At 40.8% G+C, this 71,415-nt stretch overlaps 3 protein-coding genes and 1 pseudogene across 3 annotated transcripts; 1 reads left to right on the forward strand and 3 right to left on the reverse strand.

Moving 5' to 3' along the window:
- Positions 1-9,720: 9,720 nt before the first annotated feature.
- Ccl1 (C-C motif chemokine ligand 1) lies at positions 9,721-12,627 on the forward strand. Its single transcript, XM_063249710.1, has 3 exons — positions 9,721-10,002; positions 11,079-11,190; positions 12,355-12,627. The coding sequence occupies exons 1-3, from the start codon at positions 9,927-9,929 to the stop codon at positions 12,455-12,457; spliced, it is 291 nt and encodes a 96-aa protein (XP_063105780.1). The 5' UTR covers positions 9,721-9,926; the 3' UTR covers positions 12,458-12,627.
- Positions 12,628-14,776: 2,149 nt separating this feature from the next.
- Positions 14,777-17,830, reverse strand: LOC106027640 (C-C motif chemokine 2-like). The gene is made up of 4 exons (XM_013152069.2): positions 17,742-17,830; positions 16,102-16,249; positions 15,408-15,531; positions 14,777-15,009 (listed from the first exon to the last, which is right to left on the reverse strand). Exons 2-4 carry the CDS (start codon positions 16,175-16,177, stop codon positions 14,916-14,918), a joined length of 294 nt encoding a protein of 97 aa, XP_013007523.1. The 5' UTR covers positions 16,178-16,249; positions 17,742-17,830; the 3' UTR covers positions 14,777-14,915.
- A 13,463-nt stretch (positions 17,831-31,293) lies between these two features.
- Positions 31,294-31,926, reverse strand: LOC100716639 (small ribosomal subunit protein eS27-like; annotated as a pseudogene).
- Positions 31,927-33,059: 1,133 nt separating this feature from the next.
- On the reverse strand, positions 33,060-34,625 carry LOC106027628 (C-C motif chemokine 8-like). The gene is made up of 3 exons (XM_063249743.1): positions 34,454-34,625; positions 33,607-33,724; positions 33,060-33,195 (listed from the first exon to the last, which is right to left on the reverse strand). The coding sequence occupies exons 1-3, from the start codon at positions 34,623-34,625 to the stop codon at positions 33,060-33,062; spliced, it is 426 nt and encodes a 141-aa protein (XP_063105813.1).
- Positions 34,626-71,415: the final 36,790 nt, after the last annotated feature.

Raw genomic sequence — 71,415 nt, forward strand, 5'->3', positions numbered from 1 at the left:
GCAAGTTTCTCCCGATCTTATTTCTCATGGATCCTCTGCTAGAAGAATGCTATGTCCTTAAGGCACAAGTTGATCTTTTAGACTGGGCCCAGGAATTGGAAAGACAGGTAGCAAAGACCTGACCTGCCCCAGAGTTAGGAGCACAGATGCAAGTGGTTTGCCAGTTTGAGAATCAAAACAAAAGGAAACACCCCCAAACAGTAACAAGAACAACAAAAGCCAAAATAACTCTTCTTTTAAACCACTGATCATTTGGGGTCGCTTATTACTGCAACAAAGTGGACTAATACAAAAATTAGTACATACATGTGAATATTATTCTAACCAAAGAAAACACATGGTTTGGGTTTTGGGACTGGGAAGCAGGCAGCAATTTTTATAGAACAAAAATGTCAACTGCAGTGAAAAATTTGGTAAAAACATTACATTTACTTGGAAAGCAGAAAATAAATCAACTGAACCTGCGGCTTTTTGGAGAAGGTTTGAGACAGGGTGCTGTTAGTGTTTGTTAGTTGTTGCAAAATATTCTCTTCACAAGAAAGAGGAGATATAAGCAAAGAACTGATTGAAAGGGATTATAGGAAATCTTGAAATGCCAGGACTAACGGGTTAAAAGATGCAGTCATCTCATCTCTCCTTTCAAATTTTTGTAGCTCATAAAATATTATCAAAATAGGGCATAGCTTTAGGGCACAGGTTTAATCAAAGTCATGACCACTTATGCTTAGCCTGGTGGCCAGGACCAAATTCAGGGTACAATCTGTTACTTTCTGTTACTGTCTCTGATAAGAAAAAGGGAATTTCCAGGGCATTCTCTTGGTTGGATGAAGTGACTCGTGGAATATATATGACTCATAATCTTCATGGAATATTGTATCTCATAATGCCCAGTGATATCCAAGTTGTGAGGTCACATCTAGGAAGAGGACGGGGAATTGTGGGTATGACTATTTGTACCTAAAAGAAAAAAAGTTTCTGTGAGAATTATCTTATTGAAAGTGTTGCCTGTCTAAATTGAGTAACACTAATTTTCTAGTCTGTAAAATGACCTTTGACCTTCCATAGGCAGAAAGCAGGCTGATGTCAATAAAGAAAATAGAAATACTCAAAAGAAAAGGGACAAGAAACAAAAGCAGACATCCACAGCAGAGGAAACCCTAGTGGTGGGCAGATCCGGCTACCACTTAACAGCAAACATCCTTACCCAACAAGGCGCCCCCCCCCTTTTTTTCTTTTTCTTTTTTGTTACTAGAGATTGAGCCCAGAGCCTTTACTCTGAGCTACATCCTCAGCTCATTTTATTTTCTTTCTTTTTTAAATTATTTTGAGATACGGTCTTGCTAAATTGCCCAAGCAGAACTCAAACTTGTGCTCCTTGTGCCTCAGCCTCCCAAAGTTCTGGGGTTACAGGTGTACCCCTGTGCCCCCTTTTCATAGAAATCTAATTGAAGTTTTATGTATATAAGCATATCACATATAAGAATTTTTAGTACTGTTTCCAATGGCGAAAATCTGGAAAAGGCTAACTATCCAAGAAGAAAGAACCATAATAAACAACCATACAATTAGTAAAATATTAAATAGTATTTAAAACAAAAGAACTCAATAATTTCAAAATATGAATGTATATCAACAAAAACTCCTCAACAAAAGAAGTTCCCTGTGATCATAAACAGTTGGATACCCTCTTATAGAGTAAAATATGTATTTAGCCTTTCATATCTACAGATTCTGCATCAGTGGATTCAAACAACCCTGGCTTGAAAATATACGCGAAAAACTGCGTCCGTGCTGAACAGGTACAAACATTTTTTCTGGTTGTGATCTCCTGAACAATACAGTGTAACAACGGCTTGCATCACTCATGTGGTGTTATGCATTATAAATCATCTAGAGATGATTTGAAGTATGTAAGAGGATATGTGTGGTCATAAGCAACTGCTATGTCCGGGTATCAAAGGGCCTTGAGAGCCTCACATTTTGGTAACCACAGGGTGTCCTGGAGCCACTCTGGTGGGACAATTGCACATTTTAGAGGTGTGTGGTAGTGAAATTCAAAGGGAAAGCAAGGGAATTTTGGATGTTTATTACCTCAAGTTGGAGAAGTTAGGGAAAATAGAGGGTTGGTTATCGGTCCTGGTGAAGGTCTTAGCTTTCTTTTTGAAAGTGCTGGTTCACGTAGATTTTTGGTTTTTTTTTTTTTTTTGGTATTGTGAAAGTAACTAAAACTTTCAAAAGAGATCTTGTGTTTTGATGTCATGGAGTGTTAGATTTAAAAAGACCATTAGAAGCTAGTGTGTTCCACTCCCTAACTTTCCCCTGGAGAAAACAGAGGCCAGACTGAGTGTGTGACCGAGTCACCAAGGAACGTATGGCCCGCACAGTGCGTTCAGCTGACTCCTGGTGCGGCCTTCCCAGCCCAGCACTGCCCCATGCACGTCCAGCTTCCATCCCCACATGCAGCCCGCCAGCTGCAACACACTTACACCCACCCTCTGTCCTGCCCTGTGCTGGCCGAAGTCAGGCGTCTCTTATCTGGACTCCTACTGTTGTCTCCTAGCTGCTTCTCTTATGTTTTTTCTTGCTATTAAAAACAGAAAATGTCTTTCCCACACCACTGACAGAGTAATCATAATAAAAATCGTTTTATAAGAATCGTTTTATATTTCTGATTAGATTTCACAACACAGAATAAAATTGAGGTTCCTCACCACGGCCTACGACTGGTATTCACCTGAGCCAATCCCTGTTCTTCCTTCCATCAGATTTCACTCCCTGCATTTTCTCCTCACCAGTTTTTACACACTGGCCTTTCTTCTGGAAACTTCCACGCTGTTCTCTGGGAAGGAGATGCCGCCAGTCTCCAGCTCACATTCTAGCCATGCCTTTCATTTCAGTACACATTTAGACTGGTCATAGTCATGAATAGCTGCTTTGCCCAGGAGCAGGGCTGGCCAAAGAATCAGGGAGGCCCCACTGATGGGCAGCAGAAACTGGGGTATAAGTAACCTAGACCCGTCTCTGCTGGTGGACTGTCAGGTGCATGGCCTGCAGTGTCCTGCTTACAGCCCGCAGCAGGCCTGGCTTGGCAACAGGTCCTTTACTGAGTGCTTCCCTTGTCTGTCTCGTTCCCTTACTCCTGTTTCTTACACTCTCAAACTACTTTCACTGAAATCTTTGTCTCCATGTTTTATTCAGGTGGAAGTGTGACCTAAGGTGCCCCTGGCTTTTTGTTTGCTGTTCTTTCTGCCTGGAATGAAATAAATGGCATCTTCCATTCCCTAAGCATCTTGTCTTGCAGGTCTCAGCTCAAATGCAAACTCTTTAATTCCCCCTCTGGTCATATGCATTTGTTATGTTTCCCTCCCTGAATGATCTAATTTAAAGTCATCTCGTTTTTCTATTAGCTTGTTGAAAATTATATCTGTCCCACAAGCTATTGGCTCTACTCTGATAAGCACCAGGTGTGTCTGGACTCCCAGCACGTAGTAGGTGTCCTTAGGTAGCCGACGACTTCATTAATGCAAGTTTCTTGCTGAGAGGGTGCGGAATACGCAGGAGGAATGAGATTCACAGTGGCCGTGTGAGTCTATGCATCTCTAATCACACAGCAATTGCTGGGATGTAAATAGGGGCTGCTGTTGTGTTTTTGAGTGGCTGATTCTCTTTAGTGGGTTTAATCTGCTTCTAAGTACTTTAAAGTGCTTACAATTGCTCTGCTAATTACAAATCCCGATAAACTCTCCATTAAAGCGTATCTTCTAAGTACCTTCAACCGATAATACTGTTAAAACGAATTATTTATGGTTTAAAGTAAGGGAAATGCATTTATTTGATAACAGTCTTAAATTCAACTTGCCTTTTTGTTAACTTGCTTGAACTAGGATATTCAGCTTGCACTTACCTGCTTATGTATTTACACAGGTGAGATGTTGGCAGGGGCCACCTAGTAAAGTAGCAAAGTGGAGGTTAAAACTCAACTTAAGATGTGGTCATGTCTCACCCCATGTTCATGAATCTGCTCCAGCATGGAAGGGGCAGAGCAGTCTCCATGGTAGCCACGTAGTATCTGATCTGATGGGCTTTCTGCCAGGACATTTTTGACCTGCTGGGGGAAGAAGACAAGAAGACACAGAGTCATCGCCAACCAACTGCTTGTTACATGCTCAGCTGGGCCCCAACACTGCTCAGGGTATTTGGGGGGATGCTTGTCTGTTTGTGCATGTGTACACGTGTGTTCCTTATTAATGTCAAGGAGTCTTAATTTCCTCATTTGTGAAGGCTTAAAACTATCAATGACCATTGGGGCAGAGGAAGCCACAAACCACTGTGAGCATATAAACAACTATTTCCAAAACTGGAGGTCACTGCTTCTTGCTTGGAGCCAGCTTTGGACATGGGACATAAAGTTGTGATTCAGGCCACACAAATGACCTGAATATTATGAGTATGAGGCAAAGCTCAGTCCTCTCTGAGGTGGAGTGGAGTGCATGGGAAAGGCCAGGAAGATACCAGAGACAGGGAGATTGTGCAGATGTGGGGAATGAGCTGAGTGAGGAGTGGTGAGGGCTCCCAGCGAGCATGTATGCATGGCTGTGTGCATGAGTGAGAAGGCTCTGGAGATTTAGTTCAGTTTATTAACACACAAGGTGGGCAAGTTGAGGGTTCAGGCTCTTTTCACACATGGAAGCATGGCTGTTCATTTACAAACTGACCCAACCCCAGCTAGGATGGATTATGTCCAGACTGAGTTGAGTTAAGAAGGTGGGCAACAGAAAGGTCAACTGGCCTGAAAGGTACACATGCCTTTATATAGAAGTGCCTGTTTTCTGAAGAGGAGAGAGGGTTGACAGGAAGTGGGGAAGGCTTCAGGGAGGAGGTGATTTTAATAAGGAGCTGCCAGCTCACCAAGGTAAAGATTGTATCTCTTTGTGAGAAAACCAGATGGTAAATCCAAGATGTGCCTGTAGAAATATGTGATGTTTGATCTGCGGACATAAGGTATATTCACGGGGTCCCAGGAAGAGTAGCATGTGACCTGGTTGGGAGGATCATTGCCAGATAACCCTGGATACCTGAGCAGCACTCAGAAGTCGCTGCTAGAGACCATAGACAGAATTGATTCAGGCTTTGGAGTCTGAAGGCAGCTTGTGTTTGAATTCACCTCCCAGGTAGCTGGTAGCCTTGGCCAGACTTTCTGTGTCTCAGTTTTCTCATCTGCAAAACAGGGCCTAAGAATGACACCACCTTCAGGGCTTTTGGGAAGATCAGGCAGATTGACATGTGGTAAATGCTCAAGGAAGTTATAGACACAGAAGCATTCAGCAGCGGGCAGCTGTTGGCTGCTGAGACTCCATTAGGGATGAGAGACTTCAAAGGTGGAGCCCTGATCACCAGAATGAACAGTGCTATGTTGAGCCTACCTGCCGTTTGTTCTCCACATCCCTTCTCTGTCTTCTTGGGTCTGGCTGGGAGGCAGCAGCTTGGACCTTTGCCTCTGCCAGGGGAAGGGAGTTGGGGAAGGGTGTAGTGAAGGTGGATGTCTCACTTGGAGCTAAATCTGTATGACCATTGTTATTTCTAGTTAGAGATGAGGCTCAGAGACTCACAGAAGTCACACAAACAGTGTGGAGAGGACCTGGGGCTGGACCTCTTCTCTCTTCTCCCTGCATACCCACACTGTCCCAGGTACTACAGTACACACTGCTGACCACCACAGAGGGACTCCTGCTCTCTGGGGCTGCCTGACAGACAGACAGGAGATGCAGGAGCAACAGTGTGAGGCGCCTGCAGCGAACAGTGATGGGCGCCCTCTGGGAGCTCCAGGTGTTCGCCTTGCTTGGAGAGGGTAACATGGAGGCTGAAACTGGCTCTGGGCAGAAGAGCCAGGAGAGCCTTGGGGCCTTCACAGCACAGTGGTAAACTGGGGCCATGCTGTGTAGCACACTGTGAGCAGAACCAACACCAATGCTTTACCCTGAGCACAGCAGGCTCTGCTATCAGGCTCAGGAGCTCACAAAGAAGCTGGCATGGCCCCTGAGGCACCGTCCTTAGGCACCCCCAGGAGGCCTTTTGCTATCAGAGATTCACAATGCTGCTTTCATGTTGTGGCTGAGTAGTAGACACAAAGGCCTCTGGAAAAGACAACAGTGTTGAACAAAGCAGGAGAAAAGGTACCACAGGAAACAGGGTTTTGTATTCTGGGTACATGGGCTCTGGGTGTCCTCACAAGGGCCTGGATTGTGTTTGCAGAGGGCAGAGGCCTGAGGCAGATACCAGACCTTGAGCGGTCACCATGCTCATGTTAGCAGTGATCCAGTTGGCTGGGTGTCAGAAGCACCAGAGGAGAGGAAAAGAGACTGGGGAGATGTCCTGCAGTGAGGGAGGTGGTGGCATGGCCTGAATTCAGCATGGTTCAGGACCGAAGGGTTGAAGGGACCTAGCTTAGGGGTGAGTTCTCTGTGCAGCTTCCAGGACACTCTGTCTGTTCCGTTTCACCCTCAGCATCCCCAGGACTCCCCTCCTGAGCAAGTTGGGAGCTCCCCAAGTGCAGGGTCTGCACCTGCCCCTCTCTCATCTACTCTCTGTGCCCCATTCACGTAAGGTGCCTCACTACCATTTCCAGCGATCCTACTTTAGTTTTTCCCTCCCCTCCTTCCCTTTTGCATCTCACTTAACCCTTCAAATCACCCCACATTAGGTGAAGATCTGGGAATTTATCTGGAGGACAGTAAGTCCAGGTAGCCACAGAGCTTATAAGACCAGCCTCTACTCCCAAGGCTTAAGTCACTTCCTCAAGGATGTTGCATTGAGATCTGACTCCAGGGGCCTGGCTCTTGCCCTTAGCATGTGTCCTTCCTAAGTGGAGGAACGCAGAAGATTGCCCCAGAGATGGACCAAGCCAGGAAATCTTTCTACAGCTGTGGGACTCTGGCCGCATGTCTTTCCCCCTTGTGTTTCTGTGTCCTGGTCCTTAAGGACCAGATGAACAGGAGCTAAAAAGCAAGCGGGGAAGCCAGGCTCCAACTCACTCAGCCAGCAGGGGACAGGCAAGGGGCGGGGACACCCAGGACATGGTATGTATGAATCCACACAGGCTGACGTCTGTTCTTGCTCTATCTTTAGTAAGCTGTACCTGTAACTTCTCTACAGGCACTTCCGGGTTTGCAAAAATTGAATCAAGAAAAGGTTTGTTCCTGTGAATAACATTGTTTCTCCTAAAAGCATTCAGTGTACAACAATCCATCCTAAGCCATTCCCTCCACCCATTGATTCAACTCCACAGCTGTCTTCCTGAGTTAATATTTGTCCTGGCTTTTGTGCTAGGGCGGGAAGAAATTGTACCCTGACAGCCACGTGGGAGTGGGGGAGATGCCCCCTTGGAACATTGGCCGCTGTGTGATAAGAGCCCACGACCAGTTCCTTCAAGGTGCTGAGGAGCCTGGAAAAGGACGGCATGACTAAGTCTTGCTGCTCCCTCTTTTCCTGTGTGGGGCTGGCCGTGGCCACAGTGAGAGGGAGGAGGGGAAGTGAACTATTGGAGGGACAGCCCCAGGAGGAGGGGACAGATGAAGAATTTCCTAAGTGGCCATGTTGTCTGCCCTCCATTTCTCTAAAGAACCTGCAGTTATATTTGGTCTGGTGACCATATAGCCCCGCACATCCTCTTCTCTCTCACAAGTCCCTGGGGAAGGGAATAAATACCCCTCGGTCTCCAAGGACCAAGGGAAGAGGAGACAACAGCGGGGTGCTGATTTCAACTGCTTGGACTACCTTTCTGGTGGGGAAGCAGTGGGGGCCTGACTGGCCTCTGGTCCACTGGAGCAGGGGTGAGCGAGGTGTGTTCTCGGACGCAGAAGCACTCAAAGCTCAGAGGACCAGGTCTCAAGTTTTTCACCTCGTCCCTGCAATCGATGCTAAGTTTGGCTTTGAGCAAGTGACTTCGTTTTCTGAGAGTGCTTTCCCTGCCTAATGTGAGATGCTTATTGCAAGCACTGTACAGAAGGTGTTGGCCACCAGGCCCCTCTGAAGCTACACAGCTACAGTGGCCTCTGGGCCACTTCCTGATCTTGTCAATCTTTTTACACTGCACGTTCCAGCCTCACCTGACAACTCGGAACAAAGTTGTCTCCTGTTATGGATTAAAAATTGGTGGTCAACTTAACACCAACTGAATTAAATTGGCATGGTGCTGAGTGTAGATGGCCCACTTGAGAAAAGTTGCCAGCATAAAAGGAGACATAGAGAGCAAGAATTGGGCATTGTGGGTTCTCCTAAGTGTTGTTGTTTGGAGCCACTGGTTCTCTGGAGGAGCTTGTCCTGCTGGCTTCCCGATATGAATTATCATTGGAGGAGTTCAATTCCCTGTCGCTGAGAGTGGCTGTGGTTTACTTAGAGGGAGCTCTGGTCCTTGCATTGAGCATTGCTTCCTGGTTCTGGAGGGGAAGATGTGTGCTGTTCAATCTCCACAAGTGTCATGCTGGTTTCCTGGCAGGCACTTGACTGTTCTCATCATGGAAGAGCTTGGGACCTCATTTGCTGAGGATGGCCGTGCCACTTTTCAGGGCACCCCTGGTCCTTATTTTGAGCATTACCTTGTGGCGTCAGTATAGAACCTTCAACTACTGGCTCAGATCCTTCACCCCACTGGCATAGACTTTCTAGCTCCCACCGCAGACCCTTGGACCTTCCCAGAACAGATTCATAAAACAGACTGGAATGAGTCCTTGTTGTGGGCTTTTGACCTCCAGTTGGACTCATAGGAGGCACTGTCATGGGCTCTAGGTCTTCAGCTGGACTCATGCAGGATATTGTCATGGGATCCAGGCTCTTGGCTGAATATTTTGGGTCTTTAGTGTTGTGGACAGATTTCCTGTACTTTCTTGTATTTAACTCCAGGTGACCATCATAAAATAATATTATATATTCTGTGTCCTGTATGTGATTATTCTCTTTGGAACTCCTGAATACACCTCTTTTATGCCTTGGGTCCTTACCGGAGCCCTTTCCTCTGCTTAGCACTTCCCTCTTCACATGATCCTGCAGGAGGTTCTCCACAAGAGCATCCCCTGAGAGGGCTCGTCTGCCAGTGCCAGTGAGAGGTTCCTATCCCTCCTCTGTATTCTGGTCATGACATCTACTGCCATCCTTACACTTCTGTTTTTCTGGGAGCTGAAATGAAATGGATCAGGCTAGGCTCTGAATCTGCAAGCACTGTACAGAAGGTGTTGGCCACCAGGCCCCCCATCAGTAACTGTCTTTCCTGAGGCTAACACAAGACCTGGAACAGAGTAAGCTGTTGAAGTGTTGAGGACTGAAAAGAAAAGCAAATATCTGGGACAGGCATTTGACATGGAAGATTTTATTGAATTATTTTCACCTACCTTTGAAATATGGATTCCTATTTCCATTTTGCATCGATGTGCAACTTGGGCAATTCATGCAATTGAGTTTGCAGAACTAGCATTCAAATGAAAGTGTGTCTCAGTGAAAGTCCAGAATTCTCCTCTGTGATGCTCTAGGGACACTAGCTGCCTGCTTGCATGGAACAGTGTGGGTTTACATGAACCACACACAGGCCACTTCCTCTCGTTCACCTATCTTGACTTCCCACCCAGCCAGGACAACTCCTACGTATTTCTGCATGATCTTAATCTGCTCCTGAACTTGGGGGAAGTTCTGGAGGTCACTTACACCCAAATATAACTTGAATATCATGAGAGAGGTGAGCAGAGGAGTTTTCCATGTGGTCACCGTGTGGGACTAAGTGTCCCTTTTTCCTGGGACTCCCACCCCTTCCCCTGGGAAATCCCTCCTATTAGGCCTTCTGATAAAAGCGCTGAGTGCTACAGGATGGCACAAGGAAGAGCCCTGGTTTCACAGACACACCAAGACTGCTCCAGAGAGGCCTGAATCAGACACCTAGAATGAAGGTTGCTGCTGTGGCCCTGGTGTGCCTGCTGCTGGCTACGGTGTGGGCAAAAGATGTGGACAGCATGAGCTGTGAGTACCCTTGAGCCCTGTTGCTTCTCCCTGAGGAGCATAGACATGCAGCTGCTGTGGAACCCAGGAGGACTCATCTTGAACTCACTGAGTCTACCTCCCTTCTTCCCACCTGCAAGGGGGAGTGGAGTGCTTGGCAGGACTGGAGGCTCAGGACCAGTAGGAAAACCATGAACTGAGCAAACGTAGAGTTGAGCCGAGAGTCTGTCTAATCAGACCCTGCAAGCTTATGGAGGGGACTGTGAGCTTGTTTAGATCAAACTGGAAATCCTGAGGCTAGGTGGATGGTCTGGATCTTTCCTGTACAGTGTGACAGATAATAGTAGCATATGAAGGTAGGATTGGGAAGCTCTGATAGCTAGAGGACCTTGGGTAAGTCAATGGAGCTGTTGATGTCTATCTCCCTGTTGAGAGAATACTGGCATAGCAACAGACATGAAAGTAAACCAGAGGGAAGGTGGTCGGGTTAGAAAGCAAGACTTTTGGGGTAGAAGTGGCAGGAGCATGTACAAAGTAGCAGAGTGAGGGCTGGAGGCTGGAGCCTAGCGCTAGGGAGAAGGGAACTCAAGAGACTGACTGGGGCACAGACTACTACCTTGGACCACTTCCTCTGGTATTCTGAGCTCCTTGCATAGTTCCTCATTGGCTCTGGGTCTGTGGCCCACAATGTCTGATGTGCTTCAGGCTGGTTCCCTAGGGAGTGGGATCCAGAGCCCTTGAACAAGCTGGGACAAAACAAGACTCTCATGGTGTGAGAGGAGCACTGAATGAGCCTTCAGGAATCAGGGTATAAACAGTCTTGTTCTAAGGATGGGGCATTCTGGCTACAGGACAGATTTATCATCACAACTGCCAGCTGGTCTGTGGGGAACAGAAATCCGAACCCTGGTCTTCTGACTCTTTCCCTAGCTAAGCCCAGACCTGCATGGCTGCAAAGACATTGCTGTGCAGAAAGCCCTTGGACGTAGTCCAGAAGCACAGGACTGGCCTGGGTGTGAATTCGCTGAGTTTAAAAACTCATCCTTCTTATAAGAACCTGAACAGTGGGCGAACATTCTTTTGTGCTTGTCTTCTAGTGCACGTGGCCTCTTCCCGGTGCTGCTACTCATTTGTGGAGAGAAAGATCTCCCATCACAGAATTCAGAGTTACAAAGGCACCAGCTCCTCCTGTCCTTACGAAGCTGTGATGTGAGTAGTCACCTGCCACACCCCTGGGGAGGGGACACGCTGGCAGAAATAAGACCAGCAGACACTAGGTGGCGCTGTCCCACTAGGATCCAGCCTTCTGAACCCAGCCTGCAAAGCCACCAAAACCAGGCTGCAGAGCCGCGATTGTGGGGTAGGGGGAGCCCCGAGCTTCCTAGCGGAGGCCTGGAAGGACCATCTGTTCTGCAGTGACTTGTGTTTTGGGAAACCCACTGTGCCAATTACTGTATCCCAGAATTACACCCTGGAGAAAGGAACCACTTAACAAAAGCAACAGACATTATCATGTAGCAGAAAGAGGGAGGTTGTCAGGATTAGTCCTTGCCTCTGCGTTGCCAACCTGTGGTCCAGGTGACCTTGGGCAGGGAAATTCCTCAGCACCTCATGAGGCACCCACCCCTCAGTATTGCTTATCTGGGAACCAGAGTAAGCGGGATGCCTGCATCACAGGCTCAGGGCAAACTTCACAGAGGGCATTCGCGTACAGGCCTCAGCGTGCCAAGGCACTTGCATATACACCACCTCACCTGGCCCTGTTTATAATCAGGAAAATTAAAGTTTGGGGAAGCAGAAGTAAGTGTCTAAGCTCACCCAGTCTGTGAGAGGCAGGATTAGATAAGTAGACAGTGGATTAGACAATATTAATTAAACAATGGACTGGACAATTAGGAAGCAGTCAGAGTAGAAAAGCAACACACACACACACACACACACACACACACACACGCACACACACACACATACACCCAGTGACTCCAGAGCAATTATGTATCAGATGTACCAAATAAACACAGGAATGTTAAAAGCTGTAGCAGAGAGATATTTGAAGGCAGGAATTTCTTCATCGTAGTTAATCATCAAGCTGACTACAAAGTATTCTACCCCATCCTCATACCTGGAGATGGAATCTCCAAAGGACCGGTCAGGGGCTTTAGTTAATAAATTTCTGATGCTTACATTAATGGATGTCCCCCTTGCACCCAGTGTGGAAGTTACAGATCTTATGTAGTGAGATCATTCACTGAGAGGGAAAATGAGACCCAGAGAGGAAACACAGGGACACCAAGCAACATGGAAGTGGAGACAGGACTTCGTGTGGTACCCAGTGACTGGTACTTATCCCTGTCCTGTGTTTTCTGTTCACAGATTCAAGCTTAAGGGTGGCAGAGAAATCTGCGCCTTGAAGACAATTGAATGGGTTCAAGATTACTTGACAAAGAAGAAGATCCTCAGGCTGAAGGGAAAATAAGGAATTCCTTCCCATCCTGGCCTCCAGAGACCACAGAGTTCCACTTGTCCCCCATCTTCCAACTGACACCTTTTCTTCTGCCCACCCTCTTGGAGCCTTAGAGGACTGCATGGTCTTGATAAGCTATGTTGCAACACTTTATATATTTAAATATAGAATCTCCAACTCCTGCTCCCTTGTGTTTCTTGGATTCTGCAGGGATTTCAGGGTGTGCACTTGCTTGGCACTGGGGCTGAAGAACAGGATTAGAGGGCTGGAAGGTGAGAGAGGAAGGCTGACCTGGTACCAGGGGTACTGAATGCTGTCTTAGAGCTGCTGCATGTGCTCTGCCTCCCACCTCCTCCTCCTCCTTGGGCGAGCTTTGACTCAGGCCAAAGCTGGCTTCTCTGCCTCTGGGTCTAGCAGCTGAGGGAGACACGGTGGAGCAGCGAGCTGGGACCTGAGCTGGGTTTAAGTTGGAAACCTGGGCCCTCTCCCTTCCTGTCTTGCCTACAGTGCTCAGGGAATGATGTTATCCAGTGTCCTAGCTGGAGGGGACCTTGTCAGGTCATCTGCCTCTAAGATGCTGCTACGCTTGTTTCACAGATGAAGTGTCTTGGGGCTAGAGAGGAACACACAGAGCCCAGGGCTCCAGCCTCCCAGGCTTGAATTTTACTCATGTCCCAAGTTACCATGTGTGTGCCTGACACAGCAAGGCACAGAGCTTCTCTCTTTGAGATCCCAGACACAGGCCCTGCAGGGCTGTTCTTAGAGCCCTTCTCTCCTTGGGGCAGTCCAGGTGCCTGTCCACGGAGAGGTAGCCTATGTCTGACCAGATGCAACCCATCTGCCCGGAGGAGTGAGGCTGCCTCTGAAAGAGCAGAGGAGCCTATGTGGACATACAGGAAGAAGAGACCCTATCACTTAGAAGGGACGGTCACAAAGTCCCATTTGTGTAGTGTATGACTTGAGAAGGTGAGGAAGGAGAATGAATTCTGGATTTCAGAACTGGCGCCCCATTGCAGGTCATCTTGGTGGTTTCAGGGAGGTGGTCTTTTGTCCCGTGTTCTTTCCCCCTATCATTCAATGTATCCCACATTTGCCTCAGTCTTACTCTGCTTCTTCCCCTCCACCTCTGCAGCTGCCCTCCCTCGTTCACTTTTCCCTCTTACCTGGCTTATTGCTGCAGGCTGTCCTCAGTCACCGCTCCTAACTCACCCACAGCCACCCTAACCCTTCCTGGTGGGCCCAAAGTCTTCATTTCTTCCCCCTGCCTTCAGAATTGAGTCTAACTCCCTAACCCTTTTTTTATAGAATTCTCCAACTCTTACATTCTGGAACCTAAAGTCTGACCTTATGGAATTAGTTCTTCCAGGCCTCCTTTTTTCTCTCTTACATCTTGCACCACGTTTAGAAGGATCTTTGCTATGACCATGATACCCCATCCTCCCAGGGCCATTCTACTCAAGTCCTGTTTCTGTGTTAAGCCTGATGCTAAGTAGGACGTGACTATGTGGTCTCCATCTGGGGGCAGGTATACATGCAGGGTGCATGACTCACCCCAGGCTGGGGGAAGGCTTGGAAGAGCAGACACAGAGATAGGAAGACCAGTTGAAACACATTTGCAGTAGAGACTTTGGGGAGCAAAGGGAGGTCTCAAAGGAAAGAATAGTCGAGTATGAACCAGATATGAGATTGATCATAGAAGCATATGCTGGAGATCAGAGCCATTGTTTTGGAATAAATTCAGTGGCCAACACTCAGGAACCCAGGTTGGCCACATAACCAGTGTCCTGTACCTTGCATTCCCCTGGCATGCTCCACCAGGGTGCTCAGAGTGCCCCCTTCTGTATGGGAGTTTCTTCCAAAGAAAACATCACTGTTACAGTTCCTAAATAACATGAATTTCCTGCAAACACTCAGAGGTCTTTCCATTGCATTCAGTTTTCTATACTATATATCTAACAAATGTCACATTCACAAGCCAAATCTGCTCCCTACATTACAGCGTTCTTTCATACAGTTTCTACAGGCACATGCTTCATCCTTGAAAGCCAGAGAGAAATGTGCCCAGGTTAGCAGGCCAGGGGCTGGGGGACTTTCAAGAACCAGCTCCTTGAAGCCTTGCTTTAACAGAGGATCATTGGGCTGGGGTGTGGCTCAGTGGTAAACTCTTGCCTAGTGTTCATGAGATACACCCCCATCACTGCAAATGCGCGCGTGCGCGCGCATACACACACACACACACACACACACACACACACAGAATCAGATCAGTACTCAAAATGAAATCTAAAACAGTAACAACTCAAAGAGTAATGAACAGTCATGGAGATATAGTACATTTTGCATGAAAAATCAGAAAATTTCTATTTGAAAATTGTGGTAAAGTTATTCCAGAGTACAGACGGGCAGGTGGGCAGAACTGAGTCATCCCTTCTCACCCTCAGGTTGGGTCTGGGTGAGTGGAGAGGAGAGCTCATGTCTTCAGATCGTTCAGGTAAACCATGGCATGCTGAACCCACTTCTTCGTGGGGTCAGCACAGATTTGTATGTTTCTCCTGGTTTTGAAGCTGCAGAGAAAGGAGAAAAGAATTATATACTGGAACCTACTGGGGGCAATTCTCTGCTCTCTAACCCCACTGTCTCTTTTCTGGTGGTGAAGGTCCTTCCTGGGACAGATGGAAGAGAGTATGTGGAAGCAAGGACCCTCCAGCAACAGCTGCTGCTCTTGCTGGCCCCGGGAAACCATCCTCATGTCTGCTAAAGCAGTCACATGGGTGAGGACGGGTACCCAGAAGGGGACAGAGCCCAGTGAAAGGTAGCAGCCCTCTCTGGGTATGCTATTGTCATAACAGGCAGATTCAATCTTATCCTCTGAGCATCAGCTGACATCTCTGTTCTAGGAAAAAAACTTAGGATTGGGGCACACAGAAGGAAACAAGGCACTGGGCAGGGCTTTGCTACTCACATGACAGCCGTCAGGGGACACTTGTCACTGGTGAGCTCATAGCCTTTCAGATAATTCAAGGGGATCTTGCGGTGGGTTAACGTCAAACAGCAAGCAAGAGGGGTCTCATTGGTGTCTTTCATATCTAGACACAAAATCACCAAGAAAAAACCTTCAGGAGCGTGCCTAGCATTTCAGGGCTTGACCAAAGCAGGAAGTAGGGTAGAGAGGTAAAAGCAAATTAGACTTATCTCCAAGCCCAAATCACCTGCCCTGACCTGCTGCTAGGGTGGGACCTATAACTTTTGGCTGAGATCTCAAACTCTGTTATTTCGGACTGCTGGTTTGGGGTGTGTCCCTGCTATCTGGGGGAGACCAGGGACACAGCTAGTGGACAGGTGTTGGGGATAGCCCCAGATGTGCAGGGATGGTAATGGTCAGTGGCTGTTAATAAAAGGCCTGGACTTAGTGTCAGCCACTTGGGTTTTGCTCTTGCTCTGGGGTGGCCCAGCGTGGGCAGGTCCCTCCTGTCTCTAACTTGGGCTTCAGCTTCTAACTTTAACGTTCTAACGTGAATGCTGAAGTGAAACTCTGGGGACCTTGCTGTTCGAATGAGTTTAGAAGTTAGGCACTTTGGCTTTAGGCTTCTCAGAAGGCAAGGCAGAAAGACAGAGAGATAGAGAGAAAGTGAGGGAGAGAAGGAGGATGGTTTTACCTGCTTGCGCCAGCACCTGGACGCTGACAGCAGCAGCTGTTAGCATCAGGCACAGAAGCGATGCTGAGACCTGCATGGTGGAGAGCAAGGGGGAGGCTGCGGCTTCAGGGTTGGTCTCAGCTTGTGTCCTTCTGGATCTTCTGCCTGCCTTTTATAAGAAGCAGAGCAGGTTGGAGTTCCCAGAAGACCTTCTCATAGGCTTTATCATGCCAACTTGTGAGGCAACGGGGCACTGAACCAGTTTTTCTGGATCTGGTTGGCACAGAACATTCTAGAAAATGATGGGAAATTCTGGGTTGGGAAGCCTGGGCTGCTTGTCTCTTCTTGGCTGCTTGGGCACAAGGAATCAGGGTAGAAGAAGGGTGCAGGTACACTAGAGTCACTTAAAGTAGAGAGTGATTCTGTGCTCACCTTTCCGGACATGAAGAAGAAAACAGGAAAAACCCTTGTACAGAAAGAGTGCTTTGAACATGGTATGCAGGAAGCACATACCATTGCTATCCTACCATTTCGTAGATGAGGAAACCGAGGTGTGAGAGATGAAATTACCATCTGTAACCTCAAGGAAAATAAGTAGCAAAGCTAGAAGAGAAAGCTGGTGTGTGTTTACCTAATCACCAGGGAAACTTCAAACTTTCACTTAGCTTCAGGAGTCTTTTTCCAAATCAGGTTTAATGGGAATGTTCAACACCTGGACAGGTGGAGTCAGAGGCTCCTGACATCACACACTGATCCACCACTCAGGCCCAGAGGGACAGGTGGAAACCACTTGTTTGCTAGGGGTGGGAGAGGGGGCAAAGGCCCCTGATGAGGGAAGGGGTATAGTTGTGCTTTGCTCCTGATCCTGGGTTCCCCCTGTGAGAATGATGGAGCTGAGCCTGGAGCTGGGGAAGGAGGTGCTTCAGGAGGCCTGGCGGATGCAGGGGATGTCTGGATCAGGCTGTCTGGCTGGGCACAGCTGCAAGTGTTGCCTATAATTGTCCTTTCCTGTGACTTCTCCTCTGTGCTTTCATCCTTACAAAAGGGGCCTTTCCATGGTAGCAGAGCACACACAATGAAAACAAAGAGAAGGAAATAAAAAACTAAGTTTAGAGAAGAAAAAGTGACAAATACCAGAAAGGACAGATGGCCTTGGGTGAGCTTCTCATGAAGCAGAAATTCCCCTGAGGCTGACCAGGGGAAAAGAGAAAACAAGACAAACAGACAACTGCAGGAGTTAAAAAATAAAAAGAAAAATTAGAAAAAGAAATCATCATAGAGTCTGCAGACACCAAAAAGAACCTATGCCAATAAATATAATTTAGATAAAATGAATGAGTTTCCAAAAAACATAACTTAACCAGATTGCAGGAGGAAATGAAAACAAAAGAATTTCTAAACTCTCAAAGAAATTGAAGCAGTAATTGAAAATCTTTTCACAAAATACGCTCCGGGCTCAAACAGCTTTAGCAGTTAATTCCCACCAGTACTGATTATTCCAATCTTACGCAAACACTTCCCAAGAATTTTAAGAGTGTGAGCTGTCCAACTCATTATTTTATGAAGCTTATGTAACTCTGACAATAAACACTTGTCAAGGGCCATGAGAGAAAAGCAGATCATGAGTTTCCCACTTCAGACAATATTCTGTTCTTTCCTACCTGGATCTCTACCTGGGCAGCCGATCTGTGTGCGTTGTGTGTAGAGGATTTGCAGTGCCTGCCTCTCAGAGGGCAACAGACACTGGGAATTCCCCCGGCCTTTGGAGGAGGAAAACTAGTTGAGGGTTTTTTTTTTCCCTTGCTGTCTCCCTCTGTGTTTCCACCACTGGTTTAAACTTTTTGCAGGGTGGCCTCTCCCAGCTCCCTGCAGGCAGGTGTGAGGAGTCGCCTCCTCTTCTGTGCTCCTCAGAGAGTGGGCTTTAACCATGTTGTTCTAGCCTCAGAAAATAACTTCTCTATGAAATCATTCTCCAGTTCTTCCCAATGAAGGGCCATCTATTTCTTGCTGAGGTTTGACTAACCAAGGGTCAGAGACTCAGAAGTGGTCCCAAGAAACAGACCTTTCAGATGGGGATCTGGTATTGGGTTGTTTGTGTGTTTTGGGAACACAGTAGAAAAGGTCACAGTGACAGCTTCTGTTGGCATCACAGTGGTCTAAATGATCACTCACAGTGACTTGACATGCTGAATTTCACAAAGTCCTCCAGGGGCTCCTGAGGTGCATGACAGTTTGGGAACCATGAAGTTATAGTAACCCACTGCCAACACGTATCCATGAACAGCCCTGATAAAGTTCTTAAGAATGGTGTTCCTCTCCCAAGACCTCATCAAAGCATCTCATAATGCCTGGATGAAGTGCTCCCCTGGGCATCCCCAGGAGTACAGTTAGGAGATGTCTGATCAGCTTGTGCCAGGTGGATCCATTCCAACAGAATCACTTTCCTCAGTCCCTGCACCCCTTCCCAGCATCCCAGGGAAGCTCTGATTTTCCACTTCATTCACTTCAGGCTGCTTTGTAAAATTTACACTTCACTCAACCATTCTAGCTAACCGTTAACACTACTCCCAAGCAGGTGCTTGGGACACATTAAATCCTAAACTTGGCCAGATGAGTCTCGTGTATTATTCTCTTTAGTCTAACACCCTTAAAATGCACACCCACACCCAATGGCAACTTTCATGGAAACTGAGTGGGCTAGGGTTCCTTTAACTCCCAGCTGGTGTGAAAATTAATGCCTGTCCTTTCCTCTGGTTCAGAATTTAGTAGGGTAGTTAGAGGGGGAATCTGAACTTACTAGGTGGTTAGAGATGGGGATCTGAAGTTACTCAGTCACTGGTTTATGTCTAGTCCTCACCATTTATTGGCTATGTGACATACAGCGGATTGTTTATGAGTCTCCAAGAGGAGAACCTTGGCTAACCCCTATCTTACTGTGATGGTAGAAGAGTCCATAAGATAAACCAGGAAGAAGTGCTTAGAAAAGTATCCACAATTTGCATTTTTAACATGCTCTCAAATGACCCAGCTATTACTGGGCTGAGGACAACTCTTGGAGAACCACAGCCATGGTGGAACAGAATTTACTGCTCTCAAGGGAGGAATGGGGTCACAGGGTGGCAAAAGGCAGGTGATAGTATTTAACAATCATGGAGAGACAAGATAAGCACTATTATCCAAGAGACCATAGATCCTGAATAGAAATTGGAGTGTTTTGATGGACCAGGACCAGTTCTATCACTCTATCCAGTAGGTCATCTAGCTATTCTTGGCCCAGTAAACATCATGTAATGCAAGTCTCTTAGAGCCATGAGACCCTGGGATTGCTTCATGGCTCTAGACCCTTAGCATCCACACATCCTGCCCTCTACCCATACCTCTTCTGGGCAGTCTTATGCCCCTCCATCTTACATAGCTATATTGTAGAACTGGCTAGACAATTTATGTAGTTTGGTAGCTTTCTAAGGTCCTTTACCCGCGAAGTCTATTTTCTCTCTGTTTTTAAAATTTTTCATTGTAACATTTTAACTTTAATTTTTTGCCATACTTAATAAACACCTTCCTCCTGGGCAATGGGTACATGCATATATTGCATCTCAATCCTTTTTTCTTCCCTTTCTTTCATCTCTCTCTCCTCTCTCATCATCCTCAGACCCACAACCTATCTCCACAAAATCTAGCTCCTGCTTTCCTATCATCTATATTTTATTTTGATATTGAAATTATTTATCCTTTGAATTTCTCATATAAAATAAATCATATGCATTTAACCTTTGGCATCTGATTTATTTCACTCAGCACTGTGGTCTCAAGGTGTATCTATTTTTCTACAAGTGATTCAAATTTATTTTTCCTTGTGGCTGAGCAGTATTACACTGTGTATATAACACAGTTTCCCAAATAGAGTAGGTGTTGGACTGGATTTCTTTTCCACCTGTATGTGGAAGGAGCCACTTTCAGAGTAAAAACTGCACCATATTTGCAGGTTGCCAGGGCTTTTCTTGGGATTAGCACTGTGGGTCTGTTCTTTATGATTGGGGCTGCAGACTCTCACCCGGATTTCCTTGTGTTTATAAAGATGGGTCCCCCTCCCTGGGAGCTGGGACTAATGCTGTAGACTACTTTATTGTTTTCTCTGTGGCATCTTTTTTTTTTTTTTTTTTTTTTTTAGATTTCTGGAGCTCTTTTCTTTGTCTTCCCTAAGTTGTTGTTTCTCAAGTTTCTGGATTCCAGGTGCCTGAAAGGCAATAATTTGCTGCTGGCTTTTGCTCTACCATCTTCCTGCATAGCTGCTAATTCTATTATCAAGGAATAACTTATTGGGAATCCTGATCCATCGTGGGTTAGCACTGAGTCCACTAAAGGAAGCTACTCTGGGGCACCTGTCTTTCTGCTTCTCCTTCTTCATCTCATCTCCCCTTTCAGGCCCTAAAGAGGAAGGAGAGAGTGCCACGTTTCCACTTCGTACAACACAGGGCTGACTGCTGGAGTGGAGGGAGCCAGTCCTAATCAGCATTCTCAGGGCCCAAGGCTGCTGAGTCTTTCCAGAGAAAGGAACACCTGTGGAGGAAAGGAATTAGACTTTTAGAGGGGAAAGTTCATCCATGAAAACACGGCAAGACTACTCGGCTTGCTTCTTCCTTCTCACCACCTTCTCTCACAAGGCTGCCGTTCCCCTCAGTGTCCCAACCACCTAAATCATTCTTCTTTCTACCTGACCTAAACAAGAATCATTTGAGACCTTGTTTAACCCATCTCTCATGAAGACCTCCCAGGCAGTACAGATTTCATAAGGGACAAAGGTGACTTGGTGACTTGGTGAGGGACAAGCATTGCTACTTCTGCTCTAAGAAAGTGAATCATCTTTCTGGGTATTTTCTGGACTACAGCAGAGTTGAAGAAACTTTGGCGACCTTTCTCTACGGGAGGATCATCATATGGGAATAAACCAGGGTTGTTCCAGGCAAACTTCAGTGTGCCTTCTTGCTAACTAATGGAGACTTAGCATCGAGTGTTGGCCATTTAGGTTTTTATGGTGTCCAGTTTCTGCCTCTCCTTCTTTATTACCCTGTACTTTGTGCACAGGATGCAAAGGCCAACCCCCTAAGGAAGCACTCCTAAGTGGGGCAGAACTTTTAGAAATGTTTTTAAAAATAATGTATGCTGGCTTAGAGTATTTGCAAAATACAACCTGTCCTTTCAGGATTGAAATGGAAAATTCTGGTGTTTTTTTTTTTTTTAATTTTCACATAAAAGGTTTTGGAATTTACTATCACTTTGTTAGCTAATGCATGTCACAAAATATTAGCAAAAGCCATATTTTATCTTTAATAACCTAATTTCTTAATGGATGAATAGCTGTCTACTGAGTAGAAGAACTACTATTTGTCTAGACATACAGTGCTGTGGCATTTAGCTGATTTGACTGGGATTCTGGATGATGGTATGGTTCATGAAAGAAATCTGCATCATTGTTTACTTCGCTGTCATGTAGATGGCTTGGTAAGTTAATAGTAGTAAAACAGTTATCAGATTTGTTTAAATATATGTGTGTAGCATACGTATATTAAAATTCACAAATCTCACAGAGAATAACTTTCTACACCGAGTTGTAAAGATAGTCTCCTGTGTTTCTTCGGGATGTTTTGTCGTTTGTTTAGTTTTAATCTCTGGGTACAGCAGGTAATCACTACTCACATTAGATTAACATTTCCATCAGTGATGGAAGATCTCTGAGTCGCTCCCCAGGCAATCTGTCATCTTCTGGAGGTCATCATTATTGTGGCTTCTGCCACTACTAATTGCCTATTTTTGAAATTCATGTATCTGAAATCATATGATGTGATTTGGGTCCAAACCCTTGTATACAGTGTAACGTTTTTCTTTAAATCTTTGCTAAGTAACATTATATTTTGTAAATATTCCAACAGTGTGCTTATCCCTTCCCCTAGACACTTAGGGCAGTTTTAGTTTGATCTATTCTGATTAGAGTGACCATGAACATTTTTCTTTAAGTGTGTTTGTGTATTTGTGGACTAATAGATGTTAAATATTTACTTAGAAGTGAAATTTATGGGCTATTCAATAAATACATGCTTCATTTGATTAGAAACTGCTAGATAGTTTTCCAAACATTCATCAGTTACGGAAAAGAGCTTCATTTGACTTTTATTCCATCAGAGCTCGGTATTATCTATCTTTTGTTTTCTGAATTTGCAGGAATATTTCACATTGCCTTCAATTACATTTGCGTGATTACTTGAGACACTGAGTTTCTTTTTTATGTATTCACTAGTTATTTAGACATTTTGTTTTGTGAAATACATGTTCACATTTTGGCCCATTTTAAATTGTTTTGTTCTTATTAATATTTGATAGTTCTTTACATAGTCTGGTTTATTATATACATATATATATGTATATTACAGTGGCTGTAATATTTGGCTTGTGTCTTACTTTATTAATATTATCTTCTAATGAGTAGTTACTTCCAATTTTGTGAAAGTCTAATTTGCACATGTTTATATTTGGTAGTTATTTGTTTATGTTTTCTTTAACATATCATCTTCTATTCCAAGTCATAAATGTAATTTCTTCTCTTTTCTTCTAGATATATTCTAGCTTCAGATTTTATACTCAGGTCCCTGGTTAATTTGAGATTAATTTTTAGTGTGATATAAGGGAGATGTTTATTTTCTTTCATGTAATATGGTAGCTCTAATAACTAATAATATTTATTTGAAAGGCTTTCTTTTTCTTCATTGCACTGGAAGATTTATCAAAAATCAAATCAATGTGTGTGTGCATTTGTATGTGTGTGACCTTGATTGGACTATGAAGTATCTAGTTATTTGGCCAAGCATTCTGGGTGTTCCTATCATTTTTTAAAATGAGATTGACATTCAAATAGGTGGACAGAGTAAAGCAAATGGCTCTTCTTAGTGCTGGTGAACCTTGTTGAGTAATTTGAAGGCTTGGATTAAACACCAGGACTTTTTTTTTTAAACAAAACAACAAAGAGTAAATTCAAATTCATAATTTCAAAACAAAATAATAGGAAATTAATGCTAGTTAATGTATTGCATATTGTTATCTTCAAAATACCAGGGCTAACTTTCCCTTGAATATGCGAAAATTTTCCTACCTGGCTACCTTTGAACTGGGGCATTGACTATTTTCCTGCTTGTAAACCGGAACTGAAATACTGGCTCTTTTTTAGAACTCCAGCTTGCTGGTTTTTGACCTAAAAGTACAACATCAACTCTCATGGTCCTTAAACCTTACAACTTGAGCAGGAACTATGCCATTGGTTCTTCTGGGTTGCAACATTGTTGACCCACCCTGGAGATTTTGGGACATGCTAGGGTCCACAGTCCTCTAAGCCAATTTCTCTTATCTCTCTATATCTCTTTTTCTTTCTCCTTCTCCTTCTCCTTCTCTGCCTCCGCCTCTCTCTCTCTCTCTCTCTCTCTCTCTCTCTCTCTCTCTCTCATATCTCTTTCCTACTGGGTCTATTTCTCTGCAGACTCTGTCTAATGCAGACATATAAAGTTATAACTATATAAGTAGTTAGATAAATATAGCTAGATACCTCTCCACGTGCATCTCTGAATGATCTACTTTGGTTCATTGATCTGTCTATTCTTAAGCCAACATTATACTATATTAATTATTGCTGTTTTATCAAGGTGCATTTTGAGACTTGGTAACGCAAGTTTTTAAACTTTGTTCTATTTCAGGATTGTTCTTGCTGTCTAAGGTCTTTTGCATGTCCACATAAATTTCTACATAAAACTATTGTGAGTAATTTAATTGCATTGTCTTTTATTGTTTATGCTGGGATAAAGATATTGAATAATTACAGATGGCAGCCAGAAGGGTAAGTTCCCACAATCATTAGAAATAGGACATATTTTGCATTGACTCTTAGTAAACTAAATTGACACTTTAACATTACCGAGTCTTCTGCTTTTTAAATGTAATCTCTATTTTTCAATTTATTTAAATTCTTCTTTTATTTTCCCTTAGACATGTGCAGTAATATTCAGTGCAAAGTTCTTATACATCTTTTAAAATCTATTTTTCTATATTTAATATTTTTGTGATATAATAGATTTTTTATTATCAATGTATTGAAATTCTATTAATTTTTGTACATTAGCTTAATTTTTGTGATCTTGAAAAATTCACTTATTCTAGTAGTTTTTGTAGATTTCCTTGTGTTTTGCATGCATGCATTTTGCATGCATATAGTCATGTCATCTATAAATGGCATTATACATTCTTTCTTTCTAATTGTTATGTCTCTGTGTTTTCTTTTTCACTGCTCTGACCAGAGCCTTGAGGACTATGTTGAAATGAAATGGGAGATGCTGAGAGTTTTGATCTTGCTCCTGCCCTTCACGATTCTCTTTCTTACTTTCTCAAAATCTGTGCTTCCATGTGGATCATTTCCCACAGGTTTGGGAATTTTCTTATGCTGTTATCTGGTTACAAAGTTGCTTAGCTTTCACTTTTCCTGAAACATTCATTAGGTTAAAGCAGCGTTGTGTTGTTTTGTTCCGTTGACACAGGGTTGCACTATGTTGTTCAAGCTGGCCTTAAACTCACCGTGTAACTCAGGTTGGCCTACAACTTCTGGAGCCCCTCCTGCCTCATTCTCCTGAGTGCTGGGATTATAGATGTGCACTACGACACCTGGATGAGGTCAGTAGGTAAATGAACATTCTGAACAAAATTTAGCTGGTTGACATGTCTGGACTGGACAACAGCAGAACATACATTATTTTTTTTTTCAAATACACATCAAATTGGTTATAGACTGAACAACAAAACAAGACTAATCAAACACAAAAACTGAAAATATGAAGCAACTATTTTTAACTATCATGAAATTAAATTAAAAGCAGTAACAAGATAATTTCATTTCATAATACTTCAAAGCATAAAAGTTTACCCATTTTCATTTAAACAATACATGGATTAAAGAAGAAGTTACAATGGAAGTAAAATATATTTTGAAATAAATTAAAACAATAATGTGCCATATCAAAATTTTGAGACAGTGAAAGCTATGTTTAAATGATCCATATACTTAAATGCACATAACAAAAAGAAAGATTAAAATTAATAATGTAAATATTAATTTTGAGAATAGGGTAGAGAATTAAACTCAAAAAGTAGAAGAAAATAGTTAATAAGGATAAAGGAAAAATTAATAACAAAAAGTAAATATGTAATGAAAAATGTCAAAGTCATAAGGCTACTCTTTGAAAGATTAATGAAATGTGAATCCTCTTATTAATAAATTATTAATATCCTTTTAACTCTTATGACTAAAGAATAAAATGTAAGTAGTCACAATTTACCAAAATCAGAGATGAGAAAAGATTATGGATATTATAAAACTGAAAGATATTAATGTCACCATACTTGCACATTGTATGAAATAGATAAATTTTGAGAAAAACACAACTTATTAAACCAATCCAAGCTGAATAGAACATTTGAATGTTCAAAATCTATTAATTAATTCAATCTGCAAATTAAAACTTTTTTGATTCAACTCTATGAGTGATTTATTTCTAGATATTGAAGGAAGTAAAAACATAAAAATATTTTAAGTGACTACTGAAATAAGGAGCTCATACTAGTACATTTTATAACATCAACAGAATGCTAAGTCCAGTAAGGATTTTCAAGGAGGAAATCTAAACTTAAACACCTTTTGTAATCCTAGATGTAACAGTACTCAATGGAACCAAGGGATAACCTAAAGAAGAACACTCTGTAACTGCGTTTGTTTGGTTAAAAAAATTGTTGTGTTTTAAAAATTTGAAAACCAAAGATTGCGTTTCATCACACTTGCAGACTGAGGTGGAAAAAGATCCACAACTGTCTGAATTAAAACTTTGTTAAATTCCAAAAGTCATCATGCTAAAAGAAAAGACAAAACAAAACAAAACCACTTCTGACCAAGCTAACAAGTAACAGAAATTTCCTTGAACTGACAAAAAGCATCTATAAAATACCCGCAGTGAGCATAACTCTCAGCCAGCACACAAGCTTGCCTTTAAAAGTTCTCCTCACCATGGTGCTAGAGGGCCTGCCAGGGCCAGTGCAGGAATCTGAGATAAAGTTATAGTGGCTATAAAGAAAGATACAAAGTTGTCATTTTTTTACATGACACATTTATTATTTTTAATGAAAAAAATCTGTCTACAGATAAGCTATTACAATTAATAGCTTTAGCATGCATGCTCTCTAATAATGCAGAAGTTGACTTTATTTTTACGTTTTATAAGCAACTAAATTATAGAGGTGAAATTTATTTTGCAACATGATTTCCCACAGCTTATAAAATCTTCAGATACTCAGGAACAAATCTGACAAGACTTGTGCAACACATAGAAAACTACTAAGCATTAAGAGACAAGTCAATGAAGGGAGCTGGAATGTGTAAGGAGTGGGTAGCACTAGGGACATGAATTAGAAGTATTCGTATTGGAAAGTGTCAGTTCCTCCCCAGCTCTAGGGATGCCTCAATTAAAACCAAAGCATGTGTTGCATGGACATTGAGAAACTTTTTCTAAATTTTACAAAGAAACAAAAAGCCGAAAATAGTTAAGTCCATTTTAAAGGGCACATAGCTGTAGAATTTACACTCTCAGATATTAACAGTTTTTAGAAAAGCCATTAAAAATATGCCATTGCTTCTAGAAGAGACAAAAAGTCTAAGGGAACAGGATAGAGAGTGCAAATATCATGGACATATACACACTAGATTGATAACAAAGTTTGTACTTCACAGTAGTTAGAAAAAAGTGACCTTCTGAATAACTGATACTGGATCAATATAAATGAAAAACATAGAACATTGATCCATACCTTTCAACATATAAAAAAGTCAATTGTAGGTGACTTGTAGTCCTAAATGGAAACAAAAATTAGTGATTCTTGAAGATAATATGAGAATATATTCATGCTCTTATGACAGGAAAATTTTTGTTAAAAACAAAAGCACGATCTATAAAAGAACATGATGATAAACTGAATACATTAAAATTAACTAATTTTTGTCAAAAAGCATTTTGAAAGAGATGAAAAAGCAAGACACAGATTATGAAGAAAAATTTCAATCCATAAATCTCACAGAAGATTCCTACTTGGAAAGTAGAAAATACTTTTCATACATAATAAAGAGACAGACTGTTGAAATAAAAGTGAACAGAAGTGTGGACCAGAACCTCATAAAATAGGATGTTCAAACATTTGAGCAGAGGCTTACCCTCATGAGTCACGAATGAAATACGAGGTTAAAACTACAATGAGGTGGAACTGTACATGTACTCAAAGTGGGTAGCTAGAAAAGAAGGCATTAGGAAGTATAGGAATACTAGATGAGGAACAGTGGAACAGTTTAAGCTTCTATGTATCTGTCTTTTGTCTGTCTGTCTATCCATCCATAAACCCATCTGCTTACATCCTAATTATTCATCAGGAGAGAGACAGAGTTTATTAAATAATTTTATATTAGGTTGCAGACTGGATGCCTAATTATACCCCAGTTCTTCAGTATATATTCATGAAAACAAAGATAGTTTTCTACAGAACAGCAGTAAAACACTAGAGTTAGGAAATGAGTATTAATTTGATTCAAATCTCTCATTCAGATTTTGCTCATTGTCTAATAAAGCCTTACAGATTTGGGATCCACTCTAAGGTTATGTTTTGCATTTAGCTTTCATGTCTCTTTAATCTCCATCAACATGAGCATTTCCTCAGTTTCTCCTTGTCTTTCCTCAGTTTCTCCTTGTCAGCAGAAAGGCCAGTTACTCAGTAGAACTTCCCATGGCTTGATATGCCAGGTGTTTTCTCATGTTTAAATCCAACTCATGTATTCCTAGCATGGAATAATTGAAATAATACTGTATTCTCAGTGTATTCAATCAAGAGTTATACTGGTCAATTTGTTCCATTAACTTTTAATACTTGGTTAAAATGCTATCTTCAGTTCTCTGATTAACTGTGTACATTAATCAATAACTATGTACTTATTGATTAATGAATTGTCATTAGCTCTACATGGGGAGATAGTTTGAGGTTATGTCAACAGTTGATTCTTAATCAATTTTTCATCTGTCTATTTTAGCATCCAGAGATGATTCTTGCTGGAATCAAGTTTGCCAAACAGTGATTTGCTAACTAGTGATTCCTTCTATACTTATTTCTTAGCATTTTACTCTAATTGGAAATCTCTTTTCTCTAATTTTACTCAATGAGTTAAAGAAATTATTTTATAATTCAAAAGTTTATATTGCTTTTGGCAAACAAATTGAGTGGTACTGCTCTTATGAATGTCTTCCAAATGATTCTTATGTGTATTCTGACAATTTTCCTTCATTCTTTGAGTCTTATAAATTGATGTTCACCTTTATTTCTTTTAAAACACAACAAGCATATTCCAGTTCTGGAGTCAACCATTTATTCAAGGAACTCTTTGCTTGTTTAGTGAAGAGCGGTTATCTTATTACTACTCATGGCACTGTTTTTAGATTTTTCCTATGAATATATTCTATATGCGTATACGTATGTGTGTATATATTTTATTTTCTCTCTCTGTCTTCTCTAGTTCTATGACCAGTATCTATCTGCTATTGTCTATGTCTATCTATCTATCCTATATCATCTGTATGGTTTAGATCTAAAATAGCCCTGAAAAGCCTCATTTGGAGGAAGGGGCTGGTCAGAAGGGGTGATTCACTGAGGGCATGAATTGCAACAGTATACTCTTGTTCCAGTGTCTTCCCTTTTCTCTCTGCTTCCTGGTTACTATTAAATGGAAAACTTTCCTCCACCATGGTGTTCTGAGATGCCATTTCTGCTTTGGAGGCAGTTGACTATGAACTGGACCCTCTGAAACTGTGAGCTAAAATAAACCACTCCTTCTTTAAATTGGGGATATTAGGAAAGGCACTACCTACATACTTACTAATCTATATCTTAAAACCATGGATTCACACCGATACTTCCAATTCCAGGCCAATACCATACGTTTTTGATAGTCTTCCAACTTTCTGTGTTTTTCTATGGAATCTTCTTCAACAAGAGTGATATGGCTTTCGTTATTTTTATACCTTTACTTATTTATTTAGTTGATCTCTACTTTGCCGTTATCCTAGCTTAGTTCCATCCCTATTAGTTCTAAGTTTGGTTGCCCACTTGGACCCTGTTCTGGCTGCAAAGAGTCTAGATGAGTCCCTGGCCTTGGCCAGGGTGAACTTGCTAGCTGGGATCTAGTCTGTGACCAACGAGTAGGAAAATAAAGATTGACTGTCTAAAACAATGAATCCAAAAACTGGAAACTGAGGTAGGACCTATGTGCAGCTATTTCCTTTGGGAAGGGGCCTCAGGCATCAGGATGGAGGAGTGGCAGCGTGACGAGGAAATGGAGAAGCTCATATGAATCACATAACCAAGGCTGAGATTGTTTATCCTGAGCACGTATAGAAGCCCACAGAACAATTCTCGGAATCAGCCAGTGAAAGGAGGGTGGCAGAAGTATTTAAACATCTGCCTTCGCTTGCATTGTGGAAGGCTGCTGCTTAGAAGCCCACTCCCTGGCAAGTGTACAAGCTGAGCCCACTACTGACCTCACATGGTTCCACAGAGAGCCTGTGAGCAGATAGCAGAAATAAGAACAGATGCTGAGGGACGGAAGTGAGTCACTGCCTTCAGCAAGCTGCCTGAGCAGAGGGTGAAGCGGAGGTGAACCCAAGAGGAATTGTGTCAACTCCAAGTGACCTTCTCAGTTGTTTCCAGTGAATAAGGAGCGAGCTTGAGCTCGCAGATATAAGCCAGTGTACATAAGAATGAAGATTTTTAAGCACTGATATTTAAGTAAGAGCACGCAACACATTCATTATTTAAAGTAACATACTAATCAAATCCTATTATATTTAACGTGTTTGCATAAAAGTCATTGTGACTTGGTGTCAAATGATGCAATCCCAGAGTGAACTAGGTTAAGCTTGGGTTCCATCTTTTGCTGTGGTCTAGTATCAGGTTAAGATGAATCTTTGTGCCTTTAGAATTTGGCACTTGTAGTCTGGCTCAGGATCTCACAGTCCCTTGAACCACATCTCTAATCCCAGTTTGGCCTTGAAAAAAGAGATTGAAACAAGGAATTAGGTGGAGCAACTGTGTACAGTCTATTTTCTATCTGGCTGATGATTTAGCTGTGTTTTTCTCCAGAGCTAAGTTTACAAAGCACAGAGGAATTTGGACCTTAAGAAGCTGCCAGAAAGTGAGGTTGCATTCCATTAAATGGCCCTTAGCATGGAGGCTGGACATATAGTGTTGGAGATTGCCTTAGTCCATTTAAGTTTTTGTGTTAAAATACCTTTTACCAGATAACTTATAAATAGCAGAAATTGATTACTCACAGTTCTGGGGGCTGAGTACTCTAAGAGGAAGGTGCCAGAAGATGTGGTGTCTGGTGAGGCCCTGTTCCTCATAGATTGCCCCTTATATGTGACCTCATACAGTAAAAGGGCACAACAAACTCCCTCCAACTTCTTTTATAAAAGCACTAATCTGACTCATGAAGGAACATTTCCAATGACTTTAATTACCTCTGAAAGTTTCCACCTTTTAATATAACTGCAGGGAGTTCTAGGGTTCACATATGACCTATCCCCTAGGGGTTTGTGTGCTAGAAGGTTGGTCCTCACTGTAGATGATGGCGAGGCAACAGAAGGTTTCAGAAGTGGGCTCTGGTAGAAGGCAATTATGTCATGGGGGTTTCACTTTCATGAGTGGATTAGTTCTGGTCTCTAGGAAGGGTTTGGGTATTCCAGGCTGACTTCCCATGACAGTGGGCTGTACAAAGCAAGACTGCCCCTTACCCTGCTTGGTTCCTTTTGTATACAGCTGCTTCATTTCCATGAACAAAGTGTTCGTCTGTCTCAGTTTTCTAGCTACTAGATTGATGAGTCAAATAAACCTATTTTCTTTACACAGTACCCAAAACCAGCTATTTTTTTTGTTCAGAATCAAAAGTTTAATGAAAAACTGTCATCAATATAGGAAATCAATGCTGTGTGCACCTTGCAAAATCAAACACAATGACATTATCTTGGTAGATCATTGCAGTTACTGAACTTAGGATAAAGCTTTCTGTGAAAAAGCAACCTGAAGAAGTTGTATAGATCATTAGTGTTGTTTTCTTCTTAATGAGCAACCTTCTGTGAGTCTAGCCTTTCCTTCTCTAGACTGGCACAGAATAGTTGAACAGCCTACACAAAGAACCACTGTCTGAGCATGGCTGAAAACTGTGGTAATCTTGTAGCAGCCTGGACATTTTACATGCATAAAATAAGAATTTGGACTTTGAATTAATCATTTACCTTTGTATTTTTTTTTCTTTTCTTTTTCCAAGGAAAAGTGTAATAAATCTCTGGCCAAAAGCACTGTGATATTTTTGCCAGGAAGCCTGACAGCTCAAACCACAAACACTACAGGCGATTGGCATGCTATCAGGCATTTGGCACAACTTCTGGGCCCAGCTATTTATGTTTTTAATGGAAGCAAGAATGGACTAAGACAATGGGGATTAGCCTTCAGCTTGAAATTTGGAGGACTACAAATATTTAGATCACAGAGGAGATAACATGAACTCTGAATCTCAGAGCTTTCAGTGCTTTAAGTAGCTGCTCTGTGAGTTTTTAAGACATGGGCTTCTGTTCTGGATCCATAGTTTTCTAACAGGTATCCCTTATTCTACCTTTACTATCACCCAATCTCTCCTGCACCACACCAGTCGCCCTTCACAGACTCTCCCTCCATTCCTCCGCCTTACGCTCAGACCCTAGGCTGCTCTTCCTCATGTTGCTTCTCAATGTGTCACTCTTCTCCTCTGCTACTTCTGAAGTTTCAGTGAGTCTCTATGACCCAGTGATTCCCCAGTCTGAAGTTCAAGACCCCTTAAAATTGGGCTCCAGTCTTTGATTTCTAAAACTCTAAATTCCTCTGTCTTTACAGAGTCCAGCTACTAAGGGTTCTTCCCCTTGACTCTTTGGCCTCCTTTCCCTCTTGTTCCAGCTCAGAAGAGCTCTATCCATTTGCAGTCCATCACATGCATCCTTCCGGACCAGTTGTGTTGAAGGGTCAGAGTCATAAAAAACCCTGCATAAATGTGGAATGTAGATATTCACTTTCATTGTTGGTCTTGTTTCACTCCTGAATATGACTCTGCCTTTGTGAATTAGTTAGGTGGAGAAAACTAGGGATTATGGAAAAGCATTTTGTAGGCTGTTGCAAAAGATCAGAGAGAGATTTTTGATAAAGATAGCTGTGGTGAGAAAAGAAATGGGCTTAGAGATCCTAATGAATAAGGGCAGGGGGTATCAGGGCTTGAATGACCTGGTCGGTCCTATTAAGTTCCCCCTGAACCTCAAAGGAGTCCAGTCCAGTTCAAACCGCAGGATCTCCAACTGTTCACTGTGCCATGCATCTCAAACTGCTACCCACAGCTGCTGTGTGTCCTCTCCAAGCTAAACTGCACCACATGCAAAGTAAGAGTTATTTAAGCTTACACATAGATCTTTCTATGAGAATTCCCTAGCCATGTAATGACATTAACTTGAATAAGACAGTACAAGCAAACACTTGATTTGAAGGATCACACATTCTGTACAAATGCAGAAAACTGTGTATATCCGTGAGTAGATCTTATAATCTCTCTGGAATATGGGAAGGATATAACTGACATTTTCCCTACAACTCAGTTGAACTCATTGAAAAAAAATACACACTAACAGAATTTTGTATTTTACATCCAAATTATATGGCTGACGAAGTAAAATACCAAAAATTTAACTGTGAGTACACACTATTTAAGAACATTGTGTCTTAAATTATTAAGTAAGTTCCTCTTTTTGGACATTATAAGAAACTGGGAGAAAATAAACAAGGTTTTTTCAGGCTCTCACTATTAGTTCAGGAATGAAAGTACAAGGCTTCAAACTTTGGGAGATTTTATCCAGATGTTTGATGAGATCACTGACCCAGTTCTCCTTGGGATTAGCCTGGGCTTCTTTATCTTTGGTCCTGAAGCTGTGGGACAGAGAAGGCTTGGTGAGATGAAGAACTTTGAGGCTTGTGCTCAAGATTATCTACTGGTTTCAAGACCTGATCAGCCCTTGTGCTAGTCTGCAAAGGTGAAAGATTTGTATCTGAGAGAAGAATGAGAAAAGGTGGAAGGAGGAGGTCTCAGGGGGGAACACTGATCTTGCTATCTCAGCTGAAGTCCTGACAGTGCCTTCATGGCTAAAAGAGCTTGGATCATCTCACCAACGTATGGATGGTTATGAGCTCCATAACCATCCAGTGGGCTCAGCTTCCCTATGAGGTGAAGGGGCCCTTTGGATTAGATGCTATGCTTGTCTGACTCATTTGGTCATAAATCCTGACCTCTCTTCCCTGTCACTAACACTTGAGTAGGGGTGCCAAGCATGACCCATTTACATCACGGCTTCCTGAGGACAGTAGATGCTGGTATCTGTTGTGTAGCTCTTCAGCTTCTGGATAGAGATCCTTTTCTTGAGCATAGAAAAGCAGCACTTGACTGGAAGGGACACTGAATCTGCAAGCAATTGCGTAAAGAGTGAGACAGCAGACATTGTTGTGTACGCTCATAAGGGAAGCGGAGGGCTGAAGAAATCCTTGAAGTCACCTCTCCCAAGTTCTGTGCCTTAGCCCAGATCCCAGCAATAAAGTGTTACTAATGAGTCATTTTCACTGGCTGCCAATGGTAACAGGCTCTTTACTGTTGACTGCACATGAATAAATCACATCTGCTAATCTAGACCTTGCTTCCTAGGTACTTGTCCCCATGACTTTTGAGTCAACCTGTGTCCTATGTTGAGAAACTTCTGAGTTCTTATCCTTCCTTATTCAGCCACTTTTATGTAAGCTACACCAGACCATGGCATGAAATCGGAAATTTGAAGCAATATTCCTTCCTTTCCTCTACTCCCTTAAATGCCCTTTCCACTCATTGTGAGACATGGTTCTTCTTTCGGCTCCATTTCTCCAAATGATGTGAAGCATGTTGATGTAGTGGCTGCACTCAGGGTCTTCTCCCAAAGCTGGTGTCTGGAGGCCTCATGGAGGCTGACCTAAGTGTCTTGAGCATTTAGTTCTGGTTTTGTTTATGACTAACTGTGACATAATGGCTCTTCTCAATTCCTCTTTTAATCTCATTTTCTCCATCTTCAAAGAACAGAGTGTGCAGAAAGTCTGGGATCACCCAGGGTGGGATGGTGGTACTGTCGTGGTTAAAATATTACTCTGAGGGGAAAAGAGACCTTACTTGGTTGAGTAAATGCATGAGTGCTGATGGCAGCACTTGTGAGCAGCAGGCACAAAAGCACTGCAGAGACCTCCCTGATGGCGGGTGAGGAGGTGGGCTTCAGAGTGATAGCTAGAGTTTCTGGGTTGATCTGAGCCTCTCTGCTCCTCTGGTGACTTTGCCTGCCTTTCATATGGAGCAAAGACCCTGGGCAGTGTCGTGGTCCAGGAAGGATGTAGTAATGCCCTAAATTTGATGAGTAGGCATCAGATCCCGTGGTGATTTATAGATAAAGAGAAGGAAGCTGTGGGTTCCTATCTTGTACTCAGACTTTGAGGAACAGCGGTGGAAGGATATGTGATTTCTCCCAGTAATGTATAAGAAATGATCTCATGTAACTATGAAGCTCTGATTTCTTTGAAGTGGAAAATGATCTGTGGGAAAGAGAAAATGACATCGCGCTGAGTAAGGAGAGCCAAGAGTTTTCCCTTGGCAGGGTACCAGAAGGCCTGGCATGGGTCCTCAGGCTTGGTGTGTGCTCCCTATCACAAAGGTCTCTGCAACCTTAACCCCAGCAGGCTCTCTGAAACGAGGGCAGGGAGCTCCACAGAACCCTGACAGAATGAAGAAATCTAGGAATCTGCAAGTCTTAATGACCTAGATTCTTAGTGAAAGCCTAGAACATACTAATCATGATTGTGTAGCAATGTAGATGCAAACACCTTATTTAGGAATTATAGCTTCTTTTCAAGTAAAAAAAGTTCAATAAATTGAGTAAAATATTCATCCAGATTCAGACAGAACGGACCTGTTTGCAAAAGGCCTCCCTTGGCTCACACACAGTGGAACAAGGGGAAAACAGCCAGGTGGGCAAGCCGCTGACCTTGTGTACCCCCTTGTTCCAGGTGTCATCATTACAATACTGTGCAGAATGCTTGCTGCCTAAGAACTCCCTGCATTCATCCTCTTCTTCCCTTATCCTCTTCCCCCGAATCTCTGGCTACAACTTGTGCTTTTCCTCTCTACATGTTTATCTTTTCTAACTGTCCTATTTTGGAATTATATAGTATGTAGTCTTTCAGCCTGGTTCTTTTCACTAAGTGTTTAGGGTACTCCGTATCTTTTTATGCTTTCGTTGCTCATTTCTTTTCTTCTATAAATTAATTATTATTATTCTTATCTTGGTCAAATACATATACCACTAAATCAATCGCCCTACAGTTCCTAGGCACTGGGTACATTCATATTGCTGTGTAGTCTCTATAACTCTTGTCATCCCTTAAACAGAAACTCTGTACCACTACACACAGACTCCCTCCACACCCAGCCCCAAACTTCTGCTAATCACCACTTTACTTAACATCGCTATGATTTTGACTTTGGTGACTACCTCATATAAACAAAATCATAAAGTGTTTCACCTTTTGTGACTGGTTTATTTCCCTAGCATATTGCCCTCAAGGGTCATCCATTTTGTGTCAGAATCTCTTTATTTTTTAAAGCTGATTAATATTTCATGCTATAGATACACCATATTTGGCCTCTTCATCTGTCTGATCCATCCATCTGATGATGGACACTTGGATAACACTAGAATTTTAGTTGTTTATAATGTAGTGAACATGTTTGAATAAATACATCTTTGATACCTGTTCTAAATTCCGTAGGGTTAGAAATTGAATTGTGTGATTCCAGTGTGTAATTGTATATTTAATTTTTAAAAGAATTAACATATCATTTTATATTCCCACCAATAGTGCATATGTGCTCTATCCTCTTGTATCCTTGTCAACACTTGGTATTTCTTATCGTTTTGACAGTAACCATCTTAATAGACGTGAAGCAATATCTTATCATAATTTTGATTTCTCTTTATTAGTGATGCTGTGCATCTTTTCATGTGGTTATTACCTGTTTGCATATCTTTGAAAAATGTTTATTTAAGACACTTGCCAATTTTTGAATAAGATTGTTTACTTGTGTTGTTTAGTTTTAGAGCCTTCTATTCTGAATATCAATCATCAGATACATAATTTGTGAATGTATTCTCTCATTCTACATATTGTTTTTTTACTTTGTCAATAGTGTCCTTTGATGCACAATTTTTAAAAATTGCTATGAAGTCTAATTTGTGTAGTGATTTTGGTGCCATATTTAAGAAGTAACTGCCAAATCTGAAGTCATGAAGCTTTTGTTCTAGGTTGTCTTCTAAGAGTTTTGTAATTTTAAGCTTTAAATTTTGGTGTTTGGTTTTTAATTGATTTTATATATGGTGCTGGTAAGAGAGTGTACTTTTACACATGAATATTTTTAGTGTTCATAGAAAATCCCGTAAGTACTCTTGTTATTTTTGTGAAAAACTATTTGCCCTTATACATGGAGGTATATTTCTGGGATTTCTGTCCTATTTCATTGGTCTCTCTTATCTTTATGCCAGTGCCACACTGCTTTATTCACTATAAAACTGTAGGAACTTTTGAAGTTGGGAAGAACTATTTCTCTAGCTGTATTATTTTACAAGATTGTTTGGACCTTTCTGAGTCCCTTACTATTTTATGTGAACTTCAGAATGAGATTTTCTGTTTGTTTTATATAGAATTTGAATCCATTACTGGGTTTGGATAGTATTTACATCTTAACAAAACTAGAAAATCCACAAACATAGAATGTATTTTCATTTATTTATACCTTGCTTCATTTCTTCTTAGCAGTGTTTTATACCATTTATTGTAAACTCTTTTGCCTTCTTGCTTAATAATAAAAGAATAGAAATAATATTTTATTCTTTTTGATGCACTTAAATGGATTTATTAGCTTCCTTTTCAGATTTTTTATTGTTAATGTATAAAAAAGCAACTGATGTGTCTTGATTTTATATCTTACTACTTTGTTGAATATATTTATTAATTCTAACAGTTGTTTTGTGTAGACTTTTTTTGTACCAGGGATTGAACTCAGGACCTTGTACTTGCCAGGCAGGTGCTTCTGCTGCTGAGTTAAACCTCCAGCCCTTGTGTAGAATTCTTAGAGCTATCTACATCCAACATCATATTATCTGTGACCAGAGATAATTTACTTCTCTTTTTATTTGGATAAGTTTAAATTTGGAAGTATTCCCTCTGTTTCTATATTCTGGAGCAAATTATAGAAATTGGTATGACTTGAGACTTAAGTGTTTAGTGGAATTTACTAGTGAAACCATCTGAGTGGACCTGGTGCTTTTCTTTTTGGAAGATTGCTAATTACTTATGCTATTTTTAAATAGGTATGGACATATTCAGGCTATCTACTTTTCCTTGTGTAAGTTTTAGTAGGGTGTGTCTTTCAAAGAATACATCTATTTTTTCTAAATTAATAAATGTGTAAATGTAGAGTTATTCATATTATCTTTTTATTATTATTTAAGTGTCATAGCATTAGTAAAAAAGGTCCCCCTTTAATTTCTGATAATAATATTTTGTGTTTTCTCTATTTTTTCTTGGCTTTTCTAGTTAGAGATTTATCTCTTATTCTTGTCAAGGAACCAACTTTGGTTTCACTAATCTTCTTTATTTCCTTCTCCTTTTCTTCTTATTTTCCTTTCTTCTGGCTGCTGTAGATTTATATTGCTTTTCTTTTTCTAATTTTGTAGAGTGGTTTGTTAGGTTACTAATTTTAGATCATTATTATTTTCTAATATTTAGGTCAGTGTTATGTTTGTTTTTCTAAGCACTGGTCTGCTTCACCCAACAAATTTTGGTTAGCTATATTTTATTTTCAATTTTATGTAGGGGTAAGTGCCTCTCTCTGGTGTGAGTCAGGAGGAGAACCAGTCAGCGGTCCCTGAGATCTGGCCACCACCCTGGTGGAACCCAGGAGGCTGCACAAAGAAGCAATTCCCCTGCCCTCTTGGTAAGTGTCTTCCTCAGGTGTGAGCAAGGAGGAAACTCAGTCAGCGTGTCCTGTGAGCCTACGGGTGCGGGGGCTAGGAATCAAACATCCCAATCCCCCACCTTAGCAACTGGGAACAGAGGTCTGAGCATCTTTTGGGAAGATGATTGTATGCAACATAGCAAATATGGGGGATCTCCTTCTATCTTGTGTTTGAAAGCAAATGTTGTTTTCACTGTTTTGTTTCATTATGATTGTTTTACTCTATTCAATATTCTCTTTGGTTTTATAATGTTCTGTCTTTGGTTTGATTTCACTATACCTAATTGGCTAGACAACTATTGTGAAGATAACGAGATAAACTATGGTACCTATTATTACTGTTATCCTGGTAACCTGCTCTGAAGTTCTGTACAGATTTCACCACATTGTCTTGATTGACTTTGTTCTGTCTTGTTCTGTTGTATTTCTACTACCTTCAAAAAATTAAAGTTTATTTAGTTCAAGCTACTTTAAAATTCTTCTTGAGACTTTGTTTCTAATTCATGTTGTTTAGAAGCATGTAGTTTAATCTCCAAGTATTTGGGGGGATTTTCCAGCTACCTTTCACAGTAAGGAAACAGAAGTGATTGGGCATTTTTTTATATGCTTACTTGCCTTTTCTATATATATGTTGGTGAGGTGTCTTTTTAGATATTTTGGTCATTTGAAAATTTGGTGGTTTTCTTATTGCAGAATTTAAGTGTTCTTTGTATGTTTTGGATACCATTCCTTTATCAAAAAAGTGCATTGTAAATATTTTCTCCAGCAAAACCTTGATTTTGATAACATCAACTTTTGAAGTTTTCCTGTTATAGATTTTATTTTTTGCAGTAGATCTAAAATCTCATCACTAATGCAGACTCATCCTGCCTTCTCAATGACCATGTCTAGGCTTCTCATAATTCATTAACAGTCTTCAGTAATCTTAAACTTTAAAGGTGTCATAAAGGTTTATACATATGAATGGACTATAATTCATTTAAGCATTTTGTGTAGTCAGGAATTACATAATTTTAATTTTTACAGTTGTTTATAACTTATGAAAACACTGATATGACATTATTAATGTCTTCATATAATCCCATAGTTAAGAGATTAATAAATCAAAATCTGTGGACATCATTAAGCTTCTTAGTTCAATTATCACAGTGCTGTTAGATTTGCACGTTCCTGGAAATGTGAATACATTAGTCTTAAAAACATCTAAAAAATTGTTAACAAGAAGACATTTATCTTGTTAAAGGACAAAACTAACCTATAGTAATAGGGGGCAGAATAGTGATTTCCTTTGTGGGTACTAATATCTTGAGGGAACTTTTGTAGAGGAGAAGAACACTGTATAATTTGATCAGAATTGTGGTTAAATGACTGTATGCATATGCAAAATTCCTGGACCTGTATACTTAAAATATCTGTATCTTATTGCATATAGATGATACTTCAGCATAAAGTAAATAACAAAAAAGCACTGAACTATTTTGTTCATATTTTGTTTGCTTTTAAAATGTTCACTGCTTTATTTTTTTCTGGTGATTGACATGTTACTATCTAATCGGGTAACTTTTAATTTTATTAATTCAGAAGAAATGCTTAAACATGTCTCTCATCTATTTTCCATTAAAAGTTTTTATATTAAAAAATCTGCAGTACAGGGATGCAAGTGTCATCAGGATGTCCTCTAGCCGTGAAGGAATATGGGTACACTAGGCTGTGGGCTTTCTAGTCTCTTTGGAGATGGTCCTATGCCAGGTTTGTCCTGTGATGACCTCTGTGGGGCTATATTGGCTTAGAAATAAAATCACTGCTTTACATAATATCCTCAGGACCTGTTAATTTCTCCTCTGCGCTGACTTTACGTGCAAAGTGCATTCCTAAGCAGATAATAGAAATAGCTTCAAAAAGCATAGCTACTGGGAAACAAAAATGGGTAGTAAAAATAAAAAGGGAATCAAGTGTTAAGCAACTTGGAAATAGTCATGATTTAGCCAATGACTATGGGTAATAACATTAGCCAATGAGGTTATGGTAAGCGTTCTCGACTTTGATGTAAAGTATGGAAATTTAACAAGTGCAGTGTTGACAGGTTTTCAATTAGGTATCAACTTTCTAGACTGGTGGCGGATGAGCAGCAATTTTTACTGAAAAAGCACAAGCTAAACAGTATCTTCCTTAATCTACTGAATATGATGCTGTGATTGACTAGAGTTGCCATGGGCACAGTAATAGGGAATGGAATTACCTGTGCAACACAGTTACTATGCCTGGATTATATAGTAATTAAGCTCCTCTCTAAATTAACTCATCTATTATTATCTGTGAAGGAAGGATCAAATCAGAAAGTGCAGTGGCTGAAACATTAGACAATGGCAAGAAAAGCATTTTTTCTTATTGTTGTTGTCAGACTTAGAAGAGATAGAACAGAGTAGTGATAACAGCCTGAATTTGGATACTGGAAAAAGCAAGTTAATATCTGTCTTGGAGAAGGCACACGTTATTTAATTTATTCGTATTCATGTGTAAAATATTGCTTTCTATAATGGCTGTACTAATTTACATTCCCACCAGCAGTGTAGAAAGGTCTTCTCTATCTTTGCCAGCATTTATTATTTTTTGTATTCTTGACAGCCATTCTAACTGGGGCAATACGGAATTGTGTGAAGGTTTGATTTGTATTTCCTTAATGGCTAAAGATGTTAGAGATTTCTGTATACTTATTTCACAGTTGCACTTTTTCTTTTGAAAAGCATCTATTCTTTTGCCCATTTGTTGATGAGCCTATTTATTTTTTACATGTTAAACTTTTTGAGCTCTTTACATATTTTAGATGTTAATTCTCTGTCAGAAAAGACCTGGTGAAGATTTTCCTGAAGCCTGCCCCTTCATTCTGGACTTTCCCAGAAATATAGACTTTCCCAAAAGTGTAGAAACTTTTAAAATGGATATTGTCCCTTTTATTGCATCTATTATTTCTTGTACTATTTGAGTCCTTGTCTTGGTTAATTTTCTCTTGTTGTTTGGACAAAATACCTGACATCCAAAATGAAGGAAGAAAAGATTTATGTATCTCACTGTTTGTGGAGGATTCAGTCCTTAATCAGTTGGCTCCAAGGCAGGGTGGTACGGCACCAGGGCAACACTTCAAGACAACAAACAGCAAAAGCAGCCAGAGCAAGAGGAGAGGAGAACAAGCCTCTTCTCCTCCCTTACACTGTTAAGTAGGGTATATCCCACAACCTCAGAGTAGCACTCACACCACCTCTACGCCCTCCTCTTGCACAGGCTGAGGGTATTTACAAAATAAGAATCCTGGCTCCCTGCTGTCTTGGTTAAATTTCTAAACTTTTCAAGTTGACACAACATACCAACCATAATAGTCCTATTTAGGATGTCTTTGCCTGTGCCTTTGGCTTCAAGTGTTTCCCCTGTGTCTTCTTCCTGCAATTTCAAAGTTTTATATCTATATCATGTCTTATACCTTTTAATGTTGATTTTTAAATCCTTTTACTTTTGCTGAATTTGTTTATACAAAGATGCAAAAATCTTTAATAAAATATAAGGTCTTTGGTCCATTTCGAATTGAAATTTTGCATTCAGTATGAAATAGGAGTCCAGCTTTAGGCATCTACAAGTAGATATCTAGTTTTCCCAGCACAATTTAATAAAGATATTGTCTTTTCTATAATGTACAGTTTTGGCACCTTTGTCAAAAGTCAGACGGTTGTAGCTATGTGAGTTTTTTCTCCGTTTATTCTATTTCATTGGTTTACATGTGTATATTTGTGCTAGGATCATGCTATTTTTGTTACCATGGCTCTGTAGTATGATTTGAAAGTGGGTATTGTGATGCCTCCAACCTTGTTCTTATCACTTAGGATTGCTTTGCCTATTCTGGGTCTTTTGGGTTTCCATGTACATTTTATGATTCTTTTTTAGTTTTGTGAAGAATATCATTAGCACTTTGGTGGAGATTGCACTAGCTCTACAGATTGCTTTTGGCTGTATAGATTTTTAACAGTATCAGTTCTTCCAATTCATAAACATGAGGAGTCTTCCCATCTATTAATATCTTCTTCAGTTTCTTTCTTTAGTGTTTTGATTTTTGTATTGTAGAGGTGTTTTACTTCCTGAGTTAGATTGATCTGTATTTCATTTTTTAAAACTGTTGTGAGTTGAATTGTTTTCCCAGTTTCTTTCTTAGCTATTCCATTGTTGGTCATAGAAAAGCTATCAATTTTTTAATTGATTTTATATCCTATTACTTTGCTGAGTTTGTTTACACAAAGATGCAAAATCTTTAATAAAATATTTGCAAACAAAATTCAATGACACATTTAAAAGATTAACACTATGATAAAATTCATTTCATCTTATGGATTCAAAGATGGTTCAACACATGCAAATCAAGGAATGCAACACACCACATAAATAGATTCAAGGATAAAACTCACATGATCATTTCAATTGATGCAGAAATAAGTCTTGACACAATTCAACAGCTTCGTGATAAAAGCCTAAAGAAACTAGATATTGCAGGACTATACCTCAATATAATAAAGGAGGTTCCCAACAAACCCACAGGCAACATCATTCTACATGGCAAAAACTGAATGCATTTTCTCCAGAATGAAGAACAAGGCAAAGATACTCACTCCCAGTGTTCCTCTTTTATATAGTACTTGAAATTTTAGCCAGATCAATTAGGGAGGAGAAAGAAAAAAAATTTGTACAAGTAAGAAAGGGAGAATAAAATTATCACTAGAGTTGTTATCCAAAGATCCTGAAGATTCTATAGGAGGACTTTTCAAAGTAATAAACAAATTCAGCAAACCAGTAGGACACAAAAGCATGATTAAAAGGTTAATGAATTTAATATATACCAATGCTTAACTAGCTGAGAAAGAAATCAGGAAAATAATTTGATTCATGGTAGTATAAAAGAAATCCTAGGATCAACCTATCCTAGGAGGGAAAAAACCCTAAAATGAAAATTACAGAGCTCTGTAGCAAGAAATTGAAGAGATTCTAGAAGATAAAACAATATCCTATATTCATATATTGGTAAGATTTTTTTTTACTCTTTTTTAAAATTGTTGATACAGATTAATAGTTTTTATTTTGGTGGATTCATATACACTCATAACCTATTTGACTATTGTTACTGCCACCTCCTCCTCATCATATCATACCCCTAGTTTCATGTTTTTGGGGGAATTTCAATTTATATAGTATATTTTAATCATATCTATCTCCTTGAGGTCCTTCTTTATGCTCTCCCCATTATTCTCTTTTATTTGTCTAATGATAGTCTCTACTTCTTGTCATTTTTAAAATGAATTTTACACATTAGGGAGAATATGGAATATTTGTCTTTCTGAGTTTGGCTTCTTTTGCTCACCATGATTATCTCTAAATCCATCCACTTTCCTGAAAATGATGAAGTTTAATTTTTTTATGGCTGAATAATACACCATTGTATAGACACACCACCATTTCTTTATCCATTCATCCACTGATGGGAACCTAGGCTGGTTTCATATGTTGGCCATTGTGAATTGTGCTGCAAGAAACAAAGATATCTACAGATCCAATGCAGTCTCCCTCAAAATTCCAATGACATGCTTCACAGAATCAGAGATAACAATCCTAAAATTTGTATGGAAACCCAAAAGACCCAGAATAGCCAAAACAATTCTAAGCAACAAGAACAAGCCAAGAGGCATCACAATACCCAATTTCAAATTATGCTACAAAGCTTTAGTGATGCTAGATGGTACTGGCATCATAGGATAGACACATAGACCAGTGAAACAGCACACAAGATGCAAAATCAAAAAAAAATCTGGCTGGGGATTTAGCTCAGTGGCATAAGTATTTACCTGGAAAGCACAAGGTTGTAAATTCGATCCCTGGTACCCTCTCTCCACAAAATAAATCCCAAGCACCTACAGCCATCTGATTCTTGACAAAGGAGCCAAAAATATATATTGTTGAAAAAGACAGGTTCTTTAACAAGTGGTACCGGAAAAATTGTATGCCCATTTGTAGGTTGAAACTACATCCTTATCTCCCCCTCTATGCAAAATCAATTCAAAATGGATCAAAGACCTGGACATAATATCTGAAATTTTAAAACTGCTAGAAGAAATCATGGGGGAAATGCTTGAAACTATAGGCACAGGCAAAAACATCATAAATAAGACTTGAATACCACAGGACAGAATACCAAGAATGACAAATGGGACTCTTTAATCTTCTTGTATGGAAATTTTTTGGTGAACATTAAATTTTCTGACACTCAAAACTTGCTTTGAAGATGAGTAGCATGTAGTGAGTGATCAATAAACTATCTGTAATCAATAGTCAAATAGGGTAAGTGTAGAGTTTAGAAAATAAGTGGATGCAGATTATGTTGGATGGGTGGGCCCAAGGAGCCCTGTGCTATGAATGTCCAAAGGTAAACTGTCTCTCAGAAACAGAGAAGAGGGAGGGCCTTGAATTTTGCCATAAACCAGAAGAGAGTTTTAGAGCCTCAGACAGTATGGGGATCTGATCCTATTTCTCACAAATGCCACAGAACACCTGGATCCTACTTTACAGGGAGTTTGGAGGTGATGGTTGGCAAGACATTTTGTTTATGTAATTTCTCCTCTTTATTTTGAAACTGAATTCAAGGAATTTAATAAGCTAAAACAAAACTTTAGGTCAGTAATTTGACAGCTGTTCTGTCTAAACATGTGGCTGTATTGTTTGGGGAAGTGGTCATTTTGTCTGTTGTCTTTTCTTCTGTTGGCTTTCCAGTTACAATTTTTTAAAAGCAGATCTGAAAACTTGTTGATGGCAGTGGTCCAGGAAAGGGAGTCTGAGATCAGAAAAAAAAAAACTGTCTGTGAATGGTGTGCAGGAAATATAAACTGATAAGTTTTATCTGATTCTTAACGATGTGATGCAATCAGAGTGCTTGCCAATGAATTAAGATTTTCATTTTTCAGCTCCATTCTAGGGTGACTTACGGTCACAGTATCACAAAAGGAGTTTAAAGATGCATTTGCATTTAAGTTTTCACCCTTTTGCCTCTACAAAAGAAATAATTGCAGAAGTAAAATGATTTGCCATAGTGTACACAGCTGTTCCTTGACAAGCTTGAACTGGCAATTGGTCATTTCAGAATGAAAGCCATTATGCAATTCTGATCAGAGAGAAAGAACTGCTCTGAAGAGTACAGTGAAGTGCCTAGTAACCTCTGAGACAGGATAATGCAGTGGTCCTCAGCCCTGCCTGCAATGAGGGTGCTATGGGCAGTTAGTGATAATGTGAAAGGGATTACTTGATTCAGTTCAGAATATACAGTAAGGGTCTTTAGAGATGATACTTTAAATTCTGTTGTAAAGTGCTCCAAGTGACTAAATGGCTTTTAACCAAGGCCAGTCTGGGATTCGTGAATCTACTTCAAATGCGTCATTTTCCTATAAGTTGAGGCATAAGATGGGGAAACAATTCCTTCAAAGTCACTGGACAGTTTAGTAAAAAGACAAAACCAGAGCTCAGAGATGCAGTCACCATGTGTAATTATGCACTGGGCTTCTTGGTTGGTCCCTGGTAAAGTCTTCATTTTTATGGAGGCCTCAGAATCTTCAGTTTTGTGTTTATCAGTTCCTATCATAGGACCAAGTGATTCTCTGTCCTGTTGGAATATGTGACTTCAAGGGTAATGGCTTGACATGTCTTTAAAAGGGAGAAAGAACAGATTCTGTCTGAACCTGGTTATGTGTATCTTACCCTTGTAGTCTTTGCATCGCTACTCTCCACTCAATGCCTAATTTTCACAACATGGGAAGCCTTTTGAGATCAATAAATTATATGGAGATGTCTATTCTTATTTTTGACAGTTCTAAGGAATCAGTTGGAATTTTTGATACGCCCATAAATAGTGTTTTTGGATCGGCTGGTTGTGAGCAGACACAGGCAGGGTTAGTTCATGAGTTTCCCTGGAATGCTCTGATGGTTATTTCGGGGATATTTATTATTATTTTCCCTTCTTGGCTTGATAGTGTAGGTTCTGGGCACTGCTTCACCCTAGTCTGTCCTCGCTGGTGATTCCCAAGTTGATATGATCTGAGACATGTGGATTTAAGATCCAGGGGTAAAATGCAAAGTTGAATCACATATTATTTCCTGAATGCACATATTATTATTGTAACTTTATTGATGGAGCAGTTAAGGAAGAAGGCAAAGATCTGATGTGTCCTGGAGGTCATGTAGCAGAGCAACCATGTCCCTGGCTATCCAGGTCAGGCTTAGCCCAGAACCTCTGGCATCGACTGCAGCACATTGACCAGTGTGATATGCCATGACACAGTATTTCACTGGGTACTGCTAGCCTAGATTGAGTCTCCTCACCAGTGACAGAGCATGGGTTCTCTTCGTCTGTCCTGTTGATAGGACTACTGGAGTTTTTAGCATTGGGACTATCCCTGCCATGATACCAGGAGAAAGGAAATAGAAATTTTTGTCTTAATTTTAAAAACCCTCTTTTTGGAATGTCAATTCTATCTACACTTTATTGACCAAAGTGAATCACATGGCTCTTGTTTTTCTTCAAGATGGCGTGCAAGCTATATGCTCAGAACAAGAATGGAAAATATCAATAGCCATCTCTAATTGCTACCACATGCCGCCCATGTTGGTCTAGTCACCACTAAGTGTTGCAAGGAAATGTACTATGTGGTATCCCTAGATATCATAGAATTTCCCCAATTCCAAAAATTTCATCCTTGTTTAAAATATTTTTATTTTAATTTGAAGCATAGTGGTGGATCTATATGAGTTTCTAATGCTTAATGATCTCCAAATCTTTCAAAATAAAGCATATTTTGTTACTATCAAAAAAGGAGTAAACTCCACAAACTTGCAACTGACTTTTATATATACATGTGAAAGAACAGTGCCAAAGATTGCCACATCAAGTTATTCACATCAGTAATAAGATGGGGGATTAGTTTAGAGCCTTTAAGGGACACTGGTGCTAATTGGTATTTAAGGTGATATTTTAATGTATTTATTTATCTATTTTTTTTGGTTTTGGTACTGGGAATTGAAGTCAGGACCTTGCGCTTGCCATGCAGGCACTGTGCTGCTGAGCTATATCCCTGGCCCTGATTCACAATATTCTGAACTAAACACTTTATTATCTTTGTGTCAAAAAAACCCAGTTCATTTTATTGTACATTCTTAAAAATATGAAAGTAGTATATTATGTCAGTTGTAGAAATTTTCGGTTAGTACAATGAACAGCAATATTATTGTTCTATATTGTAGAAGCTATTTTAATATAGAGAAAAATTTAAAACTTGTATTTTTAATACTGAATATATTTCTAATATTGTTCAAAGATGAGACTGGGAGACACAGCCTGTTCCCAGGGTTAGAAAGCTACAAACTTAATGAGCCTTGTCATTCCAGGTGCCAACTGCAAGATAAGTGTAGCTCAGCTAGGAAGAACTATTTTTCTTACTTCCAAGTCCTAGAAAGTTATCACTTCAGGGATACCTCTGCTGGATCTCAGGCAATGATGAATTCTTGCCCATGTTGTACTATAGTGACCTCATATAGTAGTTGGTCCTGTAAGAGTGAATTTCATCTAGCAATTAATGATAAAGACACATGTAACCAACCATAGAATATTATCTGCCTTATGTACTTCCTGCTTGCAAACCTGTATAAGTGAAACCCAAAGCTGACTCAGGGCTGATGATTTGGAACTGAGAATTCCTTCATCCCATTAGGATAATAAAGATGTATGTTCCAAAGTTCCCCTGGTGTTGTGTCTTCATTCTGGTCTAGTCTTGAATGCTGCAACATTTCTGGGTGCTCATCCAGGATACACCATACTGACCACTGTCACTGGTAGGGGCCTGCTGACCTCTAGGGGCTTGACCTTGGACTGTAAATGAGAATAAATACCATCTGATTCTTTTCTCAGAGTCTCCCCACTGGTTCAGGAGTGGGAGCCCCTGTGAAGCAGCAGTGACTTCATAGGACCCTAAGAAGGCACAGAATACTATGAAGTTCTGTCTGTTTCTGCCCCTGTAGGGTGAAGCAAGGATTGCATCAACCCTTAGAGTCTGGACAAGCAGTCAGAGTTAGAGGCTTGTGTTAGACAAGACAGTCAGATTATGTCTTGGATTCAGCTGGGTGTCACCCCAGGGTTTGGGGACAGAAATGTATGAATTTCTGAATGCCTGCTGAATGATTGAATGAGTATCTGCAATGGATGTGGTCATTCTGTCTGTGGTCCACATAAAAACACCTCCCCTGGGGAGTTTAAAGCTATGGAGCTTAATTAAGACTCACATGGAAGGGCCAGGGATTTAGCTCAGTGGCACAAGCATCTGTCTGTCAAGTGCAAGCTTATAAATTCGATCCCCACTACCAAAAAAACAAAACAAAACAAAACAAAACAAGACAAAAACAAACAAACAAACAAAAAAACAGACTCACATAGGTCAGCTATGTGTGGCCTCTTTTCCTTCCTTTGTCTGTTGTGATATTCAAGGGTTCTGTAGGGAGCCAGTCAGTATCAGCACCAGCCAGAGTAAAATGACTACTCTAAATGCATTAAAAAGCTTTAGGAAAGGCTTTACAAAAGACTACAATATAAAAATGAAACCTGATCACTGAGTCCAGTTACAAAAAGATACCCAGACCAGTTTCTATAGACAGACAATTACCCTAAAATCTAAATAAAATTCCTGAGCATCAGCTATGTCTGCCAAGATTGGAGATTACACAAAACAAGGGTTCATCTTTACATTTAAAAAATGCAAACTGATGCAGGGCCTAAAGTTTCCCCTGGTTTTGGGAGACCCAAGATCAGCTCTTACAAATGGCCAACGTCCTTGTCAGGCCAAAAGATTTTCATCAAATTACAAATTTTAATCAGTTATGTACCTAAAATTTTTTGCACACTACAAATTCTTATGTGACAAATATAGGATTAACCTGCTATCTTGGTTACTTTTCTCTTATTGAGGCAGTGCCTAAAACCCAAAGTAAAGCAAGGGAAAGCTTCCTTAGCTTACAGTTTTTGGAGGTTTCAATCCATACTCAGCTGGTTCCAAGGCAGGATGGCATGGCTGAGAGGCAGCCATTCATGGTGGTTGCAAGTGACAAGACAGAATGGTGGCAGAAGCCACATGAGATTCCAAGATGGTGGTGGCTGCACCAGGTTCCAGAGTGGCAGAAGCATAGAGAATCTGTTCCTTACTATCAGGTTCAGAGTGCACAGCAATCCAAGCACTTGATCCTACTCCTAGTACCAGAGTCTGTCTTGGTTACTTTTTCCTCTTTTGCTCTGTTTACTCTTGTTGCTTGCAGGCATCATGAATAGCTCCCTCAACCATATCACTCTGCCTAGGATCCAGCTGAGTATGGACTGAAACCTCCATCAACTGTAAGCTAAAGAATCTTTCCTTGCTTTACTTTGAGTGTCAGGAGTTTTATCTCAACAATAAGAAAAAAGTAACCAAGATACCTGCTCTCTGCTCTGTGAGATAAAAACACGAACTCAAGAATGCTCAGTAATTTATTGAAAGTTAGCCAAGTTTACTATCTGAAAAAAGGAACATTTTGCAGCCAAGTTTGTTGTGAAGGGTTTATGGTAAATATAAAAGGAGATATTAAAAAGGCTATAAATGTAAAATATGTCATTTTGATATGAAAGGATTCTGTATGATAAAAATCTTGTCCTGCTAGAGAGATAAATAAAACAAGACTAAAACTCTTCCTATGTTGAGGTAACCTTGTGGAAGTAATTTATTAAAAAAAATACACATGGTCACTTATTAATTTGGTGGGACTCAGATTGTTCCTTCCAAAAACTCCATGAGGGAAATGGACAAATTAGCATGAGATTACCAGTCAAATGGTAATCTTTAAAAAAATCTTATGTGATGTATATGCTGTATGTTATTTTACTCATTCCAAAGATGGATATTTAAATGATATGTGGTTTTTGATCTCAGATTTTCTTTATAAAACTGTATAACTTCTATCTGTTAACTTTCTGCAGGAATTCAACTATTAAGACAGCCATAATTGATAAGAGATAACAGTCCTTTGCTATACTTTATATATCAAAGTGCTTGATGTTTAGACAAAATTATAGTAATTAAACCCTCCACAATACTAATGTCCCCAGTCAGTATACTTCAGTTTGTTAGTTGCTCAGGCAATAGTTTCTGATCCAGATTTGACTGCTTCTGACTTTTAAAAATGAGTGGTCATTATGATGATACACTGTCAAAATGCTAAAATATCTCTCTTCTGCCTGCCTCAGTGCTCTGTGATTGCCCTCACCCTCTTGGACTGCTCTGATTTCTATATGTTTACACAGACTGTTGGTCCCCAGTAGAGTCTGACCACCTACCTGTCTAAAACACTGGACTCAGTGTTAAAAGTATGGTCTCCCTGTTTGTGAGCACTAGCTACTACTGATCTTTTAATCAAGGAGGCAAACAAATTGACTTTGGGATACTGAAATAAATAGTCCTGTGGTGACTCTGAAAACTGTGCCCAAAGATGAGGGAAAATTCCAGGAATGACTGATAAACAACCACAGCCTTGTCATGGCTATCTACAGTCACCTTCTTGACAGAAGGACCCAAAGGACTGGAAAATAGTCTGTTTGGAGCCTGAGGATGAATAGTAAGCGTTAAAAGCAATAGAAAGGAGAAGACATATCCCTTACTGAACCTATTGCCATGGACTGGGAAGAGAAGAAACCATACCCTGGGGTCTCATCACCATCAGGGCAGCAACAGTAAGCCACCACCTCACACCTCTCCACAACCCTGAGAACTTTGAATCAGAGGAACCCAAGTGCCTAGCCCAATCTGCTACACCACTGAACTGGCAGCTAATGCAGGAAGCACCTGGAACTCAGCAACTAGCTGGTTCAGAGGAACACAGGAAATTGGCAAAACAAGGAGCAAGGTAAATCTCACACCTCCAGCCCACCCAGAACAAATCCAAGACACATAGACACAAAATAAGTTAGAAGTTACACACTTGAAATTTCTGAAGTGATAGTAACTAAAATAAAAAAAAAAACTTAGTGCTTATATTGTTTGATTAACTTTATAGGCCTATATCTGGTAGTCTAAGCAATTATTTAGAGGATAACAATGTGTAATAAAGTAACTATTGTTGATTTCCTACTGTCTTGCTTTTGAAATCCAATATCATTCTTACTGTTTTTTTTTTTTTTTTTTTAAAAGGAATAGACAAAAAAATCCTCCCCTTCACCATAAAACTGTGGAGTGGATGGCTTGGATGTTTTTCATACTCTTCTGCTGCACAAATCAAGATACAAATGGTTTTGTCTGACAAATAACTAGCTGAAACAGATAGAGGAGGACCTTGAGTCATGGCTAGCTGCTGCAGACCTCAGGCCATGAAATATTAGACAGGCAGCCTTTGGATGTGCTGCTGACTCTGTGGAGGCAGTCATGCCCTGAGCAACAATACTGGCCAATGATCCAAGGCCAGAAGGCTAAAACAGCCCCAGTAAAGCTGTAAAAAGTAACACTGGCCTTCTCTTACTATGATTAGGAGGCAGGCCATGCCACCCAGCTCTTGGGGGTCCCAGGAGACTGGAGGTTACATGTAAAATTGGCTGGACTGGTCTCCATAGATATGCAGCATGTACTAGCATTGATGGATATCAGAGTTGAGTCAATGTTAACTTACAACAATTTAGGCCATTTTGCAAGGCCTACTGCATACATAAAACTGTATGGAGACTACTGCACTAGGGTCTAGAAGGCCAGGTGACTTTGAGTATTAGGTTCTTGCCCCCTTGCCTATATGATGTTTGTTTCCTTGGTTACTGAATACTTGCTGACTGGTGCTTGACTTGACACCATATAGGAAAAATTTCATTGATAAATTCATGTGGTAAAAACCACAGTCTGTGGCCATCCACACCAGGAACTGCTGACTCTCCCACAGGTCACACAGGTTGCATGCACAAAGTAGTACCAGCTGTCTGGAGACCATGAGAAAATGAGATGGATTGTCTTGAAATTTAAAAATTAGGGGTGATGCACCTGTTCAGAGCCCTTCTGTATGGCCTGTGCAGAAACCGAATAGGTCTTGGGAATGACTGTCAAGTCTCACTCTGTTGCTAGCAGTCAAGACCAATTTGCCTTCACTCTGTTGTGGGAAGTGAGATGCAGACAACAGGCCTTCCAGATGTTACCATGAGATAATGGCATGTGTCATGGTCTGTTGGCCCAGGACCCGGTCACCCGGGCAAAGCCACACTCTGTGTCACTGTTTTATGTTGATAATTTTATGTTAACCTGATTGTTTTACAGATTTAAAAGCCACTGTACCGAGTTTGCAAAAAGGTTTGCTGACATGGGGGTCAGCAAATGAAGACAAATTCAGGGAGCTGGCTTGTTTGTCAAGTTCTTGGGCATTATATGGTTGGGTAAAATCAAACCCATGACAGTATGCCAGTTACAAATGCATATGGTTTTGCTAGGTTTCTGGTACGTGGACCTCACCTAGCTACCCTGCTGTGCCCTTCCTACAAGATTACCAAAAAGGGCATAACATGGGTTTAAACAGATACAGCAGAAGCTGCTTTTCAGGAATGAAAGAGGGCTATTGTACAGATGGAAGCCTTATGAGTCATTGACCCTAACTTGCCATTTATCCTTACTGTCCATGTGAATGACAATGGATTTAGTTGGGGCCTATGACAAGAATGGGAAAACCAAAAGCACCCTCATGGGTTTTAATCACAGTTGTAGAAGGCATCCATGAGCTGATAGATCCTGGACTCCCTTTAATGGGGCTGATACTCAGGTTTCCAGCTTGCGCAGCTCAAGAACAGATAGCGCACCAAAAATAGCAGAGATCCAGTTCTGATTCACCACTCCAGGATCAAGCAGGCTCATCCTGACGACTGCTGGAAAATCTGTCCTGGTGCAATCCTCTGAAGACTACCCTGAAGAAACAACCCACTCAAAGCTCTCCCCTCATCACCCCAGAACCCAAGGAGTCAACACCATACTGAAAGATTGAATGGACACCGTGCACTGGAATATCTGTAGACTGGATGTCCTGCTATTCTATTGAATTCTTGGTCTTTTTTCTTCCTATGAGTACTGTGTTTGCTGTTGCATTTGGGACTGGTCACCAGAGGATTGGAGAGTTCTGGAAAAGGTTGCTTTTGATTTTTTCCACCTTGATGTAGTTATTGGACTAAGTACTCTTAATTGTTTCAAGTGATTTTCCTGTGGATAATACACCTAAACATACAAGGAATATGTGGCTATTCAGGGCACTGGGAATTCCAAATTAAGATTTATGATTTAAGTCCTGTCACAATTCTTAATCAGACCAGATGGAACCCCTGCCAACCTAAAAATGAAGCTTTGTTTTTATGCATGCCCAGCCCAGGCTGAAACCCAAAATTGGAAAAACCATTGTTACTTCTCAGGATGTGGGGGATTAGGCTGGGAACAGAAATATCGCTCCAATAACAAGTATGTCTGTCTAGAATAGCAACAAACCAAAAAGTACTATAAATTCCCTTTTTCTTTGAATTCTGTCCAAGGTGGGACTGTGTCATAGAACAGGGCGGGACCAAAGACAGTCTTATAACCTAGTTCTCTTCAAGTCCACCCGCTGATTGGAAACTTGCAACCCCTTGCAGGACACTATTGTAGATCCCTCTCATTGAGACTGGTCACCAGGTCACCAGATGAAAGTCCAGATATATGGGCAGGAACAAGACTCATAGCTTGTTTTAAAAGCCATAACCGTGCCAGGGATATAGCTCAGTGGCATAAGCTCCTGCCTGGCAAGTACAAGGTCCTGAGTTTAATAGACAGTACAAAAAAAAAAAAAAAACCCACTGAAATTCAAGCAATAAAATTCACAAAAATTTGAATACTCCCATCTTGGGTTAGAGTTCCTTCCCAGTGGCTCCTGTACCTGGTGTTAATTACACAGGATCTCCAACTCCTGATACACTGCACCTGGTTAATAGCACCCTCCAGGTCCTCTAAGCTGTTAAATCGGGAATTGGATTTGGGAGTTGGGAGTTGGTTATTGGCTCTGTATACCTCTTTCAGTCCTTGTGAGCCTTGCCTAACACAAAGTGACTCTAAACTCAATTCTACAAGTCCCTCTGATTACTTACTTCAGTCTTACCCCACAGCGGTATGAGAAAGTATTTCCTGCTTCCTAGGTTCCTCCAAAGGCCAAAATGTGTCTGCTGACTGTGAAGATGTGTTTGCTGTTACTTCAGGCTCTCAAGTGGCTCTCTGTGGAAGTTTCTTTGTTTGCTCTGATGGAGTACCTCAAAGTTTAATAGTGCTACCATAAGCCTTAGCACATTTGCTTTTCCGGCCCTAAATTCTGTTTACTCAGGCCAGCAGGGCCTTACACACTCACCAGTCACATCAAAAATGTGACCTTGTCTATTCTAGAAATAACGGGGAGGTTAACCCTTATGACCACAGCCATGATTACAGGTCAACAGCAATACTCACACTTAAGTGCTCAAATATCAGGAGATTTTGCTAACATACAAGCTTCTATAGACACCCTGTAAGACCAGTTAGATTCCTTGGCTGTAGTCACCCTCCAAAATAGAAAAGCTTTGGATCTCCTGACAGCCCAATATGGAGGCACTTGTGTTTTCTTTGAAAAATGTTGTAACTATGCAACAAGTCAGGGATAGTGCAAGAAAACTCCCATCAGCGCTGAAAACATCTGGAGCAGAAAGCTACAAATGGGATAGGAGTTTCTTCCTGGTGGGGGTCTCTGGATTTTCTTCCTTTTTAGACAGAAGCATTGTTTGGGCCAATGGTGACCATCTTGGTAATTATGCTTATAGGCCAGTGTCTGATTCAATTCCTGACTTGGTTTCTGTTTAAACAAGTTGAAGCCATGCATCAGCAACTTCTCTTACAGACCACTTCCTCCTATCAGCTTCGTGAAACTGAGGAAAATGAGTTTTCTATGTAAAAACAAAAGGGGGAAAATATAGAAGTTATGTTAATGTAAGAAAATTTTAAATCCTGTGTTTCCAATACTAAGCACATTTCTAACATTGTTCAAGGATGAGACCAGGAGACACAGCCTGTTCCCACGGTTAGAAAGCTACAAATTTAATAAGCCTTGCCATTCCAGGTTCCAGCAAGTGTAGCTCAGCTAGGAGAAAATGGTTCTCTTACTTCCAAGACTCAGAAGGTTATCATTTCAGGGACACCTTTGCCAGGTGTCCAGGACTCAGACAATGATGAATTCTTCCCCTGTGTTGTACTATAGTGACCTCATATAGTTGTTGGTCCTGTAAGAGTGAATTCCATCTAGCAATTAATGATAAAGACACATGTAACCAACCATAGGATATTGGTATCTGCCTTATGTACTTCCTGCTTGCAAACCTGTGTAAATGAAACCCAAAGCTAACTCAGGGCTGATGATTTGGAACTGAGATTATCTTCATCCCACTAGGATAAAAAAGCTGTGTGCCTTCCAAAGTTCCTTTGGTGCTGTGTCTTTCACCTGGTCTGGTTCTGGTCCTGAACCTGGTAAGAGTATTATCTGAACTAATCAGTTCTCAAGAAACCTACAAGCACTGATGTATTCACCCATGTGACCTAATCACAAGTAAAAGAGCCATGCCCACAGGAAGATTCTTTAGTAAGACACTGCTATTGCAACTGACAGTTCCAAGTAACTAAACATTAGCTTTGCAGTATTTAATTTGATTACTTTTCCCATTCTAAAAGATTTCCCAAATGCTACATAATTGAAAAGAGAGGTAGGATTCTTTTGCTGACCTGTGGCAGCTGTGATCCATGAAAAAATTGTGCCTCTTCAGGGATCTGCCTTCAGAAGTCAGAGGTGCTTACTCGTTTACTGGTGGAAGATGTTAAACTCCTATGATTTATCTGAAGTATTTTGAGGGTTTCCAGTATTCTACGAGTAGCTTCTGAAATGTTTCTGAAGCCCTGACTCAGAATGAGACAGTTGAAAGTTTAATGATTCCTAAATGGTTGTATGATCTCTGTGGAACATATAAAATGCACACAGAAATGCCTAAAAGTAAAAAAAAAAAAGGACAGAATTTGTCTGTGTTTAGGGTAACCAACCCATTTTGGTTGGCCTGGACTTCCTTGATTTTAGCACGGAAAATCTAGTGCTGAAAACACCTCCTCCTTGGGAAAATCACGTTACTGTGTTTTAAATCCAAAATTAAACCTGGATAACATTTGTGTTCTTTCTTCTCTCTCCACTCCACTCTCTCTGTGTTTATGCTTATATGATTATATTTGCAGCTTTTTCACTTATTATTGATCATACACTCATTCAAGCCATTAAATATTCTTTAATTGCTTAAATTATAAAGACTTCATGTTGGTTCATTATACCATATACCACTTCATCATAGTTGAACATATATATTTTTGTTTTCAATTCAAAAATCATTTTAATTCACATAATGAAACACAAAGTTTAAAAACCTTCATCTGATCTTTATTTGTAGTTTTGAAATGAATACATCACAGTGTATAATAGGTAAAGTTTTAATACGTGTCACCACACTGCTTTTTAGACAGCTTTATCCTGAGTAATTCTCATTTGTGGTGAGCATTCTGAATGTCCACTCTGTTCCCCGGGAACTATGAGCCTGTCATCTTCCATGGTCAGAGGGTCTTTGCAGTGTCCCCAGCGTCCAGATCTGGAGATAGCAGAGTGTCCTGGATCATCCAGGTGGGTCCTTTCTAACTACACAACTCCTAAGAAGTGGAGACTGTTTCTACTGCACAGTGAGAGGAGATGGAGGAAGAAGAGATTCAAAGCGTGAGAGGGACTTGGCCTGTTGTTACTGGATTTGAGAATGGAGGAAGGACTGATGGGTTGGTGAATACAAAGGCTTCTAAAAGCTAGGACAGGTCCTTGACTGACAGTCATCAAGAAACGAGGACCTCGCTCTAATAAAGCAAAGAACTCTGCCCAAACCATGCAGAATCAGGAAAACTAATCTTCATGTTCTTGAAAGGAGCACATGGCTTTGACTTCAGTCTGGTGAGACCCATGTCTAACTCTAAACATTCCCGTCATAAAACTCTGAAATGCTCCAGAATCCCAAACTTTTGACATGCTATGTGGATGCTCAAAAGTTTGAAATTTTGGATTTTCAGATTAGGGATTTCACTGGAAAAGAATATGCAAGTATTAAAAACATGACAGACTCTAAAATCTAAAATACTTCTGGTCCCAGGCAATTTAGATAGGGATACAGATCCTATAATTTATTATGACAGTAATAGAAAATGCGTAGATTACTATTTTAAAATGTAAGATGCTTTGTTAATAAAAGTGTTGTCTTGTGAATAGGCACAACTAATTTTTAATGGTAGAACAGATTCCACTTTGGGGGTATTAACTAACATGAAGCATGAGGGAGATTTTGGAGGCCTTAGAAATGCTGTACAGATACTGATATGGGTGGTTAATACAATATACTTATGCAATACTGATTTAACTTCATTAAACATTGTTTTAGGTAAGTACTACTTCATTTAAAAAGTAAATTTGAAAAGCCAGTCTAGTGTCAGCTTAAATTTTATTTTTATGTACCCGTTAGTAATTTTAAAAGCATGTTTTTATCTTGTGAATTTTGTAGTAGTCTTATTAGATCAGGAGTTCAGTTATTTTTATTTATTTATAAACACTTTAGAACTTCTTGCAGTGTTTTGGTAATCCTCTGTCAACTTTAAACAACATAGAAGTGGCAAAACTGGAAATGCGTCCCTGACCTCAGGGTTTCCTCTAACATGAAGAAACCAAAACCGTTTTGAAAGTTTTAGGACAGTCCCCTGCCTATTGCATCATTTAACACTAACTCACATAATTTGGATTGGGAAGTAAGTCTGTAGACATCTCCAGTCTATATTCAATTCTAGGGTCCACAAAATAAACCCAAGATATTTCTATTTTGATGTGTCTTGATTTTAAAATGCTCTTGGAGCTCAGAAATAGACACTACTAAAATTTATCTATGAGTTAGTAAGAAGGAAGGGAATTTATGTGAAGCAGCTAGGAAAAATTCCTGCTTGCCTGCTAATGGTGTGTGGTGAGTAGGCACTATTAGGTCCACTTGCTTCATATATAAAATACAGGGAAACACATGACTGGGGGGACTCATTTCATTCTAAGGATCATTCAAGAACTTTGTTGGAAAAGACAGAAGAAGCCTTGTAGGATCCACAGGAAATAATGAAATAAGTTTTGCTGATATCCTCCATTGGCACAGGATTAGAATTGAATACAGTTCTAGGACATGTTGGCTGTTTCTGAACCAGGGAATATTTGTACTCCCTCTGTTTCATTCTCTCATTATTGATCGTTTTCTTGTATGTTTATTTAACCTGAGCCCTGGATATTTAGGGCCAGAAAAAAAACCTAGAGAAGAGAGGAAAGAAGAGCTCTTTGCTTCTTAGCTCTGGGAAAGACAGAAGAGTTGCTAAAATCATGAACTGTGGAGCAGACTGCCAGAATCTGGATTCTTGGGTGTTTTGGATGCTTATTTTGGAACTCCAAACCTCACTTTTCCTATCAACGAAATGGGTATTAGTTAAATGAGTTGATATAAGGAAATAAAGTATTTAAAGAGATAGCTATTGCAGATTGATTATGAGAGGAATGTAGAGATTGGGAGATGCTAGGACAGGACCCAGGAGGTGATCCACTAGACAAAGGAATTCCATTAACTGCCTTCATGTTTCTTCAGGAAGATATGTGGTAGATATAGGCTTCAGGAATTCTTTACTAACTAAGGGAATAAGAAGGTCTTCTGGAAATATGGAATCACAAAGTTCTAGCATCCTTACACCAAAAAGTAATGCAGGACACTCTGGGCCATGGCAGAACCAGGAGAAAGATCGCTGGTATGAGATTCACCATGCTGTCTTTGTAGGAAATTCGCAAGCAAGTCCTTTTAACTTTGCAATTTCCCTTCTTTTGGTTTTGATCTTAGTCTGGATTTAAGGAACCTTAAAGTACAAAACGTAATGAAACTTTAGACTGCTCAAGTACTGAAACTGTTGTGGTCAGTTGCAGGCTATGTTCTGTGGGGAAGTGGTCATGCTGCCTTCTCTCTTTTTTCCTTGGTGGCTTCTTAGTTACCAGCTATCTGAAGCAGATCAGACAACTTTATAGTTTTGCAGCTGGTGAAGAACGGATCTGTTGTCTGAACCATGAGTTAACGGTGGACGGAAATAAATTTGCATTGGAAAAGAAATGAGTTTCCTGCTATGGAATCTGGTTTTTTTCTGTCCAGTGCTTCTAAAAAATGCGTTAAGTTCGGGTAGAAGAACGTCTTGAGAATTGCTAGTGCTGGTTACATCCATCACCTTTATCCCAGAAATGCTCAAAATTTACATAGTTATTATATAAAGAACATTGAAAAAAGAAACACAGCTGGTCCACAGAGAGATGACTGGAAAATGAGCAGTTGCAAAGGAAGGTCTTGAAAATGTCTTTCAAAGACCACCTGTGACTTCAAGGCTATACGGTGCAGAACCCAAATATGAAAGTACAAAGGAATCTCAGAGAGCAGCCAGTGTTTTAGTCAGACGAGGCTATACTTTAGGATTTCTTAGAAAACTGGTTAAAACCCTGATGGGGCACTTTCCCAGAGCCCAACACTCTGACTCAGAATCTTGTGATAAGATGGATATCTTTGCTTTCAGAAATAGTCCTGCTTATTTTGGTTCATAGCCAGTTTGAAAACTATCAGACTGTGCAAAAGTATAATGTTGCATAGGTGAGCTGAGTATGTGGAAGGAAACTAGTTTGCACATGCTGTGTAACATAGAGACACAGCCTGAAGGAAAAGTTGAGGTTGGTATGCTAGGTGATACGAAACTCATCGTATTTGGACTCTGGTCCCTGCGGGGAACTCTCTTCCATCACAAGCGGTCCCAACACCTCTGATGCTTTGAGTTTGAAGGTTTGTACTAAGGAATTGCAGACACATGGGCCAAGGATCTCTGCAAACTAAAGAGATGTAACATTACAAAGAGGGCACAGGCAAGTTCTATCTGAAGCTGGGCTTCACTAGTCCCTGCCTACCACCATTCTCCACGTTTCGCCCAAGACTCGCTACTGCTGGAGGGTCTTCTGAGTATCAGTGTATACTGTGACACAATGGTCATTTTTATTCCAGCTTTACTGTGTGCTCTTACACCTCACTAGAGTTTTAGGGATGTGTTTTGAGTGGAGATAAAATCTTGGTGGCAGGGGAAAAGAACTGTTGGATAGAACACTGGGAAGAATCAAGTTCTTTGATTTCTAATTGCTCCCTGGATTTTGGCTACATTTGAAGAAACTTTAATAATAAAAAGTATCTCTGTGTTAAACCAACACCTGAACTCAGTGTGGATTCCTGGTTATCCAGGTCACAGGCTGATCCCCAAGGCCTGATTTTAAGTACTTTTCTTTCCAACTCTTCCCCGGCCAGTGCACGTTATACTGCTTGCTAAGAGAAACAGCTTCTAGTAATGATGGAATTTGTAGCTTAACTGTCAGATTCCTGCACTTTTTGCTAGCACACATCACCATCCCCGTTTATTGATGAGGAAAACTGAGGCATGGGAGAACTTGGTATCCTTCAGTGCGCAGGGGTCAGTGACACTTCTGGAGTTGCTTCCAATGTCTGGTGCTTCTAGGAAAGGTCTCTTCCACTTTGTCCTTTTGAATTTATCACCATCTTCAGAAGCCCTGTCTCTCTCCCCAACACTTGTAAGCATGGGCCCTGCTAGTTGATGTTTCCTCCTGATAAGAGGTCAATTTCCTTACTAGTGTGTCCCATTTTGGAAAAAGGAGCTAGGTGAGCTCAGCTAATGCAGTGAAGCTGCAGAAGGCTGTCAAGGAAGTGTAGGTTCTGTCTCTGAGTACCTGATCCCAGATCTCTGTACTGAGCTTTGAGGGTAAAATCCTGTGATGTCTAGGGAGCTGCTTCTAGGACCTGAGCCTCCAGCTTTCCCACTTTGTCCTTATGACTGAATATCTGAAGTGAGTTTCCAGTGTACTTATTTTTTTCTACAAGCTATAGTGTCTCCTCCATTCTTCTCATTGCTTATTACCCGATCACTGCAAAAAAAAAAAAAAAAAATTGTCCCTGACTAAACATCCCATCCTGCTATAGCCGCTCACTTCCTCTTCTTCAAGAATACTTCTGAAAAAAAAATTCTGACTAGACCAGTTCCCTTCCCTGTTAGTTGACACACTCTCAGTGATTCCCTGTCACCTTCAAAATAGAACTTAAACTGTATATCTACATGTTCAAAATCCTCCAAAACATGGCTCTAAACTTTTAATTTGAAATTTCTAAACTTTTCTCCCATTCCTGGGTGAAAATTCAGGCAGGTGAGATTTCTGCTTCTTGCCTGTTCTTCTCCCACTCACCCTGGACCAGGTCCATGGACCTCTCCCTTGATCTCACTCTGTCCTTTACACATCTTCTTCACTGAAAACTGCAACATAACCAGCAAATTTATTATCATTTCTCTTCCTCTGAGGTCTCAATCCATATACATAAGCACGTCTCTGAGGCTGAGGATAGACTGAATGGGAATGACTGGAGGTAGGGAAAATATTCTAGAGGTTATTATAGTGGTTGACTTGGAGGCATCCTTCAGTGGGACAGAGTTCAGATTTATATAATGTAATAAATTCTTAATAGTTTATATAATATACTTTATATGCCACAATAAATTATTTACCTAATAAAGCTGGTGTCCAGGTAGAAATTCAGAGTGACTTAGGTGGCCTGGACTTCCAGTCCTCCCTTGTGCCATGGATAGCATACCCACTTCCATTCCTCTTGAAGCATCTCCCCATTTTTTAAAATGCAGAGTTTGTATACAGTTCTGAGGACCCTTACTGATAGGATTGTCACCCAGGCGGTTGACATTCATTCAGGGCAGGAGGATTCTCACCTGGCCAGTGGAGCACCTGGGAGCAGCCCCTATGAGCAATTGGCATGGAAAGACTGTGGGGACCTTTACAGCAGAGGTGAGAGTTGACAGGGTCTGGATTTTTCCTGGCCAGTCTGTAGCAATGGCTTCTTTACCTGATTTTTACAGAGTCATGATTTGTTGTTTTATAGGAGGGAGAGTTTGGCAGATGAAAGGGAATTTCTTGGCAAAGTCATGGTCCAAAAAATGAAGAAATTAGTTGCAAAATTTGTAGAGTAGGCACTAGATCCTGGAAAGTTTTTCAAGAAGTGAAAAAGGATGCTAATGGGTCAGAAATAGGCACATTTTCCACTCATTTTGGAGTTTAGTGAGAAGGGAAGAGGAAGGGGGAAAGTGCAGTTATGCTCTAAGAACAGGAAATGTTCGGAGTTAGATCACTGTACCAGAACCTCCTCCCCTGCACTGATACAAGGGAGAAAGAGAGGAAATTGTCATCATCACAGAGATGTGTAAATTCAAAATTCCAAGCAGCATTTTACCATACATTCAAACTGGCTGGAGTTCCAATCAGAAATTGAAAAACCTGTACATCTCTAAGCCTTATTATTTCTTTTTAGAAGACAGCATGGTATTAGAATTTTGACTGAATGAAGGACTACAAGGGCTCTTAGCTCAGGGGATAAGAAAGCTGAGTGGCACAGGAAGATGGCAGTGTGCTGTGATTTTCAAGCCTCTATTTAGTTATCAGTGTTTTTCCCAATGTGAAATCAGAGGGGAAGTCCTAATGTATCAGCTGGCAAGTGAAATGGTCTTCGGGATGCAGTAGCTGGAGATATCTGTTCTTCATTCTCAGCTCCAGGGTGCAGTGCACTGTAATGTAACTCTTTCCCTCCTGCATGCACATCAAGACCAGCTGTCTCATGTAGCATTAAGAAGGTATGAAGACAAAGTACATCAGTTTCATACTTGCTTTGGACCTGCTCTCTGTAATGCACAGTCAGTACAGGGTTGGAAGTTCTGAAGTGATAGGTGTTTAAACAAAACTGCATCAACTACCAATTTGGGAGGACTTTAGGGACAGTTTCCCAGCTACGCTTACACTCTGCATCTATCCCGGATTCTACTTTCTTTTTCTTTTTTTCTGGCCCTGGCCATGAGATTCCTGAATTCTTGCCTTATTTTGTCCATTATTCCAATTTCCATCTTTTACTTCCATCCTCCCACCTTCATGCAGATTCCTAAGACTGCTCAGATTTTATGCTAGACAATAAGCCTTCTACTGTCTGAGCTGTACCTTGCATTCATTTGACAGTAAGTCTGCCAGCCCAGGCTCATATTTTCTTTTCTAATAATTAGGGGGTTTGCTATGGACCAACAGACAGAGAACCTGAGAAGTGACATATGGTCTTGGCCAAAAGCAGAAGATCTCTTCCCAAAGGGGACTGGATACATCTTTTTGGGTGGAAGATCAACAGGCCCAGGGATAAGACCTTCAGATGAACTTCATCAAGATCAGATCTTAGGGTATCCCTGTCCTTAGATTAGAGAAAATTTTCACTTGTGTCTGTGAGATAGAGGCCCTGTTTCATCTATCATGGAACGTAGATAAGTTAGCATAGATCTTTACTTCAGTGGTAATGGAAACCAATACCAAACAAACAGTACAGCTTTACAGGCAAAATCTTTAATAAAAATAAGAGAAAATGATAAAGGACTCTAGCTTTAGATCAAGCCTGGTCTTTAACAAAAGAAAGTAAGAGAAGATAGGGAAAATACTCCATTTTGAGTACCAGAAGGGGACACGCTGATAAAAAGGATCAGACTGGCCTCCTCGTGGAAAAAAGGTCAGCCTTTAAAGATTAACTGAGATGGGTTAGGTCCAGTTCATCATTATCTCAATTCTGTCTTCCATAGCTCCAGTGGAATCCACATGACTTGATGGGTAAATTTGGTTTCCAGGAGACAACTACTTATGCTTGATAGGGTATTTTCGCTGGAGAGTAGTTTGTGAGGCTCTGTGTCTTTGGAACACAGATGACTACAGGTTTAGGACAATACCTGGAGACTTACAGGCATTGTTCCAGGAAGAAGGCCAGGAAATTGATATTATAAAAATTGATAACCTAATATTCCAGAAAATTCTGGAGATTATTTTAATTACTTTTATCTTGCTTCCTTCAGTCTTGAAGGGGATGAGACAAACTACTAAATTCAGGCCTAATAAACTTCGTCTTGTCAACATTTCCTAAATCATTAACATGCCTTACTCTAAAGTTTTAAGATAATAAAACACACAAAATGGTAACTAAGCCTTGTGCTTTTTGCTTTTAGTTACCTATTGAGCACCTGTAGGTCCAAGTGAAAAGCCATGGTTTTTAGAAAAAACTGCTCTTAAGTCTGTTGCAGAAGAAAACACAAATTATGGCCCTAAGTAACAATTTAAACACTTAGGACTTTGTCTCTAACCATGTCATTTCTAGAACTAGTAAGACAATATCATTATAAGAGTTCAGTGAGTTAACACATGAAAATTTCTTTGAACAGTAATTAGTGCATAGTAAGTTTTTGATAAATGTAACAGTCCCTGTTTTTAGGAACTTCAGAAAAAATGTGAGATGCTAGAAGTCACTCAAAGTGTAATAAAGTCACATTTTCACAATTTCTACCAAACCCTGACTCATGCTTCTATACTGGGGCATGTTTCCATGGGCCTGATTTTCCAAGGAACACATTATATGACAGAAAAAATGATGAGGAGGGCCAGATAGAAGGAAAGAGACCCACGCCCCTTGGCAGGAACAGATGTTTACAGTGATGCAGGCCTCAGGGAAATGTAACTGATATGATAACAGCTCCAAGTGGTATCAGAGTCTAACTGGACAACCATTTGGTAATTATCCAGCAAGTCAGGCTGTTATTTATGTTTTTCAGGTTCTTTCCCCAAACTTTGGCTTCACATGGTACTTTGAAGTGAAATGTGGAGCCAGCATTTCAGACCACTAGCTTAGGGAGTTCTTCTGCTTAGCTTACCTGTCCTCTACAGAGCAGTAGAAAAAATCTCTGGATTTTTTCGATTCTTTTCCTCAATGAATTCCTTGTAGCAGTCATTTAAAGTAGATTCAAGTCACATTCTCCATTGCTGGAGAATGGATCGCCTATGGTCAGAAATAACTTTGATGGGGGCTGGAAGGGAGTCCAGGTAGGAAGCCAAGAGATCCCTTGTCTCCAAAGAGTACGGACCGTAGCTGAGGGTGGATTTGGAAATCTGACTCCCAGCTTGGTTCCTATAGCTCTGCCTTAAGTTTGCTTTAAGACCTCAAAATTGGAGAAGAACTGAACAGAGTCTGAGGAATGACTGTCTTGTACTGTTCTCTTTCTTGGTTAGAAAACCTACGGGACAAGGACCTAGCAAAATGCTCTTACTGGAGACCTGTGTCTCAGTGCTCAGATCTCGTGCCTGTTTTGTAAGCCTTTCACTATGACTCTTGCTTCCATGCCTCAGTCTCTGTTCTCCCTCATATGAGGGGGTTTGCTACCAGCCTTTGCAGCGTTGCTTGGAACTTTCAAAAAGAAGCATTCTACCATCCCATTTTCATACAGAGTTCAGCACTGCAACCGACACACAATAAATAATGGTGACTACTTTTGTCAAATGTGTTCTCCATGCCAGGGACTACAAAGTTTATGTATGCTGGCTAATTTAGTTCTCCTGACCAAGCGCTGATAGAAACACTGCTTTTAAAGGGCTTAATAATTAAATGTGTACTAAGGCTTAGCAAAGCTAAGAGTTCCTCACAGGAGTCAGAGCCTGTGAATGTACCCTTTACTTATGCTGAGCCTACACCTTTATATTCTTGTCTCTACATTGTTATTTTCGTCTATTATTTACCATAATTGAGTGGCAAGCATCTTTATCTCTATCTTTCCAGTGAGATTAAGTGATTTGGGGAACAAATCAGAGCTGCAGCCAAGTCCAGGAAGTGGAATAGAGTTCCCTGGTCTCACTCTGACTCTGGTCATTGGGGAAAATAATTAAACTAAAATCATTGGGGAAAATAATTTAGAACCTATGCTTTAGACAAATCTCTGGTAATTTTAATATGCAGCTGGTCAGAAGCTATCCATCTAGCTTAAGAACACATTTTGTGTTTGGGTAAACTAAAGCCCAGTAAGCAAATGTGAAGCTGCCGAGCAGCCTCAGGTCCAGGCCCTGATCTTGATGTGGATGCCACATTGCTCAACTTAGCACCCCATTCACCTGTCAGGGTCAGGGTAATCATTTCTATAACTTTGCTGCCATCAGTGTGCAATAATTTCCAATGCCTTTTTTTGTGTGTTTGAATTGGCCTTGGTGGTAGAAAGTTGCTTTCCTCAAGATCACACACTCCCTATATGGGGAAAGCCCACATCCAATGACACAGACATGGAAAAAACTAATCTCCTACTAATTTTGGACAATTAGAAATGGTTGTTTGAACTCCAGAGTGCCTACCTGTAGGATTAGTAGCAGGACACACTGGGACATTCCCTTCTAAGTAAGAGACTAATTATTGCCTTTCACTCTTCTGACATTAAGTAAGAGCCGCAATATCTGGTAGACAGTTTCCCTGTCCTTGGGAGGCTCATTTTCACATACACAACCAAAAGGCTGCCTCTGTGATTGGTGTGGTAGCAAGGATGTGCCCTGAGACCAGGCTGGTTGTGGGGCAAATGATCTTACAGCTTGAACCACACCGCTGGGTAAGTGTCAGCATTAGCTGTGACAGCAGGGGAAGGCTCCTGTGTCCTGTGTAGTCTCTGGTTCAGTAGAAAAATCTGGGGTTGTGGTGCAAGGTTAGGCCTTTGAAAGAGAACAGACATCTTTTACAAAAGCGCTCCCAGTGTACTGCCGAACTCTAGCTGAGGCAGAAGGCCAGGCCATGGGAAATCAAATAACTGCAGCCAGAACCACTTATCATGAGTAGGTTTGGAAAAGTCCAAGTCATGGTACCAGGTGGGCTCAGCAATAACCCATGACCAGATGAACCAGGCCACTGAGATCAGGGATGGGCAAGACATGATACGTTTAAGCAGGTGCCGTAGGACCCCATGTTAATTCTAGCACGGTGTCACTTGCTCTGTTTATTCCATGGTTCACTTATGACAAGTGATGGAGACAGGAAAAAGGCTGAGCTTGGTTCCCAGATGGTTCAGCTCAGTGGGAACACAAGCCAAACTAGTGGCAGTTCTTCTAGTACCAAACTCAGTGGCAGCTTTTAAAGACAGAAGTGAGGGGAAATCCTCCCAGACAATAGAGTTTGGGCAGTTTTCCAAGTTGTCTGCTTTTGTAGAAGGAGAGACAGCCTGAGTTTGGAATACAGTATGTGTGTGTCGTTTGTGGCTAGAAATGATGTTCTGAGAAATATATCGTTAGATTTGTCATTGTGAGGAATCACAGTGTTTGGGCACAAACCTGGAAGGCTTTGAATTTGCATGGTAGAGCCTGTAGTTTGGCCATATTTTCTTTGGTTATATTTGCTCTGTTAAGTAATTTTTTTCCATCTTTACCTTATGGAAAATTTCCAAAAATCCTTTGGATGCCTTCCCATCAGCACTTGTATGCTTACCACCCATTCTCATGTTATATAATAGCTAATGACTCGCAGATTGTTTGAACCACCTCAAGCAATAAATTCAACATTGTGTTGGATCCAGACCTTTCTTTCAACTTTGCTCAGTTTTTTCTGATAAGTTTAGCAGTGCTAGCGATCACACCCAGGGCTTGTGTGTGCCAGCCAAGTGCTCTATCATGAGCTATGAGCCCCAAGCTTCTACACTGCAAACTTTTTGCTTTGGTTGGGATCATACTGGTGCAAGGAGGGACATGGTTCCACAGATTCTCCACTGCAGGACCTTCCAATCTATCTACATCTGATATAGGCCATCCTCAGTTTTGTGCTATTCTTGTTGCCTTTAATGAATTGGCCACTTCAGCATCTCTTGTCACTTTGTTCTTGATCTTCAGGGTCATAGCCATGTGGCATGGGACATGCCTGACTGGTGAGCAGTAACCATCTCTTGTTTCCCATCTCTTCATTCCTTAATCACTTTTGACTGTTCCCTGGCAGTCACTTATCATGCCCTATTTCTGGCACTGTTAGCATTAGATCCTGAGTGCTTAGAGTTCAGAAATGATGCAATGAAAAAATTCAGCAATAAAGTGAATATTTCACATAAATTTTTTAAATTTCCTATAACAAATGAAAATTTTGATTACACTACATTGTAGCCTACTAAGGGCACAAAACAACTGTATTTAAACTGGGCATGGTGGTGCATGCCTGTAATCCTAGTACTCAGGAGGCAGAAGCAGAGGGATCAGTGCAAGTTTGAGATCAGCCTGGGTTACAAAGACCAGCCTAAACTGTATAGTGAAACCTACTCTCAAAAAAAGTGTGTTTAAAATCATGTGTAGACTGTATTGCAATACTTTACTGCTGAAAAATGCTAAGAATTATTAGAGTCTTTAGAGAGTCCTAATCTTTTCACTGGTGGAATGTCTTGCCAGGGCATGGATGGTGCCCTGCTGACTGGTTGTGGCCAAAGGCTGGGTTGGTTGTAGCAATTTTATGAAAGAGACTTCTATGAAATTTGCAGCATAGACTGACTCTTCCTCTCATGAATTATTTCTGTATAGCATGCAGTGACATTTAATAGCATTTTACCCATGACAGAATTTCTTTCAACATTAAGCTCAGTTCTCTCAAACCGTGCTGTTGCTTTTTCAACCAAGTTTATGTAATATCACAAACTCATTGTTATCATTTCCACAGTATTCATAGTGTCTTATCCAGGAGGAGACTCCATGTCAAGAAACCATGACATACTGAGGCAAAAGAACTTTGTCATCTCCATATAACCTCATGGGGTCACCATCACGTGTGAGGTCTGTAGTTGAAAGAAATGTCACTATGAGGCATGTCACTGTGTATGTGGACTACAGATAACTGTGAAGTGTCTGGATTGTTAATGAGGGATCTTGAAAACGATGAAATATTTGGAAGAAAGAGAGTTTGAGAGAGAGACATGCAGGATATACTCTGCGATAGGACATAGCGTATAAAGATATGGTATTGATGTTCACTAGGGAATTTGGTGAGAAGCACTGAATGACCAAGTTAGCAGAATGGTTTGGCCAGTTGACACTGACCAGCTTCTCATATCAGCTACCACAGTGCTGGGAAAACAGGACATGGACAAAGTAGTCATGGATGTAGGGGTGTGTATCATGGCAAGGGCTGCTGCTCACCGAGATTGACGTAGTCTCCCCTATGGTTTGATAGTCAAAAAGATCAGCACAGAGTACCTGCTGTGGCCTTGTCTCTCATCGAGACTGAACAGCTATTTCATGGAAAGTATGTATTTGATTACTTTGTACCACTTTCACTCTAAAATGGCAATGTCTCATCTTAACTGGAATAGACATAGTTTCCAGGCCTGAGTTTGCCATTTCTGTATCCAGTACTGTAGTGAAAGCCACTATCTGAGAGCTTTTGGCACATTTGTTCATTAACACAACTTCCTACATAACATCACTACAGACTCATAAACATACTACCAAAAATTAGATGCATCACCAAATATATGCCTATGGGGTCCACTGATTCTGTCGTGCATTTTCTAGAAGCTTCTAGCATGATGAAGTAATGAATGAGCTGCTGGAAGCACTACTTTGGAAAGAATATCCTTTAGGGATGAAAAACCACTCTGTAGGATTCAAGGTATACACCCTAAATTAAATAATAGATGATGCTGTATCCTCAATAGCTAAAATCCTTGAACCTGTGTATCAAAAACAGAAATAAGATTATCCCCACTTACTATCAGTTCTAGTAACACACCTGGGGAAATACATGTTTCCTTTCTCTGCAAAGCAAGACTGTGTGAATTTAGAAGCCCTGGTTTCGAGTAAGAATGTTTCTACTTAGGCTTCCAGAGAGTCTTGTTCAACCGCAAGCTGTGGTTGCACTCTGTCTCTTGAGATTTGCTGGCCAAGAAACCCACAGTCAAAGAAAAGTCACCACCTGGGCAGGAGTGCTGGACCTGATCATCAAGTGGAAGTGGTGCTTCTTTTATTCAGTGGGTATATTTGGCACCTAGGTGACCTATTCGCCTGTCTCTTGTTATTCCTTCTCCCACTTTTGGCGGGATATGTATAAGAACAGCAGCCACAGCATGATCTGCAGAAAAGCATGGTGACCAGTGGCTCAACTGTCAGAGGGGTCTAATTCAGTCCTGAAGACAGACAGCCTAGATCACCTGTTCTGTTGGCTTAGAATGAAAACCATCATTTATGACCTCAAGACTAGCTGCAGCAGTTGTAACGGGCTCGATTTCACCCTACTCTCCTTCCTCTCGCACATTTTCTGAGCAAAATAGGCTTAACAGGATTTTTTTCTGGAACTTATTGTGTAAACAAAGTGATTAAGGCAATGCAAGAGGAGGGTGTTGTAGAATTAGTGGCATGCTTCCCAGATTTTCCCCTTCCAGGGCTAATAACTCTCCCCAGCTGCAGTAAGTGTTGACTGCCAACACTTACAAGCTGAGTTTACTTCATGGAATGTATACTCCCTTGTTTAAAAGGATCTGCTTCCCTCAGAGCCATGTCATGCACCAAGAACAGCCTGCAGCCGTGAATGGTTACTATAAGAGTATATTTGCCGATCTCCTAACACCCATATGTGTTATCCCAGTTCTAGAGCAAACTGTGGGCTTGGCTGAGACCTGGGCTGTCACGATATCACACTATAAATTCTCTCTGTCCCACCTTCCATACTCTCCAGGACACTCTGCATGAAGATTTGCATTTAAGAATGTGCATCCAGCAGAGACCAGCTGGTGACATCCTTGGCTCCCGGCTGGAGTCTGTGTACTGCCAGAAGGCTTAGATAATTCCAAAGCTTTGTACCTACAATTTATCTTTGTGGAACAGATAAATGCTGTTCTCAGCTATGAGTGAATCAGGTCCAGGATTCCTTGAAAGACTAGAGATAAAGTGTGGCACAGAGGGTATAAGCAAAT

Source organism: Cavia porcellus, unplaced genomic scaffold, assembly GCF_034190915.1.
Source record: "Cavia porcellus strain 051 isolate PalLab524CR breed Dunkin Hartley unplaced genomic scaffold, mCavPor4.1 scaffold_6, whole genome shotgun sequence".
In the NCBI taxonomy this organism is placed as follows: domain Eukaryota; kingdom Metazoa; phylum Chordata; class Mammalia; order Rodentia; family Caviidae; genus Cavia; species Cavia porcellus.

What these genes read in the sequence shown, in the direction of transcription:
- LOC106027628 (XM_063249743.1), bottom strand. Translation starts at nt 34,625, where the DNA reads ATGAAAGGCAGGCAAAGTCACCAGAGGAGCAGAGAGGCTCAGATCAAC. An exon ending in TCATGCATTTACTCAACCAA is followed by an intron (nt 33,725 to 34,453) that starts GTAAGGTCTCTT and finishes AATTGCTTGCAG; the next exon opens with ATTCAGTGTCCCTTCCAGTC. An exon ending in TGTCCTCAGGAAGCCGTGAT is followed by an intron (nt 33,196 to 33,606) that starts GTAAATGGGTCA and finishes TCTGTCCCACAG; the next exon opens with CTTCAGGACCAAAGATAAAG.
- LOC106027640 (XM_013152069.2), bottom strand. Translation starts at nt 16,177, where the DNA reads ATGCAGGTCTCAGCATCGCTTCTGTGCCTGATGCTAACAGCTGCTGCT. An exon ending in CCAGGTGCTGGCGCAAGCAG is followed by an intron (nt 15,532 to 16,101) that starts GTAAAACCATCC and finishes TTTTGTGTCTAG; the next exon opens with ATATGAAAGACACCAATGAG. An exon ending in TGTCCCCTGACGGCTGTCAT is followed by an intron (nt 15,010 to 15,407) that starts GTGAGTAGCAAA and finishes CTTTCTCTGCAG; the next exon opens with CTTCAAAACCAGGAGAAACA.
- Ccl1 (XM_063249710.1), top strand. Translation starts at nt 9,927, where the DNA reads ATGAAGGTTGCTGCTGTGGCCCTGGTGTGCCTGCTGCTGGCTACGGTG. An exon ending in AGATGTGGACAGCATGAGCT is followed by an intron (nt 10,003 to 11,078) that starts GTGAGTACCCTT and finishes CTTGTCTTCTAG; the next exon opens with TGCACGTGGCCTCTTCCCGG. An exon ending in TGTCCTTACGAAGCTGTGAT is followed by an intron (nt 11,191 to 12,354) that starts GTGAGTAGTCAC and finishes TTCTGTTCACAG; the next exon opens with ATTCAAGCTTAAGGGTGGCA.